Consider the following 72,089-nt stretch of genomic DNA (forward strand, 5'->3'; position numbering starts at 1 on the left):
TCATTCTGGCATATTCTATCATATTTTATGCACATAACCTCATTCCCCATCCTTGGATTGCTAGAGGTTTACTTTTCAGCATTTTCTACTTCTTGTCTCCATATTCTTGGAATATCAGTTCAGCTCAGTCACTCAGTCATGTCCGACTCCTTGGGACTCCATGAATCATAGCACACCAGGCCTACCTGTCCATCACCAACTTCTGGAGTTTACCCAAGCTCTTGTCCATCGAGTCAGTGATGCCATCCAGCCATCTCATCCTCTGTCCTCCCCTTCTCCTCCTGTCCCCAACCCCTCCCAGCATCAGGGTATTTTCCAAGGAGTCAACTCTTTGCATGAAGTGGTCAAAGTATCTTGGAACATGGCTAGCACTAAATATGTATTTATCAAAAGAATGAATGAATATCACATTAAAACTCTAGAATATATGACCTCTTAGCAAATGTGATGAAAATAGGTCAAAAATTCCTAGTCAGAAATGAAATGAAGTATAGCTTCAAGGAGCTTCCGCAGTGACGTAGTGATTTAGAAATGCACGCAATGCAGTACCCATTCAAGAGATGCAGGATCAATATCTGTGTTGGAAATAACCGATGGAGGAGGGCATGGCAACCCACACCAGAATTCTTTCTTGGGAAATCCCATACACAGTGGAGGCTGGTGTGCTCCGGTCCTTGGGGTTGCAGAGTCGGACACAACTGAAGCAGTTCAACATACACACATACTCTAAAAGAGAACTTATCTGCAAATAAAATATCAACATCAACTTCTTGAGGGCTAAACAGAAATTACAGTATTTCAGTTAATTAGTAGGTGTAAAAATTGTCATTATTTTCCTTTTTCCTGGTAGTCACCTCCACACCATGGAGCCAAGAAACAATACACAAATTTCAAGATTTCTTCTTCTGGGACTTTCAAAGGAAGCAGAACTACAACCCCTCATATTTGGGCTTTTTCTCTCCATGTATCTGATCACTGTGTTTGGAAACCTGCTCATCATCTTGGCTGTCAGCTCAGACTCCCACCTCCACATACCCATGTACTTCTTCCTCTCCAACCAGTCCTTTGTAGACATCTGTTTCACCACCACCACCCTCCCAAAGATGCTGTGGAACATCCAGACACAGAGCAAAGATATCACCTATGAAGGCTGCATCACCCAGATATATTTTTACATTCTCTTTGCAGATTTAGATGACATTCTCCTGAGTGTGATGGCCTATGATCAGTATGTGGCCATCTGCCATCCCCTGCACTACACGGTCATCATGAGTCCCCGGCTCTGTGGACTGCTGGTTCTGATATCCTGGGTGCTGATTGCATTGCATTCCTTGCTACACAGCCTAATGGTGCTGCGACTGTCCTTCTGTCCAGAAATGCAAATCCCCCACTTTTTCTGTGAACTCAGTCAGGTGGTACAACTTGCCAGTTCTGACAACTTTCTTAATAACATAGTGATGTATTTTGCAGCTGTCCTGATGGGTGTCGGTCCTTTTGCTGGTATCCTTTACTCTTACTCTAAAATAGTTTCCTGCATATGTAAAATCTCATCGTCTCAGGGGAGGTATAAAGCATTTTCTACCTGTGTGTCCCACCTCTTGGTTGTCTCCCTATTTTATTTTACAGCCTTAGGAGTTTACCTTAGCTCTGCTGCTACTCACACCTCATATTCAAGTACAATTGCCTCGGTGATGTACTCTGTGATCACACCCCTGCTGAACCCCTTCATCTACAGTCTGAGAAATCAAGATATAAAAGGGGCTCTGAAGAGATTCTACTTTATGCCAAGATTAAAAGGCCAAATACCCTAGTCCCCTGGATTGCATAACTCAATGCCTTGGAACCAGAAACTGTGAATTTTTGATCACTGTGGAATAAAATTTTCTCCTATTTGTTTCCTGGGATTTGCATTTGTCTCTTCACCTTTGAACTCAGCATCTTTGCAATTTTAGGAATTCTCCATTTTAAACTTTTTTTCTTTTCTTATCTATAGGTAGTTTTTATTTTTTCCTACTTCAAAATTTTCCTACCTTTGGGTCAAAATATTTGGAGATTCTATTATTTGATGGAGCATCATAGATTTATTAACAATAATTACTTCTTAAATGACACATGCCATTCAAAACAATTTTTCTCCTATTTCCCAGAAGTAATAGTTATGAGTTACATTAATCATTTAAAAATACACTTAACAACCAGGAGGATTTATATTATTTTTATCACAGTTGGTTGTATCAGGGATATAGAAAAATAACTGTCAGGTTACAGGAGGATTTCAGACTGTGAAAAGTTAGAACCCTTAACTCTCTTGTTTAAGTGTCAACTTGTGAGTGTCTCTCTCTATATAGATACATGTATAAACATGTACATATATATATATATATTCACACATACTCTTTTTGACAAAAAGAACTTTAGGTGACATATTGTGTGTGTGTGTGTGTGTGTGTGTGTGTGTGTGTGTAGAGTATTATATAGGTTACAGTAGTACTCTATCTTTATTTCAAGCCCAGGATGTCCAGAAGCAAGCATGAAAGCAGTCGTGATATTGCTGGTACAGCTAAAAAGCTCTGAGTAATAATGATGGAAACAATAATAACTGAGATAGTGGAGTGAGGTGAAAGGAAGGAATTGGAGGGCCAGCAAAACTAATAAGAGAGACAAGAAGAAGAAGATATAACTGAAGAACAGGAGAGATCCAGGACACAGGAAATAGTCAGGGAATTTCTTTATTTGAGAGGGCACTTCATGAGAAGAGTCAAATCATTGGAAAAGATCCCAATGCTGGGAAAGATTGAGGGCAGGAGAAGGGGCGACAGAGGATGAGATGGTTGGATGGCATCACTGACTCAATAGACAGGAGTCTGAGCAAACTGGGAGATGGTGATGGATGGGAAAGTCTGGTGTGCTGCCATCCGTGGGGTCTCACAAAGTTGGACATGACTGAGCAACTGAACAACAAGAACAAATGAGCTTTTGAGGGATGGGACCTAGGATTGCAGAATGGTACACGAAGGCTGCAGCAGCTGTTCAGAATGCAATCCAGTGCTGCCGTGTCATCTCTGATAGGAGAAAAAGCTACATCAAGACATCAGCAGATTGTTTTTTCAAGTGCTTAGTCATGCAGCTGTGTCCAACTGTTTGTGACTGCATGGACTGTAGCCTCCAGGCTCCTCTGTCCATGGAAATCTCCAGGCAAGAATACTGGAATGCGTCTCCATGCCCTCCTCCAAGGCATCTTCCCAACCCAGGGATTTAACCCAGGTCTCCTGCATTGCAGGTGGATTTTTTTTTTTTTTTTTTTTTTTTTTTTTTACCATCTTAGCCACCAGGGAAGGCAGAGAATACTGGAATGGGTAGCCTAACCTGTCTCCTGGGGAACTTCCTGGCCCAGGAATTGAACCAGGGTCTCTTGCATTGCAGGTGGATTATTTACTAACTGAGCTACCAGAGTAGCCCGGGAACTACTGGGAAGTTTTTCCAAGAGGGTAGATCAAATGAATCCAGCAAGGAACCAGAACCTGTGCCATCAACATCAGGCATGAGTGAAATTTCAACTTCCATCTCGTACTGCTAATGGTCCTTCATCTCTGCCCTCGTCCATCTCCTCTCCCTCCTCCATTCAATAATTCTGTCTATTCACTCAACACCAACCCCTATATGCCAGCTGCTGTTCTCTACCACTGTACTTTTCAAGGCACTGCACAGTAAGATTGAGAAAGTTTTCTTTATGTTTTGCACTTGTTTTTTATGTGTTATTTGTGTGAAAAATAGTATAAACCTATTACAGTGATGGCTGTGGTTTAGTCACTCAGTTATGTTCGATTCTGGTGACCCAGTGGACTGTAGCCTACCATGTATTTCTCTCCATGGGATGTCCCAGGCAAGAATACTGGAATGGGTTGCCATTTCTCCAGGGAAACTGATTATAGTACTATGTAACTGATTGTGCTAGCTGGGTACCTAGGCCAACTTTGTTGGACTTGAGAACAAATTGGACTGAAGAATACACTCTTGGAAAAGAACTCATTTATATCTAGGAGACGTGCTGTATTATATTCCTGTTTTCCCTTGAAAATTTACAGTACTTCCCACTCATGCATCTTTCCACAGCTCTAAATCAAATATCTCACTTTTTTCTAAACTTAGCCACAATAATAAAAGAATCGATGCATGTCCATTTGAATATCATCCATTATAAATTCTCATTATAATCAGAGATCTCTTCCATTGTTATGATCAAAGGGCAACTGACAAGAGCAGTTGAATTCTTGCCCAGCCTGTAATTCATGCTTACCTATTTTTCCTCCACAAGTATTTATTTTATTACAATTTCCCCTGGCTTCCTGGAAAGTAACCTCAATAGGATCACATTTTAATACAGTTTTTTGAAGTTACTTGAAAAATAGAATGAGCATGAATGCTGTCTCCAATATTGGTGCAAATGCCCAAAAAAGAAGTAGCAGATTTTTACAATTGCCTTCACATTTGTTTATTTTGATTGTTATATCAATAAGCTTTCAATGGCTTTCTGTGCTTTGCAAAAGTTTTCAAGTCTAATTAGGTCACATTTGTTTATTTTTGCTTTTACTTCATTTGCTTTAGGAGACTGATCTAAAAAATATTGCTATTATTTAGCTCAAAGACTGTTCTACCTAGTTATCTTCTATGATTTTTATGGTTTTCAGTCTTACATTTAAGTCTTTAATCCAACTGTGTTTATTTTTGCATATGGTGTGAGAAATATTTTAATCTAATTCCCTGTACGTAGCTGTCCAGTTTTACTAGCACCCTTGCTGAAAGACTCTTTTTGTTTCTCATTATTGTTCTTACCTTCTTTGTCATGGGTTAATTGGCCATAAGTGTGTGGTTTATCTCTTGGCTCTCTATGCTGCTCCATTGATTGCTTGTGCCTGTACCATGCCATTTTGATGACTGCAGCTTTGCAGTATAGCCTGAAGTTTAGGAGAATGATAAGCCCAGCTTTGTTGTCATAGGAGGGAGAGTTGTTTGGTTACTTGTTTGATTTTGTTTTCCAATTGCTTTGGCTATTCAGATTCTTTTGTAGTTCCATATGAATTTTAGGCGCGCATGTGTGTCAGTCCTTCAATTGTGTCCATTGCTTTGCAACCCCATGGATGGTAGCCTGCCAGGGTTCCTCTATGCATGGGGCTCCCTAGGCATGAACACTGGAGTGAGTAGCCATTCCCTTCCCCAGAGGATCTTCCTGACCCAGGGGTTGATGAACCTGCAATACCAGCCTGCAGTCACGATTGCAGGCTGATTCTTTACCATCTGAGCCACCAGGGAAGCCCTGAATTTTAGGAATATTAATTCTATTTCTGTGGGAAATGTTGTAAGGAATTTGAAGTATTAAGAGTGAATATTGGAAGTAGAGAGAGTAGATATCCTTGTCTTGTTCCTAAATTATAGGAAGTGTTTTCAACTTTTCACTGTAGAATGTGAGGTTGATTGTGTTTATGTCATAAGTGCCATTATTTTGTTGAGATATGTGCCCTCTATGCCCGCTTTGATGAAGATTGTTATATCATGAATGGATGTTGAACTTTCTCACATGTTTTTTTTTCTGCAACTATGTTTTAAACATTTTACTGTGGTATAACTTATATACATTGCTGGGTTAGTTTCAGGGGTACAGAGAAGTGAATCTGCAATACATGTAGGTATATTCACTGTTTTTAGCTTCTTTTCCCACATAAGCTATTACAGAGAATTGGATAGAGCTTCCTGTGCTGTACAGTAGGTCCTTGTTAGTTATCTATTTTAAACTCAGTTGTGTGCATATGTCACGTGTAGGTTACTTTTGATGTGTCTTTAGGCAAGGTGGGCTCCCCATCCTCTTACTCTGTCATCTTGGTCTCCCCCTCCAAGATTCCATCATTTTTGTATAACTGTGTAGCATTACATTTTACCTAGATATATGACTTCTTCTTTGTCCATTCATTCATTGATGGCCACTTAGATTGTTTCCATATTTGGCTGTTGAAAATAATGTTGTGATGAGTGAGGGTTGCATGTATCTTTTCACATTTGTGTTTTTGTATTTTTAGGATAAATACTCAAATTGGGATACCTGGATCATAAGGTAATTTTATACTTAATTTTTGAGCAGTCTCCCTACTCTTTTACATGGTAGCTGCACCAGTTTATATTCCTATCAAGATTATGGGAATAAATGGACAATTAATGTACAATATAGAAGTAACCCTCTCCAGTATTCTTGCCTGGGAAATCCCAGGAACAGAGGAATCTGGCAGGCTACAGTTCATGGGGTTGCAAAGAGTCAGAAATGACTTAACAACAAAACAACAATAATACCTTTTAATTTATTAATCCCTTTTAATTTGTCTTGAGTTTAAAATTTTAAAAAAATTGATTTTAAGTATTTGAAAATACCAATTTTCTTTGAGAATACCAATTCAAACTTTTTCAGATATATATTATTTGGTGTGATTCATGAGTCCTTGCATAGAAATATTGAAATTGATCACACATCTGGAATGAATGCATATACTTTCATTCAAAAGTTCAGGTGAAGGCAGTTTGGCCTGCAGAAATTGTAAAGCCATATACTCTGTAACCTAAACACAGAGTATGAGCAGGAATCTTTTCCTCTCTGACCAGACCAGTGTCCCTCAGGGAAATCAGTCATTAGAGGTGGTAGTCACAAAAGGGAATCATGCTAATGAGCAGACATAAAGAGCCATCAATATTTCCTGTGCTGCAGTCCCTCTGCCTGTGCAACCTTGGACTAGATTGGGACATGGTTGATGCTTGCAGAGTCAAAACTCTAGCTGGGGGACCAGTGCTTGACTCCATCCCACTGTCTTATCTGTAAACAGAGTTTCTATCTCCATCATCAACCATCCAAGAGGAGTTGGGCATCTATATTGAGACTTTCCTCTCAGAAACTCCACCCAGGTGAGTCCAGGAGCCCAGTAAATACTGCAAGATATGGCCAAAGGGAATGGCAGTCAAGAATATTCACCTCAGTTCATATGAGAGCCAATGAAGACTAAACCAGAGCCATGAACACTGAGTTTGTTTGTTGTCTTGACTGATAAATTAATGATTAATTAATTAGTACATGATTAATTAATCATGTATAATTTCATGATGCTGAAAAAAGAAATGAGTACTGAGCTTGACAATGCAAGGGTCATTGTTAGCCATTAAATGATGACCATAGAAGCCCATTTGGAAGAGGGAGTGTGATGTGCAAAGTGTTTTCAGTCAAAGTAGAACTTAAGTCCAAGCACGTCTGCCATTAACTGAAGAAGAGTTATAGGGTACTAGCTGTGGAGGGTTGTATAGTGGTGTAGCTTGTTTTTCTAACAGAAGCATATTTAACTATGAAGAATAAGATCTAGAATGCTGGCAAACTTTTCCCCTGAAACAGCCCTTGATGAGGCATACATTTCAGTGTCTCCACTCTCTCTTTTTGTGTGTGTGTGTGTGTGAGAGAGAGACTTTTTATTTATTTATTTTTTCATTTATTTTTATTAGTTGGATGCTAATTACTTTACAATATTGTAGTGATTTTGCCATATATTGACATGAATCAGCCATGGATTTACATGTGTTTCCCATCCCGATCCCCCCTCCTGCCTCCCTCTCCATCCCATCCCTCTAATATTAAAATTAAAAAATATATATTACATCAAAATTGCATGCCAAAGAGTTTATCCTGCAATTAATTCATTATGTATAATATTAAATATATGTGTTGAATCATTCAGTTCAGTTCAGTTGCTCAGTCATGTCTGACTCTTTGTGACCACATGGACTGTAGCACGCCAGGCTTCCCGGTCCATCACCAACTCCCAGAGCTTGCTCAAAATCATGTCCATCAAGTCAGTGATGCCATCCAACCATCTCATCCCCTGTCATTCCCTTCTCTTGCCGTCAATCTTTCCCAGCATAGGGGTCTTTTACAGTGAGACAGCTCTTTGCATCAGGTGGCCAAAGTAGTGGAGCTCCAGCTTCAGCATCAGTCTTTCCAGTGAATATTCAGGACTGATTTCCTTTAATTCACTGATTTGATCTGGTAGAATTGTTAACCCATTACTGACACCTTTAAAAACTGACCAGTCAAGTTCTTTGCTTTCATATAGGAAATTCAGCATATTTTTGCTCCTTTTTTTTTTTCAATTATTATATGCTTTCAAACTAAGAATTGGATTTTTATTATCAAGATTGTTGTTTGCCCTTAGATATGTCATAATGTGTAAAATTATTTGTGCAGAATTTCTGAGAATTTTAAATTTTGTGTGGTAAAATCTGTGTCAGTCATCTCATGCTCTCTCCAATATTTTTTTAACTGAAGGAATTGAGCCATCACTCAAGTATTCTTCACTTCCAAATCCTTACCTTAAGCAAAAACTGAAAAGGAATGTTTTTCTTCATACGTGGTGCAAATACATCACACTTTTGCATATTTTGAACTACTTCCACATCTCTTACTCCTCATGGTCTTTTCATTCTAAATCTATTCTAAAAGTTGCATCATGTTCAGCATTTATTTGAATACTTCTCATCTTTGCATTTGAATAAATGTCACCCTTATCTTCCACATGCATATTGGAATCCATACGTTTCTAAGTAAGAAGAAACTCTAACTCAGATAGTGCTTCCATTTCATATTATAACAACTTGCTGTCATATTATCTCCTTCAATGTCTTTTGTTATAAAAATAAAAAAATTGAATTAGTGATATAAATTATAACTATCATAACCTTTTCTTTAGAAATTGGTTTTGGATTTTCCATCATTTGTCTCTCAGATGGCTTTACTAATATTGAATTTCACAAAGTGAAGAAGGTAAAAAACATGGATGAAGGAGCCCTTGTGACTTGAAGTTTCAGCAGCAGGAAGGAGACCGCCTTGTTCCTCAACATACTCTGGCACCATCTCTCCCCACTCTCCCTCCAGCTCATGTCGCTCACCAGACTAGCTTCCTTTTCTGGACTGGAGCATCTAAAACAAGCACCTTCCTCAGGACCTTCAAATTAGCTGCTGCCTTGCCAAGATGCACTGTCCCAGGTATGCTCATGGCCCTAGTTCTGTCATCCTTCAGGTCTCTGTTCAAATATCACCTTGTTCACAGGCCTTATCTAAATATACATGAAAAATTATACTCCCTTTTGACTTTCTACATCATACCTCTTTTTTTTCCTTCATATCATTTGCCACCATCTGACATACTATATAATTTTTGTTGGCTTATATTTTGTCACCAAAATGGGATCTTAGGAGCTTTTGTTTTCAGCACCCTGTATTCCCTGAAATGACAATATTGAGACTTTGTCACTATTCAATTTATATTTTTAAGATGCATGAAAGAATTTTTCATTAAAACCCGAATACATGACATCTTGGTGGAAACACTGATAGTTACCCAAGTTTGCTAGTTAGAGATGACTCAAGTGGTTCCCCAAAGTGCACAAAATCTATGAACAAAATTTTGGAGTTAATATCTTTATAGTGAAATTGAAATTACTCAGTTGTGTCTGACTCTTTTTGACCCCATGGACTCTAGCCTACCAGGCTCCTCTGTCCATAGGATTTTCCAGGCAAGAGTACTGCAGAGGGTTGCCATTTCCTTCTCTAGGAGATCTTTCCAACCCAGGGATTGAACCTAGGTCTCCCGCATTGTAGGCAGACACTTTACCATCTGATCCACTGGGGAAGTCATTTGATAGATTGGTGAGCGTAAATACCAGTCATAATTTCTAAAACCCTTGCTTTCTTAAAACATTCTAGGATGGCAAAATATAAAAGGCAACAATTCACCCATGTGAGTACTGCACGTTTGTGAGAAAATTAGTCATGTCATTTTGCCCCCTTCCTGGTAGTCTCCTTCACCAAATGGAACCAAAAAACCTAACAAGGGTTTCCGAATTTCATCTTCTGGGATTTTCAGAGGAACCAGAACTGCAGCCTCTCATATTTGGGTTTTTCCTCACCATGTACTTGATCACTGTGTTCGGAAACCTGCTCATCATCCTGGCCGTCAGCTCAGACTCCCAACTCCACACCCCCATGTACTTCTTCCTCTCCAACCTGTCCTTTGTAGACATCTGCTTCACCTCCACCACCATCCCAAAGATGCTATGGAATATCGAGACTCAGAGCAAAGTTATAACATTTGAAGGCTGCATCACCCAGGTGTATTTTTTCACACTTTTTGCAGTACTAGACGTTTTACTGCTGACCGTGATGGCCTATGACCGCTTCGTGGCCATCTGTCACCCCCTGCACTACATGGTCATCATGAACCCCCAGTTCTGCGGACTGTTGGTGCTGGTGTCCTGGGTCATCAGCGTCCTACATTCCTTGCTAGAAAGCTTAATGGTATTGCATCTGGCTTTCTGCACAGTATTAGATATCCCCCACTTTTTCTGTGAACTCAATCAGATGATCCAACTTGCCTGTTCTGACACCCTTCTCAATAACATGGTCCTGTATTCTGTAGCTCTACTGCTGGCTGGTGGTCCCCTCACTAGCATCTTTTACTCCTACTCTAAGATAGTTTCCTCCATTCAAGGAATGTCATCAGCTCAGGGGAAGTATAAAGCATTCTCCACCTGTGCATCTCACCTCGCAGTTGTCTCCTTGTTTTATTGTACGGGTTTAGGAGTGTACCTTAGCTCTGCTGTTACCCACAGCTCACACTCAAGTGCAAGAGCCTCGGTGATGTACGCTGTGGTCACACCCATGCTGAACCCCTTCATCTACAGCCTGAGAAATAAAGACTTAAAGAGGGGTCTGAAAACACTCTTTGAAAAGGTGACTGTAAAATGCCCTATTGTCCTAGGGTCCATGATAGCAGAAATCAAAGCCTGAGGTCAGTGTTGTTAGTCTTTGATCAAATTGTGGAAGTAGAGCTTTCTCTCTTCTATTTGGCATTTCTATTTTGATTTTGAATTTACACAATTTATGTATTTTATGATATTTCTGATATGCTTGATTTTTCCCTTTTTCATTTTCCTAATCTCGAAATTACATTTCCAATCTTGGAGGTGAAATATTTGAAAATACACACATTTATGTCAGGAGTCTACATGGATCTCTTAATAATTATTTCCTGTAAAATAAAATAGGCCATACTGAGTATTTTTTCATTTTATTTGACTAAAAGAAATAGTCATGAGATGTACCATTCCCATAAGTTGGGAAAATATTTCCTGGCAAACGAATCTGAGACCACGGTTTCTCACTTTTGTGAAAATCATTCTTTACATATCACTCCCTTAATGCTCTCTTTGGTAATTCAAACTTAACACAGTGCTTGTTGTCACTAGTCAAGGGTATTTTTCTCTCTAGGCTTTTGGTCTTCTGTACATCCTTGTGTCCACTTGGTCTACCACAGTCATTAGCAGTTAGTCATTGGCAATAAAATACATCTCCAAGTGGAATCTACTCTGAAGTTACCTGTAAAGAAATAAACAGATTTAGTATGGCTTTAGAGTGGACTTTCCAGATGATGCTAGTTATAAGAACCCGCCTGCCAATGCAGGAGATGAGATGCAGGTTTGATTCCTGGATCTTCCAGATCCTCTGGAGAAGTAAATGGCAAAACACTGCAATATTCGTACCTGGAAAATCTCATGGACAAGGAGCCTGGCAGGTTAGGTCCACAGGGTCACAAATAGCAGGACATGACAGAGGAACTGAGCACTCAGGCCCTAGAGTAGGGTTAAACCTAAGTGTGGTGAGACAGATATTAAATCTGTGAGAAAGATGCATGTAGCAGCTCATGTACTCATTAACATGTGGACTGTCAGTGTTCATTTATAAGGTGTATTCATTGAGCTGAAGGACTGTAGGCATGTTTTGGTTTTTAATAAATTATTGTCTTGTGTCTGTTTGAAGTTTCCACTGCCTCCACAAAATATGATTCCTTCCAATCCTCAAAATGAAATCTCTTCCACTCCTCAGAATTTTCTCAAAACCACTAAAGGGTAGAAAATGAATGCTATTTATATCAACCATTATATATCATCCTCAAAATTAAAGGATGAGTCCCTGGAAAGCTTAGAATCCTGTTGTGCAAGCATACATATTCTTCCACCCTCTCCACATGACCTCAAAGGAATACCAATAAAGACACTGCTTCACTTTTTTTGTTTCATATTTTATATAAAATAAAGGTGAATAGCAGTGTAGTCATGACAGTTATCTTAATATATCATAATAAATGCTTCAAACAAGCAGAGTGAGACTATTACAATTATGTTAAATTCAATTCAATTTTAATATTTTATCAGTTAGTTGTGAAACTGAGCAGGACCTTGTGGGGTCTTCCTAGAGAGAGACCCTCCTGTGTCTCCTTCATCTAGTGTGTTGAGAAGTTTAGCCTGTTAGGTCTTCCCTGAGATCCAAAGAGCAGATTTAATCACAGAAGTGTGAAAATACAGAATCAAATTCTGACTCTATTAGAAGAGGTAAGAAGGATACTGGGTGTCTCAAAAGCAGAAGAGAGGGAGACAGGAACAGGAGATTATGTACAGAAATAACAGCTGATAATTTCCCAAGTCTGGGGAAGGAACTGAATGCACACATCCACAGAGGTATTATAATAGGACACATGAATGTTTCAGTGCAAAAGACCTTCTCCAACACACACGTATTAAAAGTGTCAAAAGTCAATGAAAGAAAAGACTTTCCTGGTGGGTCAGTAGGTAAGAATCTGCCTGCCAAGGCGGGAACAGGCGTTGGGTTGATCCCTTGTCTGGAAAGATTCCACACGCCCCAGAGTCACGAAGCCGGGGCATCTCGACTGCTGAGCCTGTCGTGTGGAGCCCGCGCTCTGCGGCAAGAGAGGTCAGCGGGGTGAGAAGTCCTCCTACCACGGTGAGGAGTAGCGTCTCCACCTCTGCAACCAGAGAAAGGCCCCGCAGAGCAATGCGGATTCGGGACAGTCAGAAATACAGCAAATAAATAAAGACTTTTTTTTAAAGTCAGTGAAAGAATGCTGCTTTTATATACTATTATATATATAATAGGCAATCAAGAAGGACCTAGGGAATTAAATACAGGGAAATAAATGCAATATCTTGTAATAATGTATACAGGAAAGAGAATCTGAAGAAGAATATATATATAATTTTGCTGTATACCTGGAACTAATATGACACTGTAAATCAATTACATTTCAATAAAAGTTATTAAAAAGAAAGAACATTACAGGTATCCAGAAAAAAAAAAAGTGAGTACCCAGCAAAGATAGCTGCATTGGGTTACCAACAAATTCCTTAGCAGAGACTCCACAGTCCAAGAGAGAATGGAATGTCATTCTCAAACAATGGTCATATAATAACTGCTAGCCAAGAGTCCTCCATCCAGCAAAGGTATCATTTGCATATGAAGAACAAATAAAGGCTCTCCCAGATAAAGAACCGCTGAGGGAGTTCAGCACCCAGAACTGTCTTATAAGCAAATTTGAAGTGTTCTCTTCTACTTGAAATGAGAAGGGGAAAGTACCCAAAAGATTAAGTTGATAGGCAGAAACAGAAAACTTAAACTATATATCAGACTAAGGCAACTCAATCCAAAAAATAAACAAAGAACCATAAAAAATGGGTAGAGGACCCTCAATAGATATTTTCTCCCAAGGAAGACATACAAATGGCCAACAGACCCATGAAAAGAGGCTTAACATCATTAATCTTCAGAGAAACAGAAACCAAAATCGCAATGAGGCACACCTTCCACAGGAAGAACAGCTATTACCAAAGAGAAAAATCAACAAATTGATGAGGGCCACATGAGACCAGGAAATGATACACGGATTTCAAATTTTCTTCTTCTGCAATTATCAGAGAAATCAGAACTGCAGCACCTTATATTTGCACATTTTCTCTCCATGGACCAGATCACTGTGCTTAGAAACTTGCCCATTATCCTGGCCACCATCTATGACTCCCACCTCCACACACCCATGTAATTCTTCTTTTCCAATCTGTTCTTTTAAGATATGTTTCACATTCACCACCATCCCAAAGAAAGCAAAACCATAACCTGTGCATATACTGTTACTTACTCTTTGTAGATTTGGGCAGCATTGTACTGATCACAAAGACCTATGACCACTTCATGGCCTTCTGTCAAACTCTGTACTACCCTGTCCCCATGAACATCCCCCAGCCGCTCCCCCCTCCACCACACACACACACTTTGTGGATTGCTGGTTGGTGTTTGGTGCATGAGTGCCCTACATTCTTTGTTACAAAGATTAACAGTGTTGCAAATGTCCTTCTGTACCTTCTTGAAATTCTGTACATTTCCTGTAAAAGCAAATAATAGGTCCAACTAATCAATTGTGGCACCTTTCTTAATGACATGATGTAATTTGAAACTGTTATATTGCAGGTTTAATGAAAGGAGTATGTCAAGGCTGTATATGGTCACTCTTCTTATTTAACTATGATGCAGAGTATATCATGAGAAATGCTAGGTTGGATGAAGCACAAGCCAGAATCAAGTTTGCCAGGCAAAATAGCAATAACCTCAGAAGTGCAGATGACACCACCCTTATGGCAGAAAGTGAAGAGGAAACTAAAGAGCCTCTTGATGAAAGTGAAAGAGGAGAGTGAAAAAGCATTCTTAGAACTCAACATTCAAAAAACTAAGATCATGGCATCTGGTTCCATCACTTCAAGGGAAAGAGATGGGGAAAAATTGGAAACAGTAAGAGACTTTATTTTCTTAAGCTAGAAAATCACTGCAGATGGTGACTGCAGTCATGGAATTAAAAGACACTTTCTTTTTGGAAGAAAAGCTTTGACAAACCTCGACAGTATATTAAAAAGCAGGGACTTTGCTGAAAAAAGTCCATCTAGTCAAAGCTAAGGTTTTTCCAGTAGTCATGTGTGGATGTGAGAGTTGGAACATAAAGAAGTCTCTGCACTGAAGATTTGATACTTCTGAACTGTGGTGTTGGAGAAGACTCTTGAGAGTCCCTTGGACTGAAAGGAGATCAAACAAGTCAATACTAGAGGAAACCAATCCTGATTTTCACTGGAAGTGTTGATGCTGAAGCTCAAGCTCCAATATTTTGGCCACTTGATGCAAAGAGCTGACTTGTTAAAAATGACTTTGATGCTGGGAAAGATTGAATGCAGGAGGCGAACGGGACAACAGAGGATGAGATGGTTGGATGGCATCACCAACTTGATGGACATGAGTTTGAGTAAGCTCCAGGATATGGTGAGGGACAGGGAAGCCTAGCATGGTGCAGTCCATGGGATCACAAAGAGTCAGATATAACTGAGTGACTGAACAACAAATGTCTTACCTGGCATCCTTTTCTCTAAGATAGGTTCCTCTCTATCTGCAACACCATCAGCTTGGGGGAAGTACAAAGTGCTTTCCACCTGTCCATCTCACCTCTCACTTGTATCCTTGTTTCATTGGACAGGCTTTGAGTGTACCTCAGCCCTGTGGCTACTCATGCCCTTCTGCTCAGAGTCAAGTGCAATCACCTCAGTGATGTACGCTGTGATCACACCCATGCTGAGACCCTTCATCTATAATCTACGTATGAAGACATGCAAAGGGATTTGAAAAGATTATTTGGAGTGGCAAGTATCAAAGGACCACCAGTGGTCGTGTTAAAGAAGTTCCCTTTATTTCAGAGTGTAAAGAATTTGAACTGGAATCTGATATTCCAGCTCAAGTTATCAGAAACACAGTTCCTAGACCACTAGAGACCTGAGGAATCCAAATCTGCATTGGAACCGCAGACCTTGGTGATTTGTATGAACAGTGAATTTATAAATATTCTTGTCTGGACAGGATTTCTCTCATTCTTACACTGCTTTGGGCAGGAGAATTATTTGTATTGGGTGCTGTTCTGTGGTTTATAGGAGATCAGTAGCATCCCTTCTGATATTGCCAAGTATCTCCAGTGTCAAAATTGCGCCTGGTTGAGAATCACTGGGCCAGAGTTCCAGAACTAAAAGACCTCAATCCAGACTCCAGTCCCTGCTTGGTTTGTACTTTTAAGCAGAACATAAAATCCTTCTGAATTCTAATCTGACAATGGAGAATGGAGTTCATAAAAGTGTTACCTCAAAATCGTACTATTTAAAAAATTAAATCTGACAATCACTATAACATGCTGAGATAGTTTAATGGTCATGTGTTAGTCACTCAGTTGTGTCCAACTGGTTGCAACCCCATGAACTGCAGCCTGCCAGTCTCTTCTGTCCATGGAATACTCCAAGGAAGAATACTCGAGTGGGTTGCCATTTCCTCCTCCGGGGAATATTCCCTATTCAGGGATCAAATCTGCATCTCTAACATCTCCTGCATTGGCAGGCATATTCTTTACCACTGAGCTACCTGGGAAGCCTGGTTTATGGTCATGTTAATATCATATCAGGCTTCTCTGATAACTCAGTTAGTAAAGAATCTGCCTGTAATGCAGGAGACACTGGTTCAATTCCTGTGTTGGGAAGATCCGTTGGAGAAGAGATAGGTTACCCACTCCAGGATCCTGGGCTTCCCTTGTGGCTCAGCTGGTAAATAATCTGCCTGCAATGTGGAAGACTCTGTTTGATCCCTGGGTTGGGAAGATCCCCTGGAGAAGGGCATGGCTACCCACTCCAGGATTCTGGCCTGGAGAATTCCATGGACTGTATAGGCCATGTGGGGCAAACAGTCAGACAGGACTGAGCGATTTTCACTTATCATATCAACATATAAATATTTGCCTTATAGTTATAAACATTTTATAATGAGAGACTAAAGGGCAGCTGTTGACTTCTGATATAACTGAGAAACTTGTAATTGGCTTGGAGAAACTGGCATAAATCCAGGGAGTATAATACCCACACTTTTACACTGAAGGAGCAATGTCATCTCCAGTTCTCAAGAGGGAAATAATAGTTCTTTGTTTTTTTCTCTACCACAGATCAAAACTTTGAAGACCCAGGGGAACTCATCAAGACAAATCCTCAGTGTGATAATTTAAAGAAGAATTAGGTCTCAGGGTTGTGATGAGGTTCTGGGAGTCTTAGTGCTTTGAAAGCAGGAGAATTAAAGGGGGAGGAATGATAAAAGCTGAGTCACCCAACTTATAATGCAATCATCTTGTAACAGAGAATCAATAGAAAAATAATTGCATTGTGTCCAGCCCAGTGTCCCCAAGGGAAGTCATGTACTTTGAGGCTGGAGTAACAAAAGGAAAATATGCCTAATTAGCTGACATGTGTGCATGCTTGCTAAGTCCCTTCAGTCCTGTCAAACACTTTGTGACCCATGGACTATAGCCCTCTAGGCATCTCTGCCCATGGGATTCTCCAGGCAAGAACACTGGAGTGGGTTTCCATGCAGTCCCCCAGGGGATTTTCCTGACTCAGTGATCAAGCCCCCATCTCCTGCATTTCAGGTGGGTTCTTTATCACTGAGCCACCGGAGAAGTCCTGTGAGCTGAGACAAGAAGCTGCAAATATCTCCTCTACTGCAGCCCCTCCGCCTGTGCCACTTTGGTTGGTGAGGACCTAGTTCTTAATTTAGAACCCTGAATCAGTCTGGGAGCCAATGCTTGATTTTATTCCTTCCTGTTGTCTTGTTTAGGCACAAAATTTCAGCCTGCATTATTAATCATTTAGAAAGGATTTGGACTTCTACAGGGAGAGCCTTCTCTCTCAGTCTGCAGGCAGGTGAGAGCTCTGCACACGTTTCAGGGGAGGTTCAGAGAGGACGGAAGCCAGGAGCATGATTTGAGGTCACCTGAGGGCCAATCTAGCATATCCAGAGGCCAGAGGTCACTGTGGTTATTTCTGGCTTTTCTAATATTAGTGTATCTCTTTAGGTCTAAAAATAAAGTGAACCCTCCACTCCTCAATGCTGACAAATGATAACAGTGAAGTTCAGTTAGAAGGAACAGGTGGTGGTGGTTTAGTCTCTAAGTTTGGTCTGACCCTTTTTTGACTCCATGAACTGTAGTCGACCGGGCTCCTCTGTCCATGGAATTTTCCAGGCTAGAATACTGGAATGGGTTGCAATTTCCTCCTTCAGGTGATCTTCCTGACCCAGGGATTGAGTCTTGGCCTCCTGGATTGCAGGCGGATTCTTTGCCAATGAGCCACTAAGGAAGCCCCATTAGAAGGATTGGGAAGTGTAAAAGGTTTCCAGTAAAAGTAGACAATAAGCCTAATAATCTTATTTATGAACTGAAGTAAGCCTGTAGGAAAACGCCTCAAGAAAAGGAAGTATTCTGCATCTTGATATAAAAATATATCCAACTTTTGTTGTATTTCACTTATTTCTGCTTTTGAATTGGTAGTTTCTATTTCATTTGCTTATTCTCTAGGGATATTTAAACTGCAAGATATATCACGTCATGAGTATATCCCTGTTTATCTCCTTGGAAAAATATATTTTTCTTTATTATTTTTTTCTGGACCTCAAGGAGATGCACAACTGGAGTTGGAATATTGATGAAGGAAGGAAATTTTTCTTTGTTGCATTGTCTCAAGACTCATTTGAGTTTTTTAATATTTTCCCTCTTAAGTTGCCTGTGTTCATTTCATTTCTCTCTCGTTTCTTTCTCTCTCATGCTTTTCATTCTTCTCTAAATACGGAGAAGAAATTGGCCATACTAAGGTTGAACTCCAAATTTATTATTCTATGGAAAGTTTATAAACTGGAATTCGATGGTGGGATAGGGTGAGAGACGGGAGGGGGGTTCTGAAGGGAGGGGATATATGTATACCTATGGCTGATTCATGGTGAGGTGTGACAGAAAATGAGAAAATTCTGTAAAGTTATTATCCTTCAACTAAAGACACATAAATTTAAAAAAAAATCCTGGAACCTCTGGGTAAAAATAATACATTCTTTTGGAGGATAATAATTTGATCTGACCAGCTTGATGTGTAACCATTCATGGCCTAATGAGGGTGGATCAGGGTGACCAGTTTATGATAGTAACGCAAGCCAGAAGCATTGTGTGTGTGTGTGTGTGTGTGTGTCTGCCTGTTCCTTGTGAAGAGAGACCAAACCTTAAAGAAGAGGCATCTGTACTCTTATGTTAAGATGACTTAAAATACAGAGGTCAGAAGTTGGTCAATAGATGGAACTAAGTAAGGAAACTGGTATAATTCACAGGATGATTTTAAACTAAATTCATAAAGTGCAAGGAACCGCAGGGAAGGAGGGATTCTCTATGTGCTGAAGGTTCAGCTGTAGCAGGGAGGCCACCTTGTTCCTCAGCATCCTTGACACCATCTCTAATCACTCCCACTCCTACTAATTCCTTCGCCCCACTGGCTTCCTTGTTTGCACTTAAACATGTGGAACAAGCATCTTCCTCAGGTCCTTAGCAGTGGCAGCTCCCTCTGCCAGGCACACACTTCTGACATCACAAAGGCTTCTCTCTTTCTTCAGGAATCTTCAAACATCACCTAGTTTGAAGCTCTTCCTTGAACACTCAGGAGAAAATAACACCTCCTGCCACTCTCTCCTTTATACCTGGTTTTGTTTTCTTCATAGCATCTGTGACATTCAGACATATTCTATCATATTTTATTTGAATATCCTCATTCACCATCCTTGGATTGCGAGAGATTTATTTTTCAGCATTGCTACTGGGTCAGCATTAAATATATAATTCTCAAATAAATGAAGAAATACCTCACTAGAATTCTAGAATAGATGAGCTTTTTGCCAATGTGATGAAAATGGGACACAAATTCTTTGTCAGAGATGAAATGGAGTATATGTTGGAAGAGAACTTTTCTATAAATAAGCTATTAAGATCAGTTACTTGAGGGCTAAATAGAAATTGCAGTATTTCAGCTATGTGAATTATGCCAGCTTGTGTGCAAATGAGTCATGTTATTTTCCTTTTTCCTGGTAGGCGCTTCCACCCCATGGAACCAGGGAATGATACACGAATTTCAGAATTTCTTCTTCTGGGACTTTCAGAAGAAGAAGAACTGCAGCCCCTCATCTTTGGGCTCTTCCTCTCCATGTACCTAATCACTGTGTTTGGAAACCTGCTCATCATCCTGGCAATCAGCTCAGACGACCACCTCCACACCCCCATGTACTTCTTCCTCTCCAACCTGTCCTTTGTAGACATCTGTTTCACCTCCACCACCATCCCAAAGATGCTGCGGAACATCCAGAACAAGAGCAAAGGTATCACTTATGGAGGCTGCATCACCCAGATGTATTTTTACATACTGTTTGCAGGATTAGATGACATTCTCCTGAGTGTGATGGCCTATGATCGGTATGTGGCCATCTGCCACCCCCTGCACTACACCATCATCATGAGCCCCAGGCTCTGTGGACTGCTGGTTCTGATATCCTGGGTGCTGATTGCCTTGTTTTCCTTGCTACACAGCTTAATGGTGTTGCGATTGTCCTTCTGTCCAGAAATGCAAATCCCCCACTTTTTCTGTGAACTCAGTCAGGTGGTACAACTTGCCAGTTCTGACATCTTTCTTAATAACATATTGATGCATTTTGCAGCTGTCCTGGTGGGTGGTGGCCCTTTTGCTGGTATCCTTTACTCATATTCTAAAATAGTTTCCTGCATATGTAAAATCACATCAGCTCAGGGGAAGCATAAAGCATTTTCCACCTGTGTGTCCCACCTCTCAGTTGTCTTCCTATTTTATTTTACAGTCTTAGGAGTGTTCCTTAGCTCTGGGACTACCTACACCTCACATTCAAGTACAATTGCCTCAGTGATGTACACTGTGGTCACACCCATGCTGAACCCTTTCATCTACAGTCTGAGAAACCGAGATATAAAAGAGGGTCTAAAGAGATTGTATTGGATGCCAAGTATAAAAGACCAATTATGCTAGTGCTCTGGATTGCATAACTCAAAGTATCAAAACCAGAAATTGTTCCTTGATCATTGTGAAAGAAATTTTTGCTCTTTGCCCTTATTTCCTGGGATTTCTATATTTCCTTCCTTCTTTGAATTCAGTATGTTTATAGAATTTTAGGAACTCTCTTTGTAAGCATTATTCTCAGTCTTCTCTAGAGACAGTTTTTATTTTTTCCTACCCACCATTTTCCTCTCTTTGGATCCAAAATGTCTGGAAATTCCATTTCTTTGATGGAGTATCATAGAATCATGGAGACTTCATCAGGAGGAATGTCTTTTCATCAGAGCACTTAGTCTGTTGTTGGTCAGTCACACAGTTGTGCCCACCTCTTTGTGACCCCACAGATTGCAGCACGGGTGGCCTGCCTGTCCCTGCCCATCTCCCAGAGCTTGCCAAAGTTCATGTTCACTGCATCGGTGAAGCCATCCAGCCGTTTCATCCTCTGATGCCCTCTTCTCCTGTCCTTGATCTTTCCCAGCAGCAGGGACTTTTCCAGTGAGTCATCTGTTGGCCTCAGTTGACCAAAATGCTGGAACTTCAGCTTCAGCATCAGTCTTTTCAGCCAATATTCAGGGTTGATCTCCCTTAAGACTGACTGGTTTGATCTCCTTGCTGTCCAAGGGACTATCAGGAGTCTTCTCAAGCAGCATAGTTCAAAGGCGTCAACTATTCCACATTCTGCCTTCTTTATGGTCCAGTTCTCACAACCATATGTGACCACTGGGAAGACCATGGCCTTGACTATGTGGACCTTTGTTGGCAGACTAATGTCTCTGATTTTCAATACACTGTCTAAGTTTATCAGCGGTTTCCTGCCAAGAAGGGATCATCTTCTGATTCCATGGCTGTAGTCATCGTCCACAGTGATTTTGGAGCCCAAGAAGAGGAATCTGTCACTGCTTCCACCTTTTCCCCTTCTATTTGCCATGCAGTAATGGGGCCAGATGCTATGATCTTAGTTGTTTTAATATTTAGTCTTAAGTCGGTTCTTTAGGAGATTTTTAATCTACTGGCAGTGATAGAGATTTTTGGTAGGTGTTACCTATTGCCAATTTGTTAACTTGTTTTCTGTTTGTTAGTGTAGTTCTTTGCTTTTCTTTTTTCTTTGTGTTTCTTTTCTTATGATTTGATGATTTTATTTAGTGATATGCTTGTATTCCTGTCTCTCTAGATTTTATATTGTGTCAATTTTTGATGTATGATAAACAAAGGGTCTTCATATGATGACCTACAATGATGTTTACTTTTAAAAACAAGTGGTCTTTTGTTTTTTCAATTTTTTTCATTTATTTTTATTAGTTGGAGGCTAATTACTTTACAATATTGTAGTGGATTTTGTCATACATTGACATGAATAGTTCATACACATATTAATAGCACTATATTTTCCCTCCCTGCCCTACATTTTGTGTCTTTTAAGTCACATTTGATAGCTCCCTAGTTATCCCTTTCATTCTTATTGCAGCTATACTTGATATTCTGATTACTTTGTCTATTGACTTCTCACACTAGCTCAGTGATCTGACCCTCAGCCTCTCTCTGAGTGTACCTTTACTCTCACAGGGATTCCTCTTCTTATAGTTTCTTCCCACTATTTGTGCCATTTTCTTTCCTTCTTAGAGAGGGTCCTATAATGTTCCGTGTAGAGTGCATTTAGAATTGATGAATCCAACTAGTCTTTGATTGTCTGAAAAGTTCCTTATCTCTCCCTCAATTCTAAATGTTAGTCTTTCTGGGTAGAATGCCCGAGTTTGCATGTTTTCCCCTCTCAACACTTTAAATGTGTCATGCCTCCCCATTATATCGTACAAAGCTTCTGAAAGAAGAAGAAAGAAAAACTCAGCGGATAGACTTATGTGTCTCCATCTCCATGACAATCAAATGGGCTGCAGCCCACCCAGCTTCACTGTCCATAGTGTTTCCTAGGCAAGAATGCAGGATTGGGTTGCCATTTCCTTCTCCAAGGGATCTTCTCGACCCAGTAATCAAACCCACCTCTCCTGCATTTACAGGCAGATTCTTTACTTTCTGGCTACCAGGGAAATCCTGTTAGATGGAATAGGAGGCATAAAATGCTGCCAGTAATAGTAGAAGGTATGTATAGGGAATTTTTTTTTTTTTAATAAACAGGAGGAAACAAATAGGGTAAGTCCTTAAGGATAAGAAACCTTCTACTGTTTCATATGCTTCATATACAACATATCGAATTTCTGTTGTATTTTGCCTATTTCTGATATTGAATTAGTAATTTATATTCCAATTGTTTGTTTTTCTATAAGGATATGCAAACTGTAAGATGTTCCATGCCATATCATTTTCTATGTACTTGGATGAAAGATGTTTTTCTTTATTATTTTTCCAGACATCAAGGAGATGTCACTGGAGTTGGAATGTTGATGAAGCAAGGATATCTCTATATTGCATTGTCTCAGGGGTCATTTTCAATTTGCCTTGATTCATGGACCTAACATTCCAGATTCCTATACAATATTGCTCTTTACAGCATCAAACATTGCTTGTATCATCAGTCCCATCCACACCTGGGTGTTGTTTCTGCTTTGGCTCCAACCCTTCATTCTTTCTGGAGTTATTTCTCCACTGATCTCCAGTAGCATACTGGGCACCTACTGACCTGAGGAGTTCATCTTTCAGTGTCCTATCTTTCTGCCTTTTCACACTCTTCATGGGGTTCTCAAGGCAAGAATACTGAAGTGGTTTGCCATTCCCTTCTCCAGTGGACCACATTCTCTCAGACCTCTCCACCATGACCCATCCATCTTGGGTGGGCCCCACAGCATGGCTTATTTTCACTGAGTTAGACAAGGCTGTGGTCCGTGTGATCAGATTGGCTAGTTGTCTGTGATCGTGGTTTCAGTCTGCCTGCCTTCTGATGCCCTCTTTCAGTACCTACCTCTTACTTGGTTTTCTCTTACCTTGAATCTGGGGTATCTCTTCATGGCTGCTCCAGCAGCCGCTGTTCCTTAGCTTTGACATGGGGTAGCTCCTCTTGGCCGCCGCCCCTGACCTCGGACCTGGGGTAGCACGTCTCAGCCATGCTTGTGCGATGTCGCAGCCACCCGAGCTTTTGCTGACTGTGGCTCAGATCATGAACTCCTTATTGCCAAATTTAAACTTAAATCAAAGAAAGTAGGGAAAACCACTAAACCGTTCAGGTATGACCTAAATCAAATCCCTTATGACTATAGAGTGGAAGTAAGAAATAGATCTAAGGGACTAGATCTTATAGACAGAGTGCCTGATCAGCTATGGACGGAGGTTCCTGACATTGTACAGGAGACAGGAATCAAGACCATCTCCAAGAAAAAGAAATACAAAAAAAGCAAAATGGCTGTCTGAGGAGGCCTTGCAAATAGCTGTGAAAAGAAAGGAAGAAAAAAGCAAAGGAGAAAAGGAAAGATATACCCATTTGAATGCTGAATTCCAAAGAATAGCAAGGAGAGATAAGAAAGACTCTCAGGATTAATGCAAAGAAATAGAGGAAAACAATAGCATGGGCAAGACTAGAGATCTCTTTAAGAAAATTAGAGATACCAAGGGACCACTTCATGCAAAGATAGGCTCAATAAAGGACAGAAATGGTAGGAACCTAACAGATGCAGAAGATATTAAGAAGAGATGGCAAGAATACACAGAAGAACTGTACAAAAAAGATCTTCAAGACCCAGATAATCATGATGGTGTGATCAGTCAGCTAGAGCCAGACATCCTGGAAACTGAAGTCAAGTGCCCTTTAGAAAGCCTAACTATGAATAAAGCTAGTGGAGGTGATGGAATTCCAGTTGAACTGATTCAAATCCTGATAGATGATGCTGTGAAAGTCCTGCACTCAATATGCTAGCAAATTTAGAAAACTCAGCAGTGGCCACAGGGCTGGAAAAGGTCAGTTTTCATTCCATTCCCAAAGAAAGGCAATCCCAAAGAATGCTCAAACTACCACACAATTGCACTCATCTCATATGCTAATAAAATAATGCTTAAAATTATCCAAGCCAGGCGTCAGCAATACATGAACTGTGAACTTCAGATATTCAAGCTGGTTTTAGAAAAGGCAGAGGAACCAGAGTTCAAATTGCCAACATCTGCTGGATCATCGAAAAAGCAAGAGAGTTCCAGAAAAACATCTATTTCTGCTTTGTTGACTATGCTATAGCCTTTGACTGTGTGGATCACAATAAACTGTGGAAAATTCTTCAAGAGATGGGAATACCTGACCACCTGACCTGCCTCCTGAGAAATCTGTGTGCAGGTTAGGAAGTAACAGTTAGAACTGGACATGGAACAACAGACTGGTTCCAAATAGGAAAAGGAGTACATCAAGGCTGTATATTGTCACCCTGCTTATTTAACTTATATGCAGAGTACATCATGAGAAATGCTGGGCTGGAGGAAGCACAAGCTGGAATCAAGATTGCTGGGAGAAATATCAATAACCTCAGATATGTGGATGACACTACCCTTATGACAGAAACTGAAGAAGATCTAAAAAGCCTCTTGATGAGAGTGAAAAAGGAGAGTGAAAAAGTTGGCTTAAAGCTCAAAATTCAGAAAACTAAGATCATGGCATCCTCTTCCATCACTTCATGGCAAATAGATGGGGAAACAGTGGAAACAATGGCTGCCTTTGTTGTTCTGGGCTCCAAAATCACTGTAGATGGTGATTGCAGCCATGAAATTAAAAGACGCTTACTCCTTGGAAGGAAAGTTATGACCAATATAGACAGCAGCATTAAAACGCAGAGACATTACTTCGTCAACAAAGGTCTGTCTAGTCTAGGCTATGGCTTCTCCAGTAGCCATGTATGGATGTGAGAGTTGGACTATAAAGGAAGCTGAGCACTGAAGAATGGATTCTTTTGAACTGTGGTGTTAGAGAAGACTCTTGAGAGTCCCTTGGACTGCAAGGAGATCCAACCAGTCCATCCTAAAGGAAATTAGTCCTGGGTGTTCATTGGAATGACTGATGTTGAAGTTGAAACTCCAATATTTGGCCACCTGATGTGAGGAGTTGATTCTTTGGGGAAAAAAACCTGAAGCTGGGAAAGATTGAGGGCAGGAGGACAAGGCAACGACATTGGATGAGATGGTTGGATGGCATCACCGACTCAATGGACATGGGTTTGGGTGGACTCTGGGAGTTGGTGATGAACAGGGAAGCCTGGCTTGTTGAGATTCATGGGGTCATAAAGAGTCGGACACGACTGAGCGAGTAAACTGAACTGAACAGGGTTCATGTTAGTATATTGGATATTATTTTCCCTTAATGTCCATATGTTCATTTCATTTCTCTCTGTTTCTTTCACTCTCTTGCTTTATTCTGTAAATACTAAGCAGAATTTGGCTATACCAAAAGTGAACCCCACATTTATTGTTCCATGATAAGTTTATAAACTAAAATTTCATGGTAAAAATGATATATTCTTTGGGAGAATAATAATTTGACCTGATCAGCTGAGCTGTAACCACTCACAGTGTAAATAGTGTGAATCTGTGTGACCAAACATGGCAGTGACACAACCCAAGAGAACATGGTGTGTGTGTCTGTGTGCTTGTGTGCGTGTGTGTGCTTGTGTGTGTGTGTGTACACGTGTGCACTTGTGCCTTGAAAGTGAGAACAGTTCTTAAAGCAGAGGCACCTGGACTCATATGCTAAATGACATATATACACAGGTCAGAATTCAGTCAACAGATGGAACTAAGAACGGAATCTGATATAATTCACAGCACTGATTTATAGCTAATTTGATAATGTGCAAAGAAGCACAGGGAAGGAGGGATTCTCTTGGACTGAAGGTTCAGCTGTAGAAAGGAGGCCACCTTGTTCCTCAGCATCCCTGACACCATTTCTAATCACTGCCTGTCCTGCTTTTCCCTCTGCCCCACTGGCTTCCGTGTTTACTATCGAACATGTGGAACAAGCATCTTCCTCAGGTCCTTAGCAGTGGCAGCTCCCTCTTCCAGGCACACAATTCTGACATCACACTATCTCCTTGTCTCTCTTTCATTAAGAATCTGTTGAAACATCACCTAGTTTGTTGGACTTTCCTAAACACTCAGGACAAAATAACACCTCCTACCACTCTCCTTTATATCTGGTTTTGTTTTCTTCTTAGCAGTTATCACTTTCTGACATATTCTATGATATTTTATTTGAATATCCTCATTCACTATCCTTGGATTGAGAGAGATTTACTTTACAGCACTTTGTATTTCTTCTCTCCATGTGCTTTGATCATGCTTGGCACTAAATATTTCTCAAAGGAATGAAGGAATATCACATTAGAACTCTAGAATATATGACCTCTTAGCAAATGTGATAAGAATGGGACAAAAATCCCTAGTTGGAAATGAAATGAAGTATACTCTCATAGGGGATTCTTGACTCAGCGGTTTAGAATCTGCCTTCAATGCAGCAGCCATTAAGAGACATGGGTTCAATCCCAGGTTTGGGAAGAACCCCTGGAGGAGAGCAAGGCAACCCACTCTAGAACTCTTTCTTGGGAAATCCTATGGACAGTGGAGGCTGGCACGCTATGTTTCTTGGGGTCGCACAGAGTTGGACAAGACTGAAGCTGCTAAACATACACACATACGCTCAAAGAGAATTTATCTGAAAATAAAATAGTACACCGACTTCTTGAGGGCTAAATAGAAATTTCAGTATTTCAGCTTTGTGAATTATACCACAAAAAATTGTCATTATTTCCTTCTTCCTGGTAGTCAACTACACCCCATGGAACCAAGTAACAATACACAGATTTCAGGATTTCTTCTTTGGGGAATTTCAAAGGAAGCCAACTACAATCCCTCATATTTGGGCTTTCCCTCTCCATGTACCAGGTCACTGTGCTTGGGAACCTACTCATCATCTTGACTGCCAGCTCGAACTTCCACATACACACCCCCATGACTTTTTCCTCTCCAACCTGTCCTTTGTAGATATTTGTTTCATTTTCAACAGCATCCCAAAGATGCTCTGGAACATCCAGACACAGAGCAAAGGTATCACCTATGAAGGCTGCATAACTCAGATGTATTTTTGCATACTTTGTGTAGGATTAGATGGCATTTTCCTGAGTGGGATGTCTTATGATCGATATGTGGCCATCTGCCATCCCCTGCACTACATGGTCATCTGCAGCCCCTGCCTCTCTGGACTGCTGGTTCTGATATCCTGGGTGCTGATTGCCTTGCATTCCTTGCTACACAACTTAATGGTGCTGTGATTGTCTTTCTGTCCAGAAATGCAAATCCCCCACTTTTTTTGTGAACTCAGCCAGGTGGTACAACTTGCCAGATCTGACAACTTTCTTAATAACATAGTGATGTATTTTGCAGCTCTCCTGGTGGATGTTGGTCCTTTTGCTGGCATCCTTAACTCTTATTCTAAAATAGTTTCCGGCATGTGTAAAATCTCATCAACTCAAGGGAAATATAAAGTATTTTCTACCTGTGTGTCCCAACTCTTGGTTGTCTCCCTATTTTATTTTACAGCCTTAGGAGTGTTCCTTAGCTCTGCGGCTACCCACACCTCACATTCAAGTACAATTGCCTCGGTGATGCACACTGTGGTCACACCCATGTTGAACCCTTTCATCTACAGTCTGAGAAATCTAGATATAATCAGGGCTGTGAAGAGTTTATGTTTGACACCAAGTATAAAAGACGAATTATAATATTTCCCTGGATTGCATATCTCAAAGCCTCAGAACCAGAAATTGTGATTCTTTCATGACTGTGGAATAAAGTTTTCTCTTTGTATGTATAATCTGGAATTTCCATTTTTCTTTCCTTCTTTGGATTCAGCATCTTTATACAATTTTGGCACTTTCTTTATTAAGCTTTATTCTCAGTGTTATACACAGCAATTTTTATTTTTTCCTACTCCACAATTTATGTACCTTTGAAGAAAAATGTTTGGAAATTTCATTTCTTTGGTGGGCTATCATAGATTTATGAAAAATTTGTTAAGCATCATGTCTTTTTTTATTAGAACATCTAGTTTGCTGACACTGATAGATATTATCCATAGGTATTGCTTATTGCCAGTGTGTTCTCTCTTTCTTGCTGTTGTAGTTCTTATTTTTTCCTTCTGTGTGTTTCTTTAGGTTTGATATTTTATTTAGTGGTGTGCTGTGAGCAAGCTGTGAGCAAGCTCTGGGAAATGTTGAAGGACAGGGAAGTCTAGCGTGCTGCAGTCCATGGGAAGGAGCAAGTCAGACACAACTGGGTGACTAGACAGCAAAGTAATAATGATTGTGTTTCTTTCTCTCTAGTTTTTGTGTATCCAGTGTAGTGTTTTTGATGTATGTTAAACAATGGGTTTTTATATGATGACCTACAGCTGTATTTTCTTTTTAAAACAGGCTGTCTTTTAAGTTTCTGCACTTTCAAATATTCACTACATTTTCACTTCCTGAACTACATTTGTGTTTGTTGTCACGTTTAACACCTCACTATTTATCTCTTTAATTCTTATTGTAGCTATACTTGACTTTAGAAATTCTTTTTGTCTATGAAATTTTCATTCTAGCTTAAGTGATGTGATCCTCAGCCTTTCTATACATTTGCCTTTGCTGGTGGGGGTTTGCCTTTTGTGCAGTTTCTTCCCACTTGGTATGCCTTTTTCTTTTCTTCTTAGAGAAGATTCTACATCATTCCTTGTTGAGTAGGCTTAGAATTGATAAATTGTTACAGTCTTTGCTTATCTGAAAAGTTGCTTATCCCTCCTTTGATTCTAAATGATAGTCTTGCTGGGTAGTATGCCCTAGTTTGCAGATTTTTCCCACTCATCCCTTTATATATATCAGATTTTTCCCATCTGACATGTAATGTTTCTACAAAACAAAGGGGCAGGGGAAATTATTTGATAGACTTATGGGGCACCTTTCTATACAATGCTGCTTTTCTTTTGCTTCCTTTACAAATCCATATCTTTAATATTGCAGTTTTCATAGGTGGATTTTGGTGTGGTTCTTGTTGCTGTCATTTTTGGGGGACACTTTTATCTTCTGGTACCTGATTCTGGTTTTTTATTCATGTTTGACAAGATTTTCAGCCATAATTTTCTCAAATACCTTTTGACTATCTCTCCTTCTGTCTTTTACTTCCTGGACACTCCAGTCATGCCAGTGTTGGTGTTCTTAATGTAGTCAAACATCCTTCAAAATATTCTCATTTTTAATTTGCTTCTTTCTTTTCTGACAGAGTCATTTCCATGATTCTATATTTCAGTTAACCTATGCATTCTTCTGTATTACCTGGTATACTATTAACTACTTCTAGCTGTTGGTCATTTCTTTTATTGTAGTGTTCAGTTCTAACTAGTTTTTATTTTATAGTTCCCTGTTAACATGATCACTGCTTCATCAGTCCTTTTCTCAGAGAATTAAATATTTTATGGCCTTCCCTTTATTATCAAAATGCACAGGGTGAATGCTGGAAATAAAACTTCTTTTGGAAGATTCCTTGAATCATTTTAGCTTGAGAAAATGGAGTTTTATATCATCTTTACTAATGCATTGATTCCAAATCTGGTAAACTGTTTGTTTCTCTTTCACTACCTGTTTTTTAGGCATGTCTTTAGGACTTGAATCAGGTATGAGGTATGGCTTCCTCTTTGATGTGTGGCCAATACTGGCCTAAAGGGAGGGAGATAGATACCAAGTTGCTACAGCAGAAGCCCTGAGGGTCAGGTCTGAGCTGACCTTGTCCCCCCTAAGTGTGTGCTCCCCCACTCCTGCACCAGCCTGGTTGACCCAGAGGGGAGCAGTGCTGGAGCAAGAAGTGCTAGTGTGAGGCCATCTACATGAGGTAGGGCTTGGACCTGTTGGCCTGGGCAGAGCTTGAGATGCAGACTGCATCTGAGGCACTGTCTCTGTAAGCACCACCAAGAGTTGGCCCTCCCCTGCTCAGAAGCATCTTTGGGTCTGAAGCTCTCTTGTCGCTACATTAGAGCTGCTGTTCCCATTATGGTATGGGCTGCAAATCCAGGGAGGAGGGACTTGCATGGACTTCTGGTATGGATAGGGGTGTGGGCTCTGGAACACAGCTGGAGTCACTGATTGGGCTTGCTTCTGATGTGAAGCCCATGTAAGCTCCAGTAATAAAGGTCATGGCTCTGCTTAGACCTTGCTTCATGTCTGAGCCTCTGCTATGGTTCACAGCCAGGTTCCCAAGCATCCACTCATCTCAGGTTGTGGCACACACCCACACACACACAGACAGACACACACAATAGCCATATCTATATATCTGTATATCTATATATACTGCATCTGCTGTATGCAGGCAGATTCTTTACTGCCTGATCTACATAGTGGATCTGCCTGCAATGCAGAACATGTGGGTTTGACCTCTGCATTGGGAAGATCCCAGGGGAATGGAAAGGCAACCCACTCCAGTATTCTTGATTGGCAAATCCTACAGACAGAGGAAGCCTGGCAGGCTCCAGCCCCTGGGGTCACAAAGACTCAGATGTGACTGAGCACAGCACACACACATATAATGAGCTAAGATAGTTCATGGTGCATGTCAACATATAAGTGTCTCTCTTATCAGTGCAAAAGTTTAGGAGTGAGGGGATAAATGATAGCTCTTAACTTCTGATATAACTGGGAAATTTCTAATTGACTGGGGGAAACTATCATGCATTCAAGGAGTATATTGACCGAGGTTTTATTTTATTTTATTTCATTTATTTTTATTAGTTGGAGGCTAATTACTTTGCCGTATTGTAGTGGTTTTGTCATACATTGACATGAATCAGCCTTGGATTTACAAGTATTCCCCATCCTGATCCCCCCTCTCACCTCCCTCTCTACCCGATCCCTCTGGGTCTTCCCAGTGCACCAGGCCCGAGAACTTGTCTCATGCATCCAGCCTGGGCTGGTGTTCTGTTTCACCCTAGATAATATACATGTTTTGATGCTCTTCTCTCGAAACCTCCCACACTTGCCTTCTCCCACAGAGTCCAAAATTCTGTTCTGTACCTCTGTGTCTCTTTTTCTGTTTTGCATATAGGGTTATCATTACCATCTTTCTAAATTCCATATTTATGCATTAGTATACTGTATTGGTCTTTATCTTTCTGGCTTACTTCACTCTGTATCATGGGCTCCAGTTTCATCCATCTCATTAGAACTGGTTCAAATGAATTCTTTTTAATGGCTGAGTAATATTCCATGGTGTATATGTACCACAGCTTCCTTATCCATTCGTCTGCTGATGGGCATCTAGGTTGCTTCCATGTCCTGGCTATTATAAACAGTGCTGTGATGAACACTGGGGTGCATGTGTCTCTTTCAGATCTGGTTTCCTTGGTGTGTATGCCCAGGAGTGGGATTGCTGAGTCATATGGCAGTTCTATTTCCAGATTTTCAAGAAATCTCCACACTGTTCTCCATAGCGGCTGTGCTAGTTTGCATTCCCACCAACAGTGTAAGAGGGTTCCCTTTTCTCCACACCCTCTCCAGCATTTATTGCTTGTAGACTTTTGGATAGCAGCCATCCTGACTGGTGTGTAGTGGTACCTTTTATTGTGGTTTTGATGTGCATTTCTCTGATTATGAGTGATGTTGAGCATGTTTTCATGCTCATGTGTTTGTTAGCCATCTGTATGTCTTCTTTGGAGAAATGTCTGTTTAGTTCTTTGTCCTATTTTTTGGTTGGGTCATTTATTTTTCTGGAACTGAACTTCAGGAGTTGCTTGCATATTCTTGAGATTAATCATCTGTCTGTTGCTTCGTTTGCTATTATTTTCTCCCATTCTGAAGGCTGTCTTTTCACCTTGCTTATAGTTTCCTTTGTTGTGCAAAAGCTTTTAAGTTTCATTAGGTCCCATTTGTTTATTTTTGCTTTTATTTGGAGAAAACTCTTGAGAGTACCTTGGTCTGCAAGGAAATCAATCTCATCAATCCTACAGGAAATCAACACTGAATATTCATTGGAAGAAGTGATGCTGAAGTTGAATTGCCAATATGTTGGCCACCTGATGTAAAGAACTGAGACATTGGAAAAGACCCTGAAGCTGGGAAAGTTTGAAGGTAAGTAGAACGAGGTGGCAGAGGATGAGATGATTGGATTGCATCATTTACTCAAAGGACATGAATTTGAGCTAGCTCTGGGAATTGGCAAAGGACAGGGAAGCCTAGCAAGCTGCAGTCCATGGGGTTGCAAAGAGTCGGACATGACTGAGTGACTGAACTGAACTGAAGTGAACATACTACCCTTAACAATGTACAACCAGAAAATTTTAATTCTTAACTAATTCATTCAGTTCAGTCACTCAATCATCCAGCCATTTCATCCATCCTCTGTTGTCCCCTTCTCCTCCTGCTCCCAATACCTCCCATTATCAGGGTCTTTTCCAATGAGTCAACTCTTCACATGAGGTGGCCAAAGTATTGGAGTTTCAGCTTCAGCATCAGTCCTTCCAATGAACACCCAGGACTGATCTCCTTTAGGGTGGACTGGTTGGATCTCCTTGCAGGCAAGGGACTCTCAAGAATCTTCACCAACACCACAGTTCAAAAGCATCAATTTTTCGGGGCTCAGCTTTCTTCACAGTCCAATTCTCACATCCATACATGACCACTGGAAAAACTATAGCCTTGACTAGACAGACCTGTGTTGGCAAAGTAATGTCTCTGCTTTTTAATATGCTATCTAGGTTGGTCATAACTTTCCTTCCAAGGGGAAGCCGTCTTTTAATTTCATGGCTGGAGTCACCATCTGCAGTGGTTTTGGAGCCCAAAAAAATAAAGTCTGACACTGCTCCCACTGTTTCCCTATCTATTGACCATGATGTGATGGGACCAGATGCCATGATCTTAGTTTTCTGAATTTTGAGCTTTAAGCCAACTTTTTCACTCTCCTCTTTCACTTTCATCAAGAGGCTTTTTAGTTACTCTTCACTTTCTGCCATAAGGGTGGTGTCATCTGCATAACTGAGGTTATTGATATTTCTCCTAGCAATCTTGATTCCAGCTTGTGCTTCTTCCAGCCCAGCATTTCTCATGATGTACTCTGCATATAAGTTAAATAAGCAGGGTGACAATATACAGCCTTGATGTACTCCTTTGCCTTTTTGAAATCAGTCTGTTGTTCCATGTCCAGTTCTAACTGTTGCTTCCTGACCTGCATATAGGTTTCTCAAGAGGTGGGTCAGGTGGTCTGATATTCCCATCTCTTTCAGAATTTTCCACAGCTTATTGTGATCCACACAGCTGATGGCTTTTGCATAGTCAATAAAGCAGAAATAGATGTTTTTCCGAAACTCTCCTGCTTTTTTGATGATCCAACGGATTCTGGCAATTTGATCTCTGGTTCCTCTGTCTTTTCTAAAACTAGTTTGAACATCTGGAAGTTCACGGTTCACATATTGCTGAAACCTGGCTTAGAGAATTTTGAGCATTACTTTTTTAGCATGTGAGATGAGTGCAACTGTGAGGTAGTTTGAGCATTCTTTGGGATTGCCTTTCTTTGGGATTGGAATGAAAATGGACCTTTTCCAATCCTGTGGCCACTGCTGAGTTTTCCAAATTTTCTGGCATATTGAGTGCAGCACTTTCACAGCATCATCTTTCAGGGTTTGAAATAGCTCAACTGGAATTCCATCACCTCCACTAGCTTTGCTCATAGCTAAGGCTGTTATAAATATAGCTATCATTAATATAATAAACTACACATTTTTAAAACATACAATTTTATAAATTTCAAAAACTAGCAGTATACTACATGGTTCCATTTGTGTATAATTTTAAAAGTTCCACAATAAATTTTAATTTCTTTGTAATGTTATTCATGGAAATGCCCTGAGCCTCAGTTTTGTCTTTCAGAAGGAAATGTGAGATGATCAATCCTAACTTTACTTGGAGGTTGTGATGAAGGCAGAAAATGTATGTAAATACTTGTCTGAGTCCCCAAACATTGTTCAAGTTTAGGAATATGTATGTGTGTCTGTATCTTTATACACTTCCTCTGAAATAAACACACATGCACACATAGATTTAAATGCACTGTTTCATTTGTAATTCCATCTATTGCACTGAAAGAAAACATGAGAGAAAGTTGGAAGGATAGAAGTAAAAAAATGAATGCTTCAATGAACATAAATTAGAGAAAATGTAGAAATGTTAATACACCGATTTAAAGTAGAATATGTGACCTGAATTTTAATAATGACTTACTTGTCTTATCTTAAATTCCAAAGGCCTCAGAGTCAGATCCACATTTACCTTTAGACAAAGTGAAATTCTCTGTACCAGCTAAGGGGGTGAAATCTCTCCAGAATGACTACAATTTTCTCCTATTAAAAATCAGAGTGTTACTTAAAATGATGTATATAAGGGAAGCTCACTAATTGACTCCAAAGGGTTAAACTCAACTCCTAAGAGCCGTATGTGTGCTGTCTTGTGCTAAGTCACTTCACTCACATCAGACTCTCTGCGACCCCATGGACTATAACCTGCGAGGCTCCTCTGTCCATGGGATTCTCCAGGAAAGAATACTGGAGTGGGTTGCCATGGCCTTCTCCAGGGGATCTTCCTGATCCAGGGATCCTAACTGTGTCTCTTACATTTCCTGCATTGTCATGTGTGTTGTTTAATTTCTGCTGTAAGTAGAAAATCAATTTAGGCTTTGCAAAACTTGCATGTAACCAAGAATTATAATACTCAAGTTTTATATTAAAGGAGCAAAGTTATCCCCTGTTTTGAAAAGGGTAATGGTCATAAACAGAGATTTCTTGGGTTGTGTTCCCACAACAGATCGGAGCATTGAAGACCCAAAGGACCTTGTCAAGACCAATTGTCAATATTATACTTTTGAGAAAACTTGAACTCAGGGATGTGATGAGGTGCCAGGAGCCTTAGAGTTTTGGAAGCAGGAGAGGTAAAGGCAAAGAAGTGAGGAAACTGAATTTTCCTAACTTATAATGGAGTCTGTTAGGAACAGAGAATCAGAAGAAAAAAATGTATTCTGTGCAGACCAGTGTCACCAGGGGAAATAACGAACTTAAAGGTTGGGGTAAGGAAGGAAACACATGTCTAATGAGCTGACACGGGAGATATAAATATCTCCTCTGTTGCAGTCCCTCAGCCTGTTCCTCTTTGGTTGGACAGTATGTGTTCATGGCTTTTGTGGTCCTACACGTGGATGGGAAACCAATGCTTGATCTCTTAGCTGTCTTGTGCAGGAACAGGAAATGGGTCTGCATCACCAGCAACTTATGGGGGAAATTTGACTTTCACAGGGAAACCTCCCAGACAAAGTGAGACAAACCTCCCAAACAGGTGAGTCTGAGAGCTCCACAGACACTGCAGGAGAGGATCAGAAGGATGGAAACCAGGAATGTACCTGAGGTCACCTGAGGAACAATCTAGCATAGCCCAGAGGCAGAGGTCGCCGTGGTTGCTTGCTAGGTTTCCTGAAGATGTATTTATTTATGATGCTGAAAAGGAACAGTGAACTCAAAAATGAGATTGTCAGTGTTGACAGTTAAATCATGTTATTGGAAGCCCCACAGAAGAACAAACAGGAGGAGTAAACTGTATCCAGTAAAACTGGAACAAGAATCTAAGGTTCTTGTTAATTAACAACAGTAGACAAAAAGGGTATTAACTGTAGAGGGTCAGTCAGTGAGGTGAGGGCATTTCATTTTATTGTAAGATGGGGCATATTAGACTGTGCCTCCACAAAGAGGAGAAAGATCTTAACTGAGGACTGTTTGCAAATATACACTTTCAATAGCTGTGTAGGCAACATACACATTACAGTATCTTCTCTCACTCTTGTGTTTACCTAAGAGAGAAAAATAAACTTAGTTATATAAGTGAAAAGACGTATGCTAGGGGGGTTTACTTTCCAACTATTTTATTATCTGTGAGGCTAACTAGATGAATGGGTTTGTCATGCCGTGTTTCTCTATTTAGTCATGCCGTGTTTCTCTATTTAAAAAATGTCTCTATAGCTATTTTGTTTTATATAGTGCTATCAGAATGTTGTTATTCCTTTTTTAAATTTCATTCTTTGATAGGAAGGATTATTTTTTAACAAAAATTTAAAATTGTGATTTAGCTCTTTTATATATGCATAGATGTATTTGTGGAATTATATAAGACTTAATAAATTTTCTTGGTCACATCTACCAACATTCTCTCCATTGCTTTTCCAGAAGAATTTGAGTATAACTGACCTTTGACAATATATGTGTTACCGATGCAAAGCATAATGCTTCAATATTTGTTTATACTGCTAAATGATCACCACAGTAAATCTCCTTAACGTGTTACCACACATAGTTACAATTTATTTCTTGTGAGGAGAGCTTTAAGGATATACTGTCTCTTAGCAACTTACAATTATTCAAAAAAATACGTTATGAACTATAGTCACCATGCTGCATAGTATATACCGCTTGTTGCTCTTTATTGTTATTTTTCTTACTGTAGTACTTTAGTTGTCACTTTAATGTTCTTAACGTGTCAACTCTTGATGTAAGCCAGAAAGGAAAGTGGGGGTTCTTTAACACCATTAGTGCTAATAAATAACTTCTTATACTTCTATTAAGAGTTTCTTATATGTTTTTATTTTTATTCCTTTTGGCCTTCTGATTAAATCTTTTCATAAAAGTTGCATCACCTCTGACCATAATTCTTTGCTATTTGACTTATATTCTATAGCCATATTTGAATTCTTCTATCTACATATAAGATAAAATTATAACTTAGATACCGCTCCTTCCTCACATTGTAGATGTTCTTTTGTTATATTTTTTCACTTCTAAATCTTTGGCAATTTGATCTTGAATTAGAGATCCATGTTAATATTGTTAAATTTTTACTCTTTTGTGTCTTTTTTCTGTTAGTTGTAGATTTTCATTTAATTTTATTATTTAATTTATTATTGTGTTGCTAGTGGTAAAGAGCCTGTCTACCAAAGCAGGAGAATTAAGAGATGCAGTTTTGATCTCTGGGTTGTGAAGATACCCTGGGGGAGGGTATGACAACACACTCCAGTCTTTGTGCCTGGAGAATCCCATGGAAAGTTGGAGGCTACTGGCCAGCTACAGTCTACAGGGTCGCATGGAGTCGGACATGATTGAAGTGATTTAGCACATAGCACATTGCCCAGGAAACAGTACCCTTAACATAACTGCACTCTCACCAATATATTTTGTTCCATAAGTTCTTAGTTTTCAAAAATTTCTTTCTAAAATGTGTTCTTATACATATATACTTTTACAAATGCATCAATAGAATCCTGAATACATCATAAATGGTTTTTATATTTTAGTGGCAAATCATCATTATGTTTAATGTTTTCTACAGTTTGTCCCTCTTTTGTTTCTTTCTCAATAATACCTCAGGGACTTGGTTCCAATCAACCAGTATAATGGTGGTTCATTATTTTAACATCTGTATAATATTGCATGGTGTGGCTGCGTGACTCACAGATTTGGTGGCTTATAATATTATTTATCAACAAGTGACTATTAAATCACTGCTGCAGAAATATTTTGAGATTCTTAATTTATTACTGTGTTTCTCCACCAAGGGTAATTGTTTCCCCCAGGGTCCTTTAAACAATATTCATAGACATTATTTGCTGTCACACTGATGAGTGGCAAGTGGTGGGCAAATATGTTTCTAAACATACTGCTATTTACAGGGCATACCCCACCCCAGAGAAAGATCTGGCAGAGAATGTCCAATTGTGCAGAGACTGGAGAATCCAGATTTTAAAACTATCTGTGTTTCTGATATCAGTAGAAATGCAGTTCCAATGTAGCTTTTTGTATATTTGTCTAAAGTGGACCGCTTAATTTTACACTGCAGTCTTTAGTCCCTTTTAAAGAGATGTATCAGATAAGGAACAACTTAATTTCCTTCTGGATAGATGACCATTTAGTCCAGCTTTTACTCAACAATCCTGCCTTTTCTAACCAAGTTGGAAACAACCGTCCCACGGGTAGTGTTCATGAGGGACCTGATCCCCAATCACTCAGCACATTATAACAAGGCATCTGCCGTTTGCCAGAAATGTCTGGGCCGTCCCATGTCATGTTCTCTTGAGTTGAGGTCTTTTCTAAATTAATTATTAATTCATGTGATAAATGTCATAAATGTTTAATTACCCCTATTGATTCCCCGGTGGTTCATACGCTAAAGCATCTGCCTACAATGCGGGAGACCTGGGTTCGATTCCCTCCTGGGTCGGGAGGATTCCTGGAGAAGGAAATGGCAACCCACTCCAGTATTCCTGCCTTAAAGTCCCATGGATGGAGGAGTCTGGTAGGCTACCATCCACGGGGTCGCAAAGAATCAGACACGGCAGAACAACTACACTGTCACCCCTAGTATATATCAAGTTTCAGTCAATTTTTGTTGTTCCATTCAGTTTTCTTTAATACAAATATAGGAAATCACCCTTTTAACTGGTTTCATATTTTAGCCATATTTTGTCATTTCATAATTTCTCATTTTCTTAAGTGTGTTTTTTAAATAAATGCAAATATATTCACAGACCTTTGAGAAAATAAGAATTGAAGAAGGCAATTTAAGTCTCTGATGATTAGTATCTTGCAATATAGTGACAATGTCACAGTACACTGAAATATAGTGTCCTCAGGCTTAGATCATGTAAAGAAATATATCCAGAAAAAGAGGAGGAATTTTCATGACCTTTTCAAGCTTTATAGAATATGGTCTGGAAAGGCCTTTGCCTGCTGGACAAAGACCATAACTAGAATTGAAGTGTGCTCATTGGATTAATTAAAAAAGTGAAAACATTATGCCCAAGAGTAAGAAACAAACTACGACTCATAAGAAAAAAAGAGACAGGGCTTGCCTCATTCAGTATCAGAACACACACAAAAACGATCAAATTATATAGAAAAGGACAGGAAAGACATCTTCTACTGTCTCATATAACACATAAGTAACTTTTGTCATATTTTCTATGTTTTTTTTTTTTGAATTGTTGAGTTTACGACGTTTGTTTATTTTTCTCTTGGGGTATTAAATCTGTATGGTTTTTCACGTCATATACATATCACTGATTCTGTCCTTGGAAATAAGATATGTTTCTTTCTGATTTTTCCTGGGTATCAAAGAGATATAGCTGAAGTTGGAAGGTTGCTAATCCAAGGAAGCTTCTCTTCGTCAAATTGTTTCGGGAATGATATGAGCTTGTTAGATCTTTTTCCTTCATTTTATTTCTCCCCTCATATTTTATATTTCTTTAAAAACAGGGCAGAAAGTGGCTGGAGCTAAAAGGAATCCCAATTTTATTATTCTCTCAGAAGTTTATGATCTGGAATTTATGGGCACCATTTAAACATTGTTTAGGAGAAAGTTAATCTGATCTGACTAGCTCGAGTGGTTACCACCGCTGGCCTAAGGAGGGGGGTCTGGTTGAGAAATTCGTGACAGAAACACAGCCCAGGAGCCATGGTGTGTCTGTGCCTTGTGGAGTGAGAGCAGGTCTTAGAGCACAGGCACTTGGACTCATGCGTAAGGTGACTGACGTCAGAACGCAATCAAAGTTGGTGCAGAGATGAGAATCTGCTTTAATTCACAGGAAACCTTTGCAACTAGATCCATAGAGTGCTGGGAACACCGTGAAAGGAGGGATTCTCTGTGGACTGAAGGGTCCGCTCTATCTGGGAGGCCACCTTGCTCCTCAGCATCCCTGACACCATCTCCAATCACTCCCCCTCTTGATTATCCCTCTGCCCCACTGGCTTTCTCGTTTGCCTTTGAACATGTGGATCCAGCATCCTCCTCAGGTCCTTTGCAGTGGCAGTTCCCTCTGCCAGATACACACTTCTCCTGGTATCTCACCAGGTGCTTCTCTCTCTTCCTGGACATGTCTTCAAATAACTCCTTGTTTGCAGCCCTTGCAACTTGGTATAAAATAATGCCACTGACTACTCTCTCCTTTATACATGTTTTTGTTTTCTTCATAACACCTGTCACCTTCTAACATATTATATATTTATTTGAATATCATCTTTCATCATGCTTGCATTGTGAGAGATTTGTTTTTAAACACCTATATTTATTGTCTGTATGGCTTGAAATATGTTTGCTCTCAGTATATTTCTCAAATGCATGAAAGACTTTCTCATTAAAAGTGTAAATATATGAACTCTTTGGAAATATATAGAGAATGGGACAAAACTTTTTATTCAGAGGGAAATGACATATAACATCATGGAGAATTTATCTATATACAACATATTAATATCAATTTCATGCCAACAAAATTGAAAATATAGTATTTCAGTAATGTGAGTTGTGTCTGTTTGGGTGAAAATTCTTCATGCTATTTTCTTTTTTCCCAATAGTCACCTTCATCACATGGAGCCAGGGAACAGTACAAAAATCACAGAATTTCTTCTTCTGGGACTTTCAGAGGGACCAGAATTGCAGCCCCTCATCTTTGGGCTTTTCCTCTCCATGTACCTGATCACTGTGTTTGGAAACCTGGCCATCATCCTGACTGTCAGCTCAGACCACCACCTCCACACCCCCATGTACTTCTTCCTTTCCAACCTGTCCTTTGTAGACATCTGCTTCACCACCACCACCATCCCAAAGATGCTGTGGAACATCCAGACACAGAGGAAAGTCATCACCTATGAAGGCTGCATCATCCAGATGTATTTTTACTTACTCTTTGCAGGATTAGATGACTTTCTCCTGACTGTAATGGCCTATGACCGGTATGTGGCCATCTGCCACCCACTGCACTACACGGTCATCATGAGCCCCTGGGTCTGTGCATTGTTGGTTCTGGTGTCCTGGGTGTTGAGTTCTATGTATTCCTTGTTACAGAGTTTAATGATTTTGCGATTGTCTTTCTGTTCAGACTTGGAAATCCATCACTTTTTCTGTGAAATCACATGGCTCATCCAACTGGCCTGTTCTGACCCCTTTCTCAATAACATGGTGGTGTATTTTGGGTCTGTAATTATAGGGGTTGTTCCTCTAGCTGGTATCGTTTACTCTTACTCTAAGATAGTGGCCTCTATCTGTGGAATCTCATCTGCTCAGGGGCAGTATAAAGCATTCTCCACCTGTGCATCTCACCTCTCGGTTGTCTCCTTATTTTATTGCTCAGCCTTAGGAGTGTATCTTAGCTTCACTGCTACCTACCGCTCACACACGAGTGCTATATCATCGGTGATGTACACTGTGGTCACACCCATGCTGAACCCCTTCATCTATAGTCTGAGAAACAAAGACATAAAGAGGGCTCTAAAAGGATTCCTTGGGATGGAAACTTCTAGAAAAAGTCCATTTACCTCAAGCTGAAGAATGATAGCAGGGCTTAAAGCCTCAGAGTCAGATAGTGAGATTCTTTGTTTAGATTATAGTAATAGCAACTGCTTCTTCATTTAATACCTGGTATTTCCATTTCTTCGATTTCACTTTTATGTACAATTTTAAATACATCCTTTATTAACGTTTCTCTTCTCTGTCATCTAAGTTTTTTCTTTTGTTATTTTTCTGTTCTCTCAAATTGGTTCAAACCTTGTGTGAAACATACGTAAATTCCCGTTTATCTCATGAGCATTTGCAATTTCTTAAGAATAAATTTTTTTGAAATGAAATGCTTTGTACTGAGTAAACTCTTTTTCATTTTATTAAAAGAATGATCATAGTTTGTGCTACTTCTATGAAAAATCTAACTCGGTAACCAATCCAATTGTATAACTTCATAGGAGAATAAAATATGCAACCACAATTTGTTCCTTTTTAATTCATCATACCTTGGAACATCACTACCATAATTTCTCTTTCTGGAAATGTAGACATGCCCAGATGTATGTTTCATATTTGTTCATCTGATTTTACGCTCCTCAGGGTACTATTCTCTATTTAGCTCAGTGTCACATTCTCTACAGGAGCTACTGAGAAAGAGGAGCATCAGATGCATGTCTCTAACTGGCATCTACATGAAACAGCAATTTCAATACAGAGTTTGACATAATAAGACCTGGAGTCAGACAGGACCTTAAGTATGATGCAACATAAATTTTTGTCAGATTATTCCTATGCAAAGTATTTTTTCAGAGTGTCCATTTAATTATTGAGGTCTGTGGTTTAGTGTCTGTATGTAAAAGAGTTTATTGTTGGAGTGAAGGATTATTTGGTATAAATATATCTTTCTGCTTGAAAACTTCCATTGTGCCTAAAATATATGGTTCCTTCCAATGCTCTAAAAGAAACATTTCCCCCATTCCAATTGTCATAACCAAAAAAGTAACAGTGAATGAATGAATCAGCAACATTTATATGATATACAAGATATATATACATCTCAAAATCATGGCTCACTAGAGAGCTTAAATTCCCATCTAGTCCTGTGACAAAGGTGTAAGTTTCTCAAATAGGCATATCCTTTTTTCTCTTTTTGTAATTAATGTGTTTTAATTGAAGGATAATTGCTTTACAGAATCTTGCTGTTTTCCGTCAGACCTCAGCATGAATCAGCCACAGGCATACACATACCCCCTCCCTTTGAAACTCTTTCCCATCTCCCTCCTCATCCCACCTCTCTAGGTTGATCCAGAGGTCCTCTTTGAGTTTCCTGAGTCATAAAGCAAATTCCTGTTGGCTAACTATTTTACATGTGGTAATGCAAGTTTCCATGTTACTCTTTCCATACATCTCACCCTCTCATCCCCTCTCCCCATGTCCATAAGTTTGTTCTCTATGACTGTCTCTCCGTTGTTGCCCTGTACATAAATTCTTCAGTACCATTTTTGTAGATTCCATATATATATGTTAGAATATGGTATTTATCTTTCTCTTTCTGACTCACTTCACTCTGTATAATAGGTTCTAGGTTCATCCACCTCATTAGAACTGACTCAAATGCATTCCTTCTTATGGCTGAGAAATATTCCACTGTGTATATATACCACAACTTCTTTATCCATTCATCTGTCGATGGACATCTAGGTTGCATCCATGTTTCAGTTATCATAAATAACACTACAATGAACAATGGGATACATGTGTCTCTTTCAATTTTGGTTTCTTCAGGGTATATGCCTAGGAGTGGTATTGCTGGGTCACATGATGGTTTTATTCCTAGTTTTTTAAGGAAAAACTCCAATCTCCATACCGTCTTCCATAGTGGCTGTATAAATTTGCATTCCCACCAAGAGTGCAAGAGTGTTCCCTTTTCTCCACACCCTTTCTAGCATTTGTTGTCTGTAGACTTTTTGATGAGGACCATTTTGACCAGTGTGAGGTGATATCTCATTGCGGTTTTCATATGCATTTCTGTAATAATGAGTGACATAGTAGCAGACTTTAGTTTTGGGCTCCCAAATCACTGCAGATGGTGACTGCAGCCATGAAATGAAAGGATGCTTACTCCTTGGAAAAGACGTTATGACCAACCTAGATAGCATAGTAAAAAGCAGAGACATTAATTTGCCAAAAGGCCCTTTTAGTCAAAGCTATGGTTTTTCCAGTAGACATCTATGGATGTGAGAGTTGGAGTATAAAGAAAGCTAAGCACTGAAAAATTGATGCTTTTGTGCTGTTGGAGAAGACTCTTGAGAGGCCCTTGGACTGCGAGGAGATCTAACCAGCCCATCCTAAAGGAACTCAGTTCTGGGTATTCATTGGAAGGACTGATGTTGAGCTGAAACTCCAATATTTTGGACACCTGATGTGAAGAGCTAACTCATTTGAAAAGACCCTGATGCTGGGAGAGATTGAAGGCGAGAGCAGAAGGGGATGACAGAGGATGATATGGTTGGATGGCATCACTGACTCAGTGGACATGAGTTTGAGTAAGCTCCGAGAGTTGGTGGTGGACAGAGAGGCCTGGTGTGCTGCAGTCCATGAGGTCACAAAGAGTCAGACACGACTGAGCAACTAAACTGAACTGAACTGAACCAAAGAATGAGTGATGTTGAGCATTTTTTCATGTGTTTGTAGCCATCTGTATGTCTTCTTTGGAGAAATGTCTGTTTAGGTCTTTTCCCCACCTTTTGATTGGGATGTTTGTTTTTCTGGTATTGAGTGGTATGAGCTGCTTGTATATTTTAGAAATTAATCCTTTGTCAGTTGTTTCATTTGCTATTATTTTCTCCCATTCTGAGTGCTGTCTTTTCACCTTGCTTATAGTTTCCTTTGTTGTGCAAAAGCTTTTAACTTTAATCAGACCCCACTTATTTACTTTTGCTTTTATTTCCGTTACTCTAGGAGGTGGCTCATGGGTTATCTTGCTTTGATTTATGTCAGAGAGTGTCTGCCTATGTTTTCCTCTAAGAGTTTTATAGCTTCTGGTCTTATATTTAGATCTTTAATCCATTTTGAATTTATTTTTTTGTATGGTGTTAGGAAGTGTTCTAATTTCATTATTTTACAAGTAGCTGTCCAGTTTTCCCAGAACCATTTATTGAAGAGGCTGTTTTTGCCCCATTGTATATTCTTACCTCTTTTGTCAAAGATAAGCTACCCATAGGTGCATGGGTTTATTTCTGGGCTTTCTATCTTGTTCCATTGGTCTATATTTCTGTTTTTGTGCCAGGACCATACTTTCTTGATAACTGTAGATTTGTAGTATAACCTGAAGTCAGGTAGCTTGATTTCTCCAGCTCCATTCTTCTTTCTGAAGACTGCTTTGGCTATTCAGGGTCTTTTGTGCTTCCATATGAACTGTGAATTTTTTTTTGTTCTAGTTTTGTGAAAAATGCCATTGGTAATTTGATAGGGATTGCATTAAATCTGTAGATTGCACTTGGTAGTATATTCATTTTCACAATATTGATTCTTCCCACCCAGGAATGTGAAATATCTGTCATCTGTTTATGTTATCTTTGATTTGTTTCCTTAGTGTCTTATAATTTTCTGTGTACAGTTCTTTTGTTTCCTTAGGTAAGTTTACTCCTAGACATTTAATTCCTTTTTTTTTTTTTTTTTTTTGCAATGGTGAATGGGATTGATTCCTTAATTGCTCTTTCTGATTTTTCATTGTTAGTATATAGAAATGCAAGTGATTTCTGTGTATTGATTTTGTATCTTGCAACTTTTCTACATTCACTGATTAGTTCTAGTAATTTTCTGATACAATATTTAAGGTTTTCTACATATAGTAGCATGTCATCTGCAAACAGTGAGAGCTTTACTTCTTTTCTGACCTGGATTCCTGTTATTTCTTTTTCTTCTCTGATTGCTGTAGCTAGGACTTCCAGAACTATGTGAATAATAGTGGTGAAAGTGGACACCCTTGTCTTGTTCCTGATCTTAGGGGCAATGCTTTCATTTTTTCACCATTGATAATAATGTTTACTGTAGGATTATCATGTATGACCTTTGCTATGTTTCCTTCTATGCTCATTTTTTGAAGAACTTTACCATTCAGAAGCGCATTGGCTGTGACGGACCACGCAAAACCGTGGCTGTGAGGAGCTAACCCTCCCCCAAGGTCAGGGGTAGCGACCGAGAGTGCCAGGCTGCAACAGCCCAGGAGCAGAGGCCGAGAGGAGCTTCCCCACCTCCAAGGTCAGGGGCGGCGGCCGAGAGGAGCTACCACACTCCCGAGGTCAGGGGCGGCAGCCGGGAGGAGCAACCCCACTTCCAAAGAGCGGCTGCTGCTGGGCGCAGGAGGGCTGAGAGGAGCTACTCCATGTTCAAGGTCAGGAGGTGCGGCCATGTGAAGATACGCCTCCTCCAAGGTAAGGAGCAGCGGCTGCGCTTTGCTGAAGCAGCTGTGAAGAGATGCCCCACTTCCGAGGTAAGAGAAACCCAAGTAAAACAGTAGGTGTTGCAAGAGGGCATCAGAGGGCAGATACACTAAAACTATAATCACAGAAAACTAGCCAATCTGATCACAGGACCACAGTCCTGTCTAACTCAATGAAATGAAGCCATGCTGTGGGGGGCCACCCAAGACGGTTGGGTCATGGGGTAGAGGTCTGATAGAATGTGGTCCCCTGGAGAAGGGAATGACAAACCCCTTCAGTATTCTTGCCTTGGGAACCCCATGAACAGTATGAAAAGGCAAAATGATAGGATACTGAAAAAGGAACTCCCCAGGTCAGTAGGTGCCCAATATGCTACTGGAGATCAGTGGAGAAATAACTCCAGAAAGAATGAAGAGATGGAGTCAAAGCAAAAGCAATACCCAGTTGTGGATGGGACTGGTGATAGAGCAAGGTTTGATGCTGTAAAGAGCAATATTGCATAGGAACCTGGAATGTTAGGTCCATGAATCAAGGCAAATTGGAAGTGGTCAAACAGGAGATGTGAATGCTGACATTCTAGGAATCAGCAAACTAAAAAGGACTGGAATGGGTGAATTGAACTCCGATGACCATTATATCTACTACTGTGGGCAGGAATCCCTTAGAAGAAATGGAGTAGCCATCATAGTCAACAAACGAGTCCGAAATGCAGTACTTGGGTGAAATCTCAAAAACGACATAATGATCTCTGTTTGCTTCCAAGGCAAACCATTCAATATCACAGTAATCCAAGCCTATGCCCCAACCAGTAACTCTGAAGAAGCTAAAGTTGAACTGTTCTTTGAAGACCTACAAGATCTTTTAGAACTAACACCCAAAAAAGATGTCCTTTTCATTATAGGGGACTGAAATGCAAAAGTAGGAAGGCAAGAAACACCTGGAATAACAGGCAAATTTGGCCTTGGAGTACGAAATGAAGCAGGGCAAAGGCTAATAGAGTTTTGCCAAGAGAATGCACTAGTCATAGCAAGCACCCTCTTCCAACAACACAAGAGAAGACTCTACACATGGACATCACCAGATGGTCAACACTGAAATCACAATGATTGTATTTTTTGCTGCCAAAGATGGAGAAACTCTTTACAGTCAGCAAAAACAAGACCAGGAGATGACTGTGGCTCAGATCATGAACTCCTTATGGCCAAATACAAACTTAAACTGAAGAAAGTAGGGAAAACCACTAGACCATTCAGGTATGACCTAAATCAAATTCCTTATGACTATACAGTGGAAGTGAGAAATAGATTTAAGGGACTAGATCTGATAGACAGAGAGCCTGATGAACTATGGACGGAGGTTCTTGACATTGCACAGGAGACAGGGATCAAGACCATCCCCATGGAAAAGAAATGCAAAAAGACAAAATGGTTGTCTGAGGAGGCCTTACAAATTGCTCTGAAAAGAAGAGAAGCGAAAAGCAAAGGAGAAAAGATATTCCCATTTGAATGCAGATTTCCAGAGAATAGCCAGGAGAGATAAGAAAGCCTTCCTCAGCTATCAATGCAAAGAAATAGAGGAAAACAACAGAAAGGGAAAGACTAGAGATCTCTTCAAGAAAATTAGAGATATCAAGGGAACATTTCAGGCAAAGATGTGTTCAACAAAGGACAGAAATGTTATGGACCTAACAGAAGCAGAAGATATTAAGAAGAGGTGGCAAGAATACACAGAAGAACTGTTCAAAAACAATCTTCATGAGCCAGATAATCACAATGGTGTGATCACCCACCTAGAGCCAGACATCCTAGAATGTGAAGTCAAGTGGCCCTTAGAAAGCATCACTATGAACAAAGCTAGTGAATGTGATGGAATTCCAGTTGAGGTATTTCAAATCCTGAACGATGATGCTGTGAAAGTGCTTCACTCAATATGCCAGCAAATTCGGAAAACTCAGCAGTGGCCACAGGACTGAAAAATGTCAGTTTTCATTCCAATCCCTAAGAAAGGCAATCCTAAAGAATGCTCAAACTACCGCACAATTGCACTCATCTCACATGCTAGTAAAGTAATGGTCAAAATTCTCCAAGCCAGGCTTCAGCAATACGTGAACCGAGAACTTCCAGATGTTCAAGCTGGTTTTACAAAAGGCAGAGGAACCTGAGATCAAATTGCCAATATCCACTGGATCATTGAAAAGCAAGAGAGTTCCAGAAAAACATCTATTTCTGCTTTACTGACTACGCCAAAGCCTTCGACTGTGTGGATCACAATAAACTGTGGAAAATTCTTCAAGAGATGGGAATACCAGACCACCTTACTTACCTCTTGAGAAACCTGTATTCAGATCAGGAAGCAACAGTTAGAACTGGATATGGAACAACAGACTGGTTCCAAATAGGAAAAAGAGCACGTCAAGGCTGTTTGCTGTCACCCTGCTTATTTAACTTCTATGCAGAGTACATCATGAGAAACACTGGGCTGGAAGAAGCACAAGCTGGAATCAAGATTGCTGGGAGAAATATCAATAACCTCAGATATGCAGATGGCACCACCCTTATGGCAGAAAGTGAAGAGGAACTGAAAAGCCTCTTGATGAAAGTGAAAGAGGAGAGTGAAAAAGTTGGCTTAAAGCTTAACATTCAGAAAACTAAGATCATGGCATCTGGTCCCATCACCTCATGGGAAATAGATGGGGAGACAGTGGAAACAGTGTCAGACTTTCTCTTTTTGGGCTCCAAAATCACTGCAGATGGTGACTGCAGCCATGAAATTAAAGGACACTTACTCCTTGGAAGGAAAGTTATGACCAACCTAGATAGCATATTAAAAAACAGAGATATTACTTTGCCAACAAAGGTCTGTCTAGTCAAGGCTATGGTTTTTCCAGTGGTCATGTATGGATGTGAGAGTTGGGCGGTGAAGAGAGCTGAGTGCCGAAAAACTGATGCTTTTGAACTGTGGTGTTGGAGAAGACTCTTGAGAGTCCCTTGGACTGCAAGGATATCCAACCAGTCCATCCTGAAGGAGATCAGTCCTGGGTGTTCATTGGAAGGACTGATGCTGAAGCTGAAACTCCAATACTTTGGCCACCTCATGTGAAGAGATGACTCATTGGAAAAGACCCTGATGCTGGGAGGGATTGGGGGCAGGAGGAGAAGGGGACGACAGAGGATGAGATGGCTGGATGGCATCACTGACTCGATGGACATGAGTTTGAGTAGACTCCGGGAGTTGGTGATGGACAGGGTGGCCCGGCGTGCATGGGGTCACAAAGAGTCGGACACTCCTGAGTGACTGAACTGAACTCAATCATAAATGAGTGCTTTATTTTGTCAGAGGTTTTTTCTGCCTCTTTTGAGAGGATCATATGCTTTATATCTTTCACTTTGTTAATATGGGGTATCACATTGATTGATCTCCATATATTGAAGAATCCTTGCATCCCTGGAATAAACCCAAATTGATTATGGTGTATGAGCTTTTTGATGTGTTGCTGAATTCAGTTTGCTAAACTTTAGTTGAGGATTTTTGCACCTAGATTTCTCAGTGATATTGCCCTGTAGGTTTTTTTTTTTTTTGGTGTGTGTGTGTGTGTGTGTGTGTGTGTGTGTTGTCTTCATCTGGTTTTCATATCAGGGTGATATCATTCTATGAGGTGGTGGCCTTGTAGAATGAATTCGGAGGTATTCCTCCTCTACAATTTCTTGAAAGAGATTTAGAAGGATAGGCATTAGCTCTCATCTAACTGTTTGACAGAATCCTCCTCAAACAGGCATATCCTTTTAACCTTTCTTGCTTACCTACATGGAACCCTAAATGGAATCTCTTTTTTTATAAAGCTGACATAAACTTGAATGATGAGTATTCATGAATGTTATCACAACAGTTGCCTAGAAAAAAAGCAGCATATTATCATAACTCCCCCCCCCCCATTCTGTTCATTTTGATTACTGTTTCCTTTACCTGTTGCTACATAGCAAGTCATCTTAAAAGCAAATGGCTTAATATAATGAAGATTTGTCTGATGGTTTCTATGACGGGCAGCTGATCTGAGTTCCGATTGTCTCCTCTTGGGTCTGCTGTCAGCTGGCAGGCTCTGTTTTCTGTTTTAAAGGATCGCCCATGGTGTGGTGTGTAGTGTAGTGCTCTTCTGTCTTGGACCACTTTATGTCAATTTCTTCCTTTTATATATTAGATCAGTCTCTTGTTTATAGGAAAATCACTAGGTTTCTGAAATGTTAATTGCTTTATTTAAATTTTACTGTTCCTAATTCATATGTGTCACTTCACTTTATTCCTAATTAGAGGAGCTATCTCCCATCAATTTTAGGTAGGACACAACCACCTGTGCTTAACATACTTCCCTCCACAATGAACTGCCAGGAAGTTTCAACTCTTAGCTAATTAATTAGAGTGTAATTCCATATAATCAACTGTACATTTTTAAAGTATTCAACTTTCTGAATTTTAAAAATTAGCAGTATATTATGTAGTTCCATTTGCATATGATTAAAAAGGGTGCACAATAAGTTTTAATTTCTTTGTAATGTTATTGTTAGTAATAGAATTGCCCTGAGCCTCAGTTTTATCTTCAGAAGGAAATGTGAGATGATAAATCCTAACTTCACTTGGATGTTGTGAGGGATGAATGAAGTGCATAGAAATACTTTGCTGAGCCCACAAACATTGTTCACGCTTAGGAATATGTATGTCCATTTGTATCTGTATACACTTTCTCTGAAATAAATACCCATGCACACATAGATAGATTTAAACATGCTGTTTAATTTGTAATTCCATCCATTGTCCTGAAAGGAAACATAAGAGAAAGTTGGAAGGAGAGAAGTAAAAAAAAGTAAAAAAAAAAGAACATTTAAATGAATATAAATTAGAAACAATGTAGAAATTTTAATATGAAGATTTAAAGTAGAATGTGTGACCTTAATTTTAATAATGACTTACTTTTCCTATATTAAATTCCAAAGGCTTCAGAGTCAGATCTACATTTACATTTAGAAAAGGTGAAATTCTCTGTACCAGCTAAGGGGGCAAAATCTGTCCATAGTGACTGAAAGATCAGCGTGTAACATAAATGACCTTATGTAAAGGAAGTTCACTGATTGACTCCTAAGGATAAACTCTACTCCTAGGAGCAGGATGTGTGTTGTGTTGTGTTTTGCTAAGACTCTTTAGCTGTGTCTGACTCTGTGCGACCCCATGGACTGTAGCCCGCCGGGCTCCTCTGTCCATGGGATTCTCCAGGCCAGAACACTGACATGGATTACAAGGCCCTCCTCCAGGGGATCTTCCCGACCCAGGTATCCTATCCGCCCACCTCTCTTATGTTTCCTGCGTTGGCAGGAAACATTTCTGATGTAAGAAGGAAATCTTTTTAGGTTTTGCAAAACTTGCTTGAAACCAAGTTTTATATTAAAGGAGCAAAGTTATTCCCTGTTTTGAAAAGGGAAAAATAGTCATATTCAGAGATTCTTGGGTTGTGTTCCCACAGTGGATCAAAGCATTGAAGACCCAAAGGACTTAGTCAAGAACAGTTGTCAATATTATACTTTCTAGAAAACTTGAACTCAGGGATGTGATGAGGTACTGGGAGTCTTAAAGCTTTGGAAGCTGGAGAAGTAATGGTGCAGGAGTGAGGAAGCTGAATTTACCTGACTTATAATGGAGTCTCTTAGGAACAGAGAATCAGCAGAAAAAATATCTTCTGTTCAGAGCACTTCTCCAAGGGAAATCACGTAATTAGAGGTTGGAATAACAAAGGGAAAACATGTCTAATGAGCTGACACGGGAGATGTAAATATCTCCTCTGCTGCAGTCCCTCAGCCTGTGCCTCTTTGGTTGGACAGGATGTAGTTGTTGCTTTTGTAATCCTACATATGGCTGAGAGAACAATGCCTGATCTCTTATTGCTGTCTTGTGGGGAGACAGAGCGTGAATCTGCATCATCAGCTACTTAGAGGTGAATTTTGACTTTCACAAGGAAGCCTCCCTCACAGAGTTCCCAAATAGGTGAGTCTGAGCGCTCCACAGACACTGCAGGAGAGGATCAGAGAGGATGGAAGCCAGGAATGTACCAGAGGTCACCCAAGTGCCAATCTAGTACATCCCAGAGGCAGAGGTCACCATGGTTGTTTGCTGGGTTTCCTGAAAATGTATTTCTTTATAATGCTGAAAAAGGAACACTGCACTTGAAAACGAGAGTGTCAGTGTTGACAATTAAGTCATGCTAGGGAAAGGCCACCCACTCCAATGTTCTGACCTGGAGAATTCCATGGACTGTATAGTCCATGGGGTCGCAAAGAGACGGATATGACTGAGCAATTTTCACTTTCAGTGGAAGTCCAACAGAAGAATGAATGGAAGGTATCAATTGCATCCAGTGAAAGTGGAACATGAGTCTAAAGCTCTTGTTAATTAACAGGAGTAGACAAATAGGGTATTAACTGTAGAGGGTAAGTCAGTGAGGTGAGGGCATTTCATTTTATTGTAAGATGGAGCATATTGGACTGTGCCTTCACATAGAGGAGAGAGATCTAAACTGAGGACTCTTTGCAAATACACAATTTCAACAGCTGTGTAGGCAACATACACATTACAGTATCTTCTCTCACTCTTGTGTGCACATAAGAAAACAAACAAAAAAAACTTAGTTATGTAAACAAAACGATGTATGCTAGGGAGGTTTACTTTCCAACTATTTTATTATCTGTGAGGCTAAATAGATCTATGGATTTGTTAGTCATGCAATGTTTCTCTATTAAAATAAAAGTCTCTGTAACTATTTTGTTTTATATAGTGGTATCAGAGTGTTGTTATTCCTTTTTAAAATTGCATTCTTTGACAGGAAGTATTATTTTCTAACAAAAACCTTAAATTTGTGATATAGTTCTTCTATATATGCATAGATATATTTGTGACATTGTATAAGAACTGATAAATTTTGTTGGTCACATCTGCCAACATTTTCTTCATTGCTTTTCCAAAAGAATTTGGGTATTTGACCTGTGACAATATATGAGTTACAGGTACACAAAACAATGATTTAATACTTGTTTATACTGCAAAATGATCACCATAGTAAATCTCCTTAACATCTGTCACCACATATAGCTGCAATTTATTTCTTGTGAGGGGAGATTTTAGGATATGCTATCTCTTCAGTTCAGTTCAGTTCAGTTGCTCAGGCATCTACGACTCTTTGCAGCCCCATGAATCGCTGCACAACAGGCCTCCCTGTCCATCACCAACTCCTGGAGTCTACTCAAACTCATGTCCATTGAGTCGGTGATGCTATCCAGCCATCTCATCCTCTGACGTCCCCTTCTCCTCCTGCCCCCAATCCCTCCCAGCATCAAGGTCTTTTCCAATAAGTTAACCCTTCACGTGAGGTGGCCAAAGTACTGGAGTTTCAGCTTCAGCATCAGTCCTTCCAATGAACCCCCAGGACTGATCTCCTTTAGGGTGGACTGGTTGGATCTCCTTGCAGTCCAAGGGACTCTCAAGAGTCTTCTCCAACACCACAGTTCAAAAGCAGCAATTCTTCGGCACTTAGCTTTCTTCACCGCCCAACTCTCACATCCATACATGACCACTGGAAAAACCATAGCTTTGACCAGATGGACCTTTGTTGGCAAAGTAATGTCTCTGCTTTTTAATATGCTATCTAGGTTGGTCATAACTTTCCTTCCAAGGAGTAAGCGTCTTTTAATTTCATGGCTGCAGTCACTATCTGAGTGATTTTGGACACCACAAAAATAAAGTCTGACACTGTTTCCACTGTCTCCCCATCTATTTCCCATGAGGTGATGGGACCAGATGCCATGATCTTAGTTTTCTGAATGTTAAGCTTTAAGCCAACTTTTTCACTCTCCTCTTTCACTTTCATCAAGAAGCTTTTCAGTTCCTCTTCACTTTCTGCCATAAGGGTGGTGTCATCTGCTTATCTGAGGTTATTGATATTTCTCCCGGCAATCTTGATTACAGTTTGTGCTTCTTCCAGCCCAGCGTTTCTCATGCAACTTTCAATTATGATAAAAAGAGTGTTATGAACTAATGTCACCATGCTGCACAATACATACCGCTCGTTGCTCTTTATTGCTATTTTTATTACTGTAATAATTTGTCACTTTAGTATTCTAAATGTGTCAACTCTTGCTATACGCGAGAAAGGAAAGTGAGAAGTCTTTAGCATTCTTAGTGTGATAGACAACTCATACATATTTATTTCTATTAAGAGTTTCTCATCAGTTATTCCTTATTATTCCTTTCGGCCTTCTGATTAAATTTTTTCCTAAATATTGCATCTCTTCTTATCATAATTCTTTACCATTTGACTTATATTACATAAGTGTATTTGAATTCCTCTGTCTATATATAAGATAAAATTATAACTTAGATACTGCTCCTTCCTCACTTCATAAATGTTCTTCTGTTATATTGTTTCACTTCCAAATCTTTGGCAATTTGATTTGAATTAGAGATCCACGTTAATATTGCTAAATGCTTACTCTTTTGTGCCTTTTTTATCAGTTAGTTGTAGATTTTCATTCCATTTTATTACATCCTATTGTTCAGGAAGGGGCTTCCCAGGTGTAGTAATGGTAAAGAACCCATTTGCCAATGCAGGAGAATTAAGAGATGCAGGTTTGATCTCTGTGTTGTGAATATCCCCTGGAACAGGGCATGGCAACTCACTCCACTCTTCTTGCCTGGAGAATCCTTTGGACAGATGGAGGCTACTGGAAAACTGCAGTCCATACGGTCACAAGAGGTCAGACATGACTGAAGTTACTTACTTAGCACATGGCATATTGCTCAGGAAACAATATACTTAACATAATTGCACTCTCACCAATATGTTTTGTTCCATAAGTTCTTAGTTTTTGAAAAATCTCTTTCTAAAATGTGTTCTTATACATGCTTTTATACTTTTACACAAATGGATAGATACAATCCTGAATTCATGAGAAATGGTCTTTATATTTTAGCGACAAATCGTCATTATGTTTAATGTTTTTTACAATTCGTCCCTCTTTTGATTCTTTCTCAGTAATACCGCAGGGACTTGCTTCCAATCAACCAGTATAATGCCAGTCCATGATTTCCGTATCTGTAAAATATCACATGGTGTGACTGTGTGACTCAGACATTTGGTGGTCTATTATATTATTTGTCAATAAGTGACTATTATATCACTGCTACAAAAGTACTTTGCAATTCTTAATTTAATATTATTTTTCTCAACCAAGGATAACTGTGACCCCCAGGAGCCTTTACGCAATGTAGACATTATTCACTGTCACACTGATGATGGGTAAGTGATGGGCAAGGATGCTTCTAAACATCTTGCAGTTGAAAGGACAGACCCCACCCCAGAGAAGAATCTGGCAGAGAATGTCCGATAGTGCAGAGACTGAGGAATCCTGAGTTAAAAGTTATCCGTGTTTCTAATATCAATGGAAAAGTAGTTCCAGTGTAGCTTTTGATATATTCATCTAAAGAGTACTGCTCACTTTTGCACTGGGGTCTTTAGTCCCTTTTAAAAAGATGTGTCAGATAAGGAACTACTTAATTTCCTTCTAGATAGGTGTCCATTTACTCCAGTTTTTATTCAACAATCCTGCCTTTCCCAACCAAATTGGATGCAACCATCCCATAGGATAGTGTTCATATCTAAAGGGACCTAATTCTTAATCATTCAACAAATAATAGCAAAACATTTGCTACTTGCCAGAAATTTCTGAATCATTCTATGTTATATTCTCTTGAGTCAAGGTCTTTTCTAAATTAATTGTTAATTCATGTCATAAGTGCTTAATTACTCCTATTACATATATCATGTTTCAGTCAGCTTTTGCTGTTCCATTCAGTTTTCTTTAATACAATTATGTGAAATCACCCTTTTAACTGGTTTTCTATTTTAGCCATATTTTGTCATTTCATAATTTGTATGTTTTTCAGTGTGTTTTTTAAATAAATGCAAATATAGTCACAGGCCTGGGAAAATAAGAATTGAACAAGGCAATTTAAGTCTCTGATGATAAGCATCTCGCAATATACAGACAATTTCACAGTACACTGAAATAAAATATAGTCATCAGGCTTAAATCATGTAAAAAAATTTATCCAGAATAAGAAGGAATTTTCATGGCCTACGCTGACTTTATAGAGTATGGTCTGGAAAGGCCTTTGCCTGTTGGTCATAGATCAGAACTAGACTTGAAGTGTCCCCATTGGATTAATTTAAAAAGTGAAAACATTAAGACCAACAGTAGCAAACAAATTACGACTCGTAAGAAAAAAAGAGACAGGGCTTGCCTCATTCAGTATCAGATCACACAAAAAAAGTTCAGATCATATAGAAAAGCACAGGAAAGACATCTTGTACTGCTTCATGTAACACATCAGAAACTTGTCATATTTTGTGTGTTTTTATTTTTGAATTGTGAGTTTACTATCTTTACTTATTTTTCTTTTGGGAAATTAAATCTGCATGGTTTTGGTTTTTCACATCATTTAGACATAACTGTTTCTCTCCTTGGAAAAGAGATGTTTCTTTCTGATTTTTCCTGGGCATCAAGGAGATGTAGCTAAAGTTGAAATGTTGTCAAACCAAGGAGGCTTTTCTTTGTCCCATTGTCTCAGGGGTGATTTGAGCTTGTTAGATCATCTTTTCCCTTCATCTTATTTCTCTCTCCCATACTTTTTATATTTCTTTAAATACAGGGCAGAAAGTGGTTGTAGTTAAAAGGAACCCTAACTTTATTACTCTCTCAGAAGCTCATGAACTAGAATTTCTGGACACCATTAAAACATTGTTTAGGAGAAAGTTAATCTGATCTGATCAGCTTGAGTTGCGACCACCCATGGCCCAAGGAGGTTGGTTCCGGATGAGAAATTCATGCCAGTGATGTGGTTCAGGAGGCTGTGGGGGGTGTGTGCCTGTGCCTTGTGAAGTGAGAGCACTTCTTAAAGCAGAGACACCTGGACTCTTATATTAAGTTGACATAAGAAGCTCACAGAGGCCAGAACTCAATCAACAGATGGAACTATGAAAGGGATCTAATATAATTCATAGGACATGTTTGCAAGAAAATTAATAAAGTGCAAAGAACAACATGGAAGGAAGAATTCCCTGTGGACTGAGGTGTCAGTTGTAACAGAGAGGCCACCTTGTTACTCAGCATCCCTAACATCATCTCTAGTCACTCCCCTCCCTGCTCATTCCTCTGGCTTCCTTGTTTGCATTTGAACATGTGGAACAAGTGTCTTGCTCAGGACCTTTGCAGTGGCTGTTTCCTCTTGCCTCTCCCAAGCACACACTTCTCCTGGTGTCATACTGTATCCTTCTGTCTCTTTCTTAACATCTCTTCAAATAACCTCTTGTTTGTTGGCCTTGCCTGAACACTCAGTACCTAATAAATTTCCCCCCTACTCGCTCCTTTATATCTGTTTTTGTTTTCTTCACAACAAAATATCTTCCACATTCTGACATAAAATATATTTATTTGACTATCATCTTTCACCATCCTTGGATTGTGGGAAATTTGTTTTTCAGCACCTCTACTTATTCCCTATATGTGCTTGGAGCATGTTGGCCCTCAATATAAAATATTTCTCAAATATCTGAAATAATTTCTCATTAAAACTGAAAACACATGAACTCTTTGAAAATATGCTGACAATGTGATAAAAATATCTGGTGAGAGGTGAAGTGGGATACATCCTTAGGGAGGGTCTATCTACATACAATATATTAACATCAGTTTCTTGCAAGTAAAATAGAAATAATAGTACTTCAGCTATGCGAGTTATGCGAATTTCATGAAAAATTAGTCACGTTGTTCTCTTTTTTTCCAAGAGTCACCTTCACCATATGGAACCAGGGAACAATACACACATTTCAAAATTTCTTCTTGTGGGACTTTCAGAGGTATCAGAACTGCAACCCCTTATATTTGGGCTTTTCCTCTCCATGTACCTGATCACTGTATTTGGAAACGTGCTCATCATCCTGGCCGTCAGCTCAGAATCCCACCTCCACACCCCCATGTACTTCTTCCTCTCCAACCTGTCCTTTGTAGACATCTGCTTCACCTCCACCACCATCCCAAAGATGCTGCAAAATGTCCAGATACAGAGCAAAGTCATAACTTATGAAGGCTGCATTGTCCAGATGCATTTTTACATTCTCTTTGCAGGATTAGATGACATTCTCCTGACTGTGATGGCCTATGACCGCTTCATGGCCATTAGTCATCCCCTGCATTACACAGTCACCATGAACGCCCAGCTCTGTGGATGGTTGTTTCTGGTCTCCTGGATCATTAGTGTCCTGAACTCCTTGTTACACAGCTTAATGATATTGCGATTGTCCATCTGCTCAGACTTGGAAATCCACCCCTTTTTTTTGTGAAATCCAACAGCTGATCCAACTTGCCTGTTCTGACACTTTCCTCAATAACACAGTGCTGTATTTTGGATCTGTAATTATAGGGAGTGTTACCCTGGCTGGTATCATTTACTCTTACTCTAAGATAGTGGCCTCTATCTGTGGACTCTCATCTGCTCAGGGGCAGTATAAAGCATTCTCCACCTGTGCATCTCACCTCTCTGTTGTCTCCTTATTTTATTTTACATGTTTAGGAGTGTACCTTAGTTCTTCTGATACCCACAGCTCAGAAGCAAGTGCAATAGCCTCAGTGCTGTACACTGTGGTCACAACCATGCTGAACCCCTTCATCTACAGTCTGAGAAATAAAGATGTAAAGAGGGATCTGCAAAGATTCTTTGGGATGGAAACTTTTTAATAGGCCCTTGGACTGAAGAAATACCCATGACAACAGGACTCAAAGCCTCATAGGCAGATATTGTGATTCTTTGTTCAGATTGTGATAATAGTAATTGCTTCTTCAATTTATAGCCTGGTATATCCATTTCTTTGATTTAAACTTAGCTATAAAATTTTAAAAATGTCCTTTATTAAATTTTCTCTGTTATCTAAGTGTTTTTTTTTTTTTTGTCATTTTTCTACTCTCTCAAATTGATTCAACTTCTTGTGTGACATATATGTAAATTTCCATTTATCTCATGAGACTTCACCCATTTCTTAAGAACAAATCCTTCTGAAATGAAATACTTTATGCTGAGTATTTTTTCTTTCATTTTACTAAAGAATAATCATGAATTTTGCTTATGGAAAAAAACTGTACCCAAACCTATTACATAATTTCATAGAAGAGTAAAATATGAAACTACATTTTATCACATTTTGGTTCATCGTATCTTGAAACATCACCACTGTAATTGCTCTTTCTGAAAAATTATAGACATTAACAGATAGTGTGCTTCATAGTACTTCATCTGGTTTTATGCCCTCACAGTGTACTGTTCTCTATGTAGCTCAGTGTCCACTTTACCCACATGAGTCACTGGCAAAAGGGAGCATCAGAAACATGTCTCTAATTGGTGTGTACATGAAACAAAAATTTCAGTAAGGGTTTGACATTATAAAACCTAGAGTCAGAGGGGAACTTAAGTATGATGTAGCAAAAATTTGTGTCAGATTATTTCTAGGCAAACTTCTTTTCATGGTGTCACTTACTTATTGGTGCATGTCATTTCATTGTCTGTGTGTAAAGAGGTTTATCACTAGGGCGAAGGATTATTTGGTGTAATTGTATCTTTTTCTGCTTGAAAAAAATTCCATTGCTGCAGCCTATGAATGTGATTTTTCCTATGCTCTAAATGAATTATGTTCTCCATTCTAATTTCTTTCATAATCAGTAAAAGTCAATGGATAATATAAATATCATATATATATGATATATGTGATGTAAAATATATAAATAAAACACATTGACACTTTGCTTTCTTCCTATCTCCAACCAATTTTAGCTGTGACTCAACTTATGCTTAACATATTACCTTAATATTACATTTCACACAGCACTAGAAATGTTTAATTTTTAGCTGATTCATTAACATGTAATTGCATACAAAGAACTGCACATTTTTAAAGTATACAGTTTTCTAAATGTCCAAAATTAAGAGTATACTGTATGGTTCCACTTGTGAATAATTTAAAAGGGTGCACAATAAATTTTAATTTCTTCATAATGTTCTTGTTAACAATATAATTTCGCTGAGCCTCAGTTACCTGTGATGACCATTTTATCTACTACTGTGGGCAGGAATCCCTTAAAAGAAATGGAGTAGCCATCATGGTCAACAAAGGAGTCAGAAATGCAGTACTTGGATTCAATCTCAAAAATGACAGAATGATCTCTGTTCATTTCCAAGGCAAACCATTCAATATCATGGTAATCCAAATCTATGCCCCAACCAGCAACGCTGAAGAAGCTGAAGTTGAACAGTTCTATGAAGACCTACAAGACCTCCTAGAACTAACACCTAAAAAAGATATTCTTTTCATTATAGGGGACTGGACTACAAAAATAGAAAGTCAAGAAACACTTGGAGTAACAGGACAATTTGGCCTTGGAGTACAGAATGAAGCAGGGCAAAGGCTAATAGAGTTCTGTCAAGAGACGCACTGGTCATAGCAAACACCTTCTTCCAAATATGCAAGAGAAGACTTTATACATGTACATCACCAGGTGGTCGACACCGAAATCAGATTGATTATATTCTTTGCAGCCAAAATGGAGAAACTCTATACAGTCAGCAAAAACAAGACCAGGAGCTGACTGTGGTTGGATCATGAACTCCTTATTGGCAAATTCAGACTGAAATTGAAGAAAGTCGAGAAAACCACCAGACCATTCAGGTATGACCTAAATCAAATCCCTTGTGACTATACAGTGGAAGTGAGAAATAGATTTAAAAGACTAGATCTGATAGACAGAGTGCCTGATGAGCTATGGATGCAAGTATGTTACATTGTACAGGAGACAGGAATCAAAACCATCTCCAAGAAAAAGAAATGCAAAAAACCAAATGGTTGTCTGAGGAGGATTTACAAATAGCTGTGAAAAGAAGGGAAGGGAAAAGTAAAGGATAAAAAGAAAGATATACCCATTTGAATGCAGAGTCCCAAAGAATAGCAAGGAGAGATAAGAAAGCCTTCCTCAGTGATCAGTGCAAAGACATAGAGGAAAACAATAGAATGGGAAAGACTAGAGATTGCCTCAAGAAAATTAGAGATACCAAGGGATCATTACATGCAAAGAACGGCTCAATAAAGGACAGAAATGGCATAGAACTAACAGAAGCAGAAGATATTAAGAAGAGGTGGCAAGAATACACAGAAGAACTGTACAAACAAGATCCTCATGACCCAGATAATCACGATGGTGTGATCACTCACCCAGAGCCAGACATCCTGGAATGTGAAGTCAAGTGGGCCTGAGAAAGCATCACTACGAACAAATGTAGTGGAGGTGATGAAATTCCAGTTGAGCTATTTCAGATCCTGGAAGATGATGCTGTGAAAGTGCTGCACTCAATATGCCAGCAAATTTGAAAACTCAGCAGTGGCCACAGGACTGGAAAAGGTCAGTTTTCTTTCCAATCCCAAAGAAAGGCAATCCTAAAGAATACTCAAACTACCAAACAATTGCATTCATGTTACATGCTAGTAAAGTCATGCTTAAAATTCTCCAAGCCAGACTTCAGCAGTACATGAACGGTGAACTTACAACTGTTCAAGCTGATTTTAGAAAAGGCAGAGGAACCAGAGATCATATTGCCATTATCCGCTGGATCATCAAAAAACATCTATTTCTGCTTTATTGACTATGCCAAAGCCTTTGACTGTGTGGGTCACAATAAACTGTGGAATATTATGACAGTGATGGGAATACAAGACCACCTGACCTGCCTCCTGAGATACCTATATGCAGGGCAAGGAGAAACAGTTAGAACTGGACATGGAACTACAGACTAGTTCCAAATAGGAAAAGGAGTACGTCAAGGCTGTATATTGTCACCCTGCTTATTTAACTTATATGCAGAGTACATCATGAGAGACTCTAGGCTGGAGAAAACACAAACTGGAGTCAAGATTGCTGGGAGAAATATCAATAACTCAGATATGCAGATGACACCACCCTTATGGCAGAATGTGAAGAGTAACTAACGAGCCTCTTGGTGAAAGGGAAAGAAGAGAGTTAAAAAGTAGGCTTAAAGCTCAACATTCAGAAAACTAAGATCATGACATCTGGTCCCATCACTTCATGGCAAATAGTTTGGGAAACAATTGAAACAATGGCTGATTTATTTTTCTAGGCTCCAAAATCACTGCAGAAGGTGATTGCATCAGTGAAATTAAAAGACACTTACTCCTTCGATGGAAAGTTATGACCAACTTAGACAGCATATTAAAAAGCAGAGACATTGCCTACAAAGCCCATCTAGTCAAGGCTATGACTTTTCCAGTCATCATGTATGGTTGTGAGAGTTGGACTATAAAGAAAGTTGAGCGCCGAAGAACTGATGCTTTTGAACTCTGGTGTTGGAGAAGACTCTCGAGAGTCCCTTGGACTGGAAGGAGATCCAACCAGTCCATCCTAAAGGAGATCAGTCCTGAGTGTTCATTGGAAGGACTGATGCTGAAGCTGAAACTCCAATACTTTGGCCACCTGATGGGAAGAGCTGACTCATTTGAAAGGATCCTAATGCTGGAAAAGATTGAGGCCAGGAGGAGAAGGGGACGACAGAGGATGATATGGTTGGATGGCATCACTGACTCAATGGACATGGGTTTGTGTGGGCTCCGGGAGTTGGTGATGGACAGGGAGGCCTGGTGTGCTGCGGTTCATGGGGTTGCAAAGAGTTGGACACGACTGAGTGGCTGAACTGACCTGACCTGAACTAAGCCTCAGTTTTTATTTCATAAGAAAATATAAGATAATAAATTCTAGCTTCACTTGGATATTGTGAGGTATGTATGCAATGCATAGAAATATTTGCTGAGTCCACAAACCATGTTCAAGGTTCGGAGTACATATATGTTTATATGTGCCTGCATCTGTATACACCATTCTCTGAAATAAACCCATTCACATACATGTATTGCACACAGTCTTATTAGTAATCTCACCGATTGTGTTGAAAGAAAACTTGAGAGAAAGTTGGAAGGATAGAAGTAAGAAAAAAAAATGCTTGAATTAACATAAACTAGAAAGAATGTAGAAATGTTAACAGAAAGATTTAAACTAGGTTATTAATTTCAATAATGACGTACTTTTCCTATTTTCAATTTCAAAGGCCTCAAAATCAGAGTCACATTTACATTTAGATAAGAAAAATTCTTTGTATCAACTAATGGGAAAAAGATCTCTAAGGTGACTTTGATTTCCTCCTATATATGGTAGGCGTTCAGCACAAAATGTCCTATTTAAGAGAAGCTTATTGTGTGAATCGAAAATCTTTAGCTGAGCTCCTAGATATAGTGATGATTGGACAAATATATTTTAGATTCCTATTGCTAGAATAACAAATTACCACACCTGTGTGTTAAAAAAATGTGCCTGTCATAAAATTCTGTAAGGTCAGAGGCCTGAAGTCTCATTGAGCAAGAATTTAGATATCTATAAGTCTGTGATCCTTATGGATACTCCAAAACAGGTTACATTTAATTTTCTGTTTTACTTCTAGTGGCCACCACCATTCCATAGTTCAGGGTACTTGCTCCATATTCAAATGCAGGTGCCTGGCATTTTAACTCTCTCTCTAATTCCAACTCTTACTCTCTCTTGCATGGTTAGAAAAATCATCGTAATTGTATTAGTCTGACCTGGATATCTGTGTTAATATTCTTAAATAAAGATCAATGATGAGCAACATTATTTCCTCTGCTATTGTAATTAAACTAGTTACGTAAACTAGGCTATTCCAAAGTTCTTGAGATTTTCCTGTAGACATCTTTTGGAGGATCTTATTGTGACTACTGCAAAATCTTATTCTAATAGAAATGATTTGATGTCACTTAATACTTCTATAAAAAGTCAAACACAAAGTTTATCACTACCTAAAAGGTGATCAAAAATCTTTTCTTTCAAAATTAAGAAAGAATGGAGTATTCTGGGTGAAGGCCTAAAACTACTTACACCTGAATCTAACACAGAACTACTTTCTTGGTACTTAAATTGACATCCACAGACCAGGACCTGGACTATCAAATAACACTTAGGATTGGGTTAGAAATGCAGGTCCCCAGGCCCCTGATCTGGCCTACTGAATAATAATTTACATTTGAAATACAATCATTGGTAATTTGTGAAACAGTGGATTCAGAGAAGTGCTAGTCTAGAATAGGTTTCATCACCTTCTCAGTGTTGATATTTGGGTAGTATGATTACTAGCACTAGATGATGTCCTGTACATCAGAAGAGTTCAGTAGGACCCCTTCAAATATTGCCAAATATCTTTAATTGAAAAATCACTCTTGGTTGAGAATCACTGCTCAAGTGTTTGAAAACTGGGAGCCTCCTGAGAGATTCCAATCAAGACTCTGTCTCTTATTTGGTTTAAAATATTGAACACTTCCCTAGTGGCTCAGACAGTAAAGTATCTGCCTACAATGCTGCAGACCTGGGTTCGATCCCTGGGTTGGAAAGATCTCCTGGAGAAGGAAATGGCAACCCACTCCAGTACTCTTGCTTGGAAAATCCCATGGATGGAGGAGCCTGGTAGGCTACAGTCCATGGAGTCGCAAAGAGTCGGGCACTACTGAGCAATTTCACTTGCACTTTCACTGAGCATAACATTAAACCCTTTTGAATATCATTAATATAATGGGGGATGAAATGCATAAGGGGACTGCATCATAAATGTTGTATGATGACTACATTTATTTATGACTACATCACAAATAAAGATTTTTGCAGACAATCATGATAACGTTCTAAGGTAAGTTATAGTATGTTGTTACTGTTGTTCACTCGCTAATCCATGTCCTTGGTTTTCATATTAATTAGAAAGATCCTGAACAAGTTGTTAAGTCCCACAGTCGCGTCTGACTCTTTGAGACCCCATGGACTGCAGCAACCCAGGCTTTCCTGTCCTTCACCATTTCCCAGAGCTTGCTCTAACTCATATCCATTGAGTCGATGATGCCATCCAACCGTCTCATCTTCTCTTGTTCCCTTCTCCTCCTGTCTTCAATCTTTCCCAGAATCAGGGTCTTTTCAAAGGAGTCAGACTTCACAGCAGGTGTCCAAAGTAATGGAGCTTCAGCTTCAGTATCAGTCCTTCTAATGAATATTAAGGATTGATTTCCTTTAGGATTGACTGATTTGAAATCCTTGCAGTCCAGGAGACTCTCAAGAGTCTTCTCCAACACCTCAGTTCAAAAGCATCTATTCTGCACTCAGCCTTCTTTATAGTCCAACTCTCACAATCATACCTGACTACCAGAAAAACCATAGCTTTGACTAAGTGGACCTTTGTCAGCAAAAATAATGTCTCTGCTTTTTAATACACTGTCTATGTTTGTCATAGCTTTTATTCCCCCTTGAAAATAAAGTTTGTCACCGTTTCCATTGCTTCCCATCTATTTGCCATTAAGTGATGAGACCAGATGCCATGAAGTGATGAGACCGAATGCCATGATTGTAGTTTTTTGAATGCTGAGTTTTAGCCAGCTTTTTCTCTCTCCTCTTTCACCTTCATCAAGGGGCTCTTTAGTTCCTCTTCACTTTCTAGCATATGAGTGGTGTCATCTGCATATCTGAGGTTATTGAAATTTCTTCCGGCAATCTTGACTCCAGGTTGTGATTCATCCAGTTCAGCATTGCACATGATGTACTCTGAATATAAGTTAAATAAGCATGGTGACAATATACACCTTTGATGGATTCCTCTCCCAGTTTGGAACCAGTTCAGGTCTAACTGTTACTTCTCGACCTGCATAAAGATTTTTCAGGAGGCAAGTACGGTGGTCTGAAATTCCCACCTCTTGAAGAATTTTCCACAGTTTGTTGTGATCCACACAATCAAAGGCTTTAGTGCAGTCAGTGAAGCAGAAGTAGATGTTTTTCTGGAATTCTCTTATTTTTTCTATAATCCAATAGATGTTGGCAATTTGATTTCTGGTTCCTCTGCCTTTTCTAAAACCAGCTTGTCCATCTGGGAGTTCTCAGTTCATATACTGTTAAAGCCTATCTTGCAGGATTTTTGCATGATCTTGCTCTCATGTGGAATGAGTGAAATTGTGCACTAGTTTGAACATCCTTTAGCATTTCCCTTCTTTGGGATTGGAATGGAAACTGACATTTACCATTCCTGTGGCCACTGTGGCCAAATTTCCTGAAAATACTGAGTGAAGCACTTTCACAGCATCGTCTTTAGGATGTGGAATAGCTCAGCTAGAATCCCATCACCTCCACTAGCTTTGTTTGTAGTGATGCTTCCTAAGGCTCACTTGACTTCACATTCCAGGATGTCTGGCTCTAGGTAAGTGATCATCCATTGTGGTTATCTGGGTCATTTCCCTATGACCCAGCAATCCCGCTGCTGGGCTTGCACACCAAGGAAACCAGAATCGAAAGAGACATGTGTACCCCAATGTTCATCACAGCACTGTTTACAATAGCCAGGACATGGAAGCAACCTAGTTGTCCATCAGTAGACGAATGGATAAGAAACCTGTGGTACATATACACAATGGAATATTATTCATCCATTAAAAAAAATGCATTTGAATCAGTTCCATTGAGTTGGATGAAACTGGAGCCTATTATACAGAGTGAAGTTAGCCAGAAAGAAAAACACCAATACAGTATAACACATAAATATGGAACTTAGAAAGCTGGTAATGATAACCCTGTATGTGAGACAGCAAAAGAGACACAGATATCTTGAACAGTCTACAGGATGCTTGGGGCTGGTGTGCTGGGATGACCCAGAGGGATGGGATGAGGAGGGAGGTCGAAGAGGGGTTCAGGATAGGGAACACATGTACACCCATGGAGGACTCAAGTCAATGTATGGCAAAAGCAATACAATGTTGTAAAGTAAAATTAATTAGTTTAAAATAAATAAACAAATAAAAATTCCTAGAGGACAACAGAAAAAAATCTTTTCTTGTATAATTTTTCTATGTATTCTTGCCACCTTGTCTTAATATCTCCTGCTTCTTTTAGTTCCATACCATTTCTGACCTTTATTGAGCTCATCTTTGCATGAATTGTTCCCTCAGTATCTCTACTCATCTTGAAGAGAACTCTAGTCTTTCCCATTGTATTGTTGCCCTCTATTTCTTTGCATTGATCATTGAGGAAGGTTTTCTTATCTCTCCTTGCTATTCTTTGGAAATCTGCATTCAGATGGATATATCTTTCCTTTTCTCTTTTGCCTTTTGCATCTCTTCACTTTTCAGTTATTTGTAAAGCCTCTTCAGACAACCATTTTGCCTTTTTACATTTCTTTTCTTGGGGATGGTTTTGATCACTACCTGTGGACATGTTATGAAACTCCATCCATAGTTCTTCAGGCACTCTATCAGGTCTAATCCCTTGGATCTATTTATCACTTCCACTGTGTGATCACAAGGGATTTAATTTAAGTTGTACCTGAATGATTTAGTGATTTTCCCTACGTTCTTCTATTTAAGTCTGAATTTTACAATAAGGATTGCAAAAATAAATCCCGACCAAGGGATTTATGCAAATACATGCCTACTGCAGCATTTCTTGGAACTTATATATCTCAGTATCCTTTCTATCTCTGGATATTCACATAAAAAGTTTTATATGAAAATGGGCACACTAAAGATCTTAAATTACTATTAATTATAGCACTTGCAATTATTTTATTACCAATGATGCTGTATATATATTTCATTTTTTTAGTCATTTACTTTCTTGATAAAAAACATTGTCTGTGAGAGTCCTTTGTTTTGTATGCTTTGATTGGATTGGTTGCATTCCTATATTTGATCACACTTTTCAACAAAAATTTGATGTTTCATTTATTCACAAAATTATTGCATGCAATTTAATTATTTTATGTATGTAGATGTATTAGTGAGAATGTTTGATAGCATATACTCAGTCATATGTTGTTCTTTTTATTACTCAGTTCAGCTAAGTCACACTGCTGTGTCCAACTCTTTGCGACTCCATGGACTGCAGCAATGCAGACTTCCCTGTTGATCATCAGCTCCCGGAGCTTGCTCAAACTCATGTCCGATGAGCTGGTGATGCCATCCAACCACCTCATCTTCTCTCATCCCCTTCTCCTCCTGTCTTCAGTCTTTCCCAGCATCAGGGTCTTTTCTAAGGAGTCAGTTCCTTGTATCAGCTGGCCAAAGTATTGGAGTTTCAGCTTCAACATCAGTCTTTCCAATGAATATTCAGTATTGATTTCCTTTAGGATTGACTGGTTTGATATCCTTGGAGTCCAAGGGACTCTCAAGGGTCTACTCCAACACCAAAATTCAAAAGTATCAATTCATCAGCGCTCAGCCTTCTTTATAATTCAACTCTCATATCCCTACCTGACTACTGGAAAAACCACAGCTTTGACTAGATGGAATTTTTTGGCAAAATGATGTCTCTGCTTTTTAATATGCTGTCTAGGTTGGTCATAGCTTTTCTTCCAAGGAGCAAGCGCCTTTCATTTTCATGGATGCAGTCACCATCTGCAGTGATTTTGGAGTCCAAGAAAATAAAAAGTTTGTCACTGTTTCCATTGTTTCCCCATCTATTTGCAAAGAAGTGATGAGACAGGATGCCATTTTTTGAATGCTGAGTGTTAAGCCAGCTTTTTCTCTCTCCTCTTTCACTTTCATCAAAAGGCTCTTTAGTTCCATATTACTTAGTCATGTGGTGTTCCTTCCATTGCTTTTCTACTTTTTGGCTTTTTTTTTTTTTTTTTTTACTGCAATAATTGAACTGTCATTTTAATACTTGTCACTTGAAAATCCTTGTTAAAAACAAAAAGTGAATGTTCTTTTGCATAGTGCTAATAAATAACCTTTTATACATTTATATACATAGAAATCTCTTACTTGTTATTGCTCTTATCAGTCTTTCTTGATAAACATATTTATCAATATATTTATCAAATATGATAAATAAACTTATTTCTAAAAGTTGTATCACCTTTGTTGAGCACCCTGAAAGCATTCTTCTTTGCCATTGGAAAAAGATCACCTTCATCTTTTATAACTGTATTTGAATCCAAATATACTAATATGTGAACAAATTGTAACGAGTACTCCTATATTCCCACATTTTAAAATCCTTTAAGTAATTTTATTTCTAAGCCTTTGGCAGTTTAAGTTGAAATAGTAGCCCATGTTGATATCACTAAATTGTTAATATTTTATGTCCTTATAGAAGTTAATTGTAGATTTTTATTCATATTGTTGCATTCAGTTATCTTGAAATCACTATGAAAAGTGAAAATATTAGTTGCTTAGTCATATCTTACTCTTCAGGATTTCAGGGACTGTAACTCATCAGGCTCCTCTGTCCATGAAATTCTCCAAGCAAGAATACTGGAGTGGGTAGCCTTTCCCTCTCCAAGGGATCTTCCCGATCCAGGAATTGAATCTGGGTCTCCTTTATTGCAGGTGGATTCTTTACTGACTGAGCCAGCTGGAAAGCCCAATGTACATCTCTAATGTACCTTATTCTTGATTCTTTCTACAAATAATTGAACATCTACTATGTGGCACTGTTTCTAGGAACATTGAGTATTACATTCAGTTAAAACTCAGCAGTGGCCACAGGACTGGAAAGGGTCAGTTTTCCAATCCCAAAGAAGGGCAGTGCCAAAGAATGTTAAAATTACTGCACGATTGCACTCATCTCACACTCCAGCAAAGTAATAATCAAAATTCTCAAAGCCAGGCCTCAACAGTACATGAACCATGAACTTCCAGAAATTCAAGCTGGATTTTGAAAAGGCAGAGGAAAAAGAGATCAAATTGCCAACATCCATTGGATCATAGAAAAGAGAGTTCCAGAAAATATCTACTTCTGCTTTATTGATTACACCAAAACCTTTGACTGTGTTGATCACAACAACCAGTGTAAAATTCTTCAAGAGATTGGAACACCAGACCACAGACCACCTGACTTGTCTCCTGAGAATTCTGTATGCAGGTGAAGATGCAACAGTGAGAACTGAATATGGAACGACAGACTGGTTGAAATTGGGAAAAGAGTATGTCAAGGCTGTGTATTGTAACTCTGCTTATTTAACTTATATTCAGAGGACATCATGCAAAATGCCAGGCTGGATGAAGCACAAGCTGGAATCAAGATTGCTGGGAGAAATATCAATAGTCTCAGATATGCAGAGCACCACCCTTATGGCATAAAGTGAAGAGGAAATAAAGGGCCTCTTGATGAAGGAAAGAGAAGAGTGAAAAAACTGGTTTAAAACTCAACATTTAAAAAACTAAGATCATGACATCCAGTTTCATCACTTCATGGCACATAAATGGAGAAACAATTGGAACAGTGAGAGGCTTTATTTTTGGGGGCTCCAAAATCACTGCATATGGTGAGTGTGGCCATGAAATCAAAAGATGCTTGCTCCTTAGAAGAAAAGCTATGACCAATCTACACAGCATATTAAGAAGCAGAGACATTACATTGCCAACAAAGGTCCATCTAGTCAAAGCTATAGTTTCTCCAGTGGTCGTGTATGGATGTTAGAGTTGGACTATACAGAAGACTGAACACCAAAGAACTGATGCTTTTGAACTGTGGTGGTGGAGTCGACTCTTGAGAGTCACTTGGATTGCAAGGAGATCAAACAAGTCAGTCCTAAAGAAAATCAGTCTTGAATATTCACTGGAAGGACTGATGGTGAAGCTAAAGCTCCATTACTATGGCCATCTGATGCAAAGAGCTGACTCCTTAGAAAAGACCCTGATGCCGGGAAAGATTAAGGCAGAAGGAGAAGGGGATGACAGAGGATGAGATGGTTGGATGACATCACTGAGTTGATGGACATGAGTTTGAGCAAGCTCTGGGAGATGGTGAAGGACAGGGAAGCCTGGGTTGCTGCAGTCCATGGGGTTTGCACAGAGTCAGAGATGACTGAGTGACTGAAGTGAAGTGCATGTCTACTCTTTTGCCAATTTTATTACTAATCTATGTCACATAATTATGTCAATACCATTTTTTGCTTCTTTAAGTTATTTTTTCATTTGAAGTATAGTTGATATGGGCTTTCCTGGTGGTGCTAGTGGAAAAGAACCTACTTGCCAATGCAGGATACTTGAGATGTGGGTTTGATCTGTGAGTTGGCAAGATCCCTTGGAGGAGGGCATAGCAACCCTTTTCATTATTCTTGCCTGGAGAATACCATGGACAGAGGTCCGTGGCAGGTTACTGTCCATAGGGTTGCAAAGAATTGGACCCAGCTGAAGCGACTTAACACACACAAGGATAAAGTGCAAGGAGGTTAGACTTCTGGAAGGCAGGCAAGTTCATGGGGAGAGGGTAATAAAAACTAGATTCTCTGACTTCTA

General features: G+C 39.4%; 4 protein-coding genes across 4 annotated transcripts; all 4 read left to right on the forward strand.

The window, feature by feature from the left end:
- The first annotated feature begins 863 nt into the window (after positions 1-863).
- LOC136155901 (olfactory receptor-like protein OLF4) lies at positions 864-1,811 on the forward strand. The gene has a single exon (XM_065918114.1). It carries the CDS (start codon positions 864-866, stop codon positions 1,809-1,811), a length of 948 nt encoding a protein of 315 aa, XP_065774186.1.
- Positions 1,812-9,889: 8,078 nt separating this feature from the next.
- On the forward strand, positions 9,890-10,867 carry LOC136155906 (olfactory receptor 7A17-like). Its single transcript, XM_065918126.1, has one exon. It carries the CDS (start codon positions 9,890-9,892, stop codon positions 10,865-10,867), a length of 978 nt encoding a protein of 325 aa, XP_065774198.1.
- A 9,038-nt stretch (positions 10,868-19,905) lies between these two features.
- LOC136155915 (olfactory receptor 7A17-like) lies at positions 19,906-20,853 on the forward strand. Its single transcript, XM_065918139.1, has one exon. The coding sequence runs from the start codon at positions 19,906-19,908 to the stop codon at positions 20,851-20,853; it is 948 nt and encodes a 315-aa protein (XP_065774211.1).
- A 20,408-nt stretch (positions 20,854-41,261) lies between these two features.
- Positions 41,262-42,218, forward strand: LOC136155920 (olfactory receptor-like protein OLF4). Its single transcript, XM_065918153.1, has one exon. The coding sequence runs from the start codon at positions 41,262-41,264 to the stop codon at positions 42,216-42,218; it is 957 nt and encodes a 318-aa protein (XP_065774225.1).
- Positions 42,219-72,089: the final 29,871 nt, after the last annotated feature.

Source organism: Muntiacus reevesi, chromosome 1, assembly GCF_963930625.1.
Source record: "Muntiacus reevesi chromosome 1, mMunRee1.1, whole genome shotgun sequence".
NCBI classification, from domain to species: Eukaryota; Metazoa; Chordata; class Mammalia; order Artiodactyla; family Cervidae; genus Muntiacus; species Muntiacus reevesi.

Coding starts and splice junctions, on each gene's coding strand:
- LOC136155901 (XM_065918114.1), top strand. CDS start 864: ATGGAGCCAAGAAACAATACACAAATTTCAAGATTTCTTCTTCTGGGA.
- LOC136155906 (XM_065918126.1), top strand. CDS start 9,890: ATGGAACCAAAAAACCTAACAAGGGTTTCCGAATTTCATCTTCTGGGA.
- LOC136155915 (XM_065918139.1), top strand. CDS start 19,906: ATGGAACCAGGGAATGATACACGAATTTCAGAATTTCTTCTTCTGGGA.
- LOC136155920 (XM_065918153.1), top strand. CDS start 41,262: ATGGAGCCAGGGAACAGTACAAAAATCACAGAATTTCTTCTTCTGGGA.